The 61298-nt window shown below is 37.9% G+C and overlaps 3 protein-coding genes across 4 annotated transcripts in view; 2 read left to right on the forward strand and 1 right to left on the reverse strand.

The window, feature by feature from the left end:
- The first annotated feature begins 1892 nt into the window (after positions 1–1892).
- On the forward strand, positions 1893–17066 carry mtrf1l (mitochondrial translational release factor 1-like). The gene is made up of 7 exons (XM_007228748.4): positions 1893–2666; positions 4194–4273; positions 5173–5356; positions 7815–7978; positions 8094–8211; positions 15750–15886; positions 16805–17066. The coding sequence occupies exons 1-7, from the start codon at positions 2198–2200 to the stop codon at positions 17009–17011; spliced, it is 1359 nt and encodes a 452-aa protein (XP_007228810.3). The 5' UTR covers positions 1893–2197; the 3' UTR covers positions 17012–17066.
- A 7169-nt stretch (positions 17067–24235) lies between these two features.
- Positions 24236–28744, forward strand: fbxo5 (F-box protein 5). Of its 2 annotated transcripts, none has more exons than XM_007228749.4 (5): positions 24236–24445; positions 26357–27021; positions 27140–27230; positions 27347–27526; positions 28112–28744. In XM_007228749.4, the coding sequence occupies exons 2-5, from the start codon at positions 26384–26386 to the stop codon at positions 28361–28363; spliced, it is 1161 nt and encodes a 386-aa protein (XP_007228811.3). In that variant the 5' UTR covers positions 24236–24445; positions 26357–26383; the 3' UTR covers positions 28364–28744. The 2 variants fall into 2 exon arrangements, with proteins under 2 accessions (XP_007228811.3, XP_007228812.3); XM_007228750.4 differs by having other exon boundaries at positions 24236–24441.
- A 30607-nt stretch (positions 28745–59351) lies between these two features.
- The window catches only part of vip (vasoactive intestinal peptide), a 3702-nt gene continuing 1755 nt past the window's right edge, over positions 59352–61298 (reverse strand). The window contains exons 4-6 of the mRNA XM_007228747.4: positions 61051–61182; positions 60793–60901; positions 59352–59892 (exon numbers count right to left, since the gene is read on the reverse strand). Of these exons, the coding sequence (XP_007228809.1) occupies positions 59884–59892; positions 60793–60901; positions 61051–61182 (250 nt within the window). The 3' untranslated portion in view covers positions 59352–59883. The remainder of the gene's footprint in view (positions 59893–60792; positions 60902–61050; positions 61183–61298) is intronic.

Here is a 61298-nt window from a genome sequence, read left to right on the forward strand (position 1 = left end):
TGTTTTAAGAGAAAAGGTGAATGAATTCTACTGAATGTTATCTATAGTGAACTGTTTCCATCTATTGGCTGAAAATGGAACTACAGTTTGGTATAGACCCGCTGACGGTAGAAGAATGTAGCGCTTCTGTTGGCTGGTTGCAGTATCCCATAAAGCTCATTTAAGAAAAATAACTACAGATTTAGACTTAAAAGAGTACAAAGCTTATCACTGGGACTGTACCTAATATTAAGGTACAGTAGAGTACCTTTCAGTGAAAGTCTTTTTTTGTTCCCATGTTTTTTGTACCAGTAAAAATTATAAAGATTATAAACATTATCATCTGAATATGTGTCCAGAACTTGATCCAAAATAGTCTGGCTTTCAAATGAAAAATGTGTAACTAAAATATTTATTGTTTATTAGTACAGTGAAACAGAACAATTGTATTTTTTGGCTGGTTAAATGGTACAAATCTGTAATTCCTGCTGTTAGGAAAGAGATTGTACTTCACAGGGAACACATCTGACCCTGTAAAAACCAATATTATACCTTTAAGAGTACAATTATGAAAAGTGTACTTAGAGTAGTAGTGTAGTTTGAGTACAAGAAACTACTTATATCGTACCTCTGTTATTTATTGTGGACTTTTTCCATCTATTGGCTGAAAATGGAACTACAGCTTAGTATGGAGCCGCTGAGTGTAGAAGAATGTTGAGTGCAACCACAGGTCTAGTGCCTCTGCTGGCTGGTTGCAGTACCACATATAGCTCCACCCACAGAGGCTAATTTTTCTCCTCTAAACTGTCTTTCAGCCTCCAGAAAACAAAACATGTGAATCATTTTATAGTAAAATATATTAACGTTTACTGTTGCATTGCCAGCCATACTTGTCCGAGAGTCCAAAACATAAAGTGGAACTGTAACATGATTTTAAGAGGCCCTACAAACTCTGATAATACATCGCGATTTATAATAAGGTGTGTTGGAGATACAGCTGTGCCTTCTGCTGGTCAGAGAGAGCAGCCGGGCACAGTTGGAGGAGTGGAGGTGGAAATGTTTTGTTCACTTCCGCGCTCCCCAGCGGCAAGACCTGCAGAATTAAAAGAGTCCACCTTACATTTAGCTTAAAATACCCTATATTAACTGGAAAATATAAACACATTAAGCTTTTATTTTAATAATAACAACTCTTAACCTAATATTGGTGGCAAATAATTGTGTAATAACGCATATTTTTCAATCTCTGGGCTTATTTATGGGACCGTGTTTTTGCCTGCGCCACCTATTGGAGACATGGCGTTTTTTCACTGTGCCTTTATGGGATCCAGCGGCTCCCAGTGGTAAATAATGATATTGCATTTGATTTGTAAGCGTTACATCGTTGCTAGGTTACCTGTATGTGGCGGAGTAATACATGGAGAGCTTCAGATACAGTGCAGTATCGGCTAATAATGTCACCCATAAAACGCCTCTCGGCCAATCACATTGCAGGGTCGGAACAGATACGACCATGCTTTTATTTTGTTAATTATGGATGTTTAATATTTGCCAATTAGAACATAGCCTTGTGTGTTATTTTATTAAATCTCTTTTTTACTTGTTTATAAGAAGTGATGATATGTATATGTTATAGAGTCATGTAATTGTTTTTATAAAGTTTATAGACATACACAATTCACAAAATAAATAAATATATTTTTTCAAATAAAATATATTATATAAATTAACTTATTTATTTTAAAGTGTGTGCTTGTATGCTCTGTTGGCGTGGTCACAGTAATGTCAAACCAATAAGAACAATATCTAAAAGTTCTTCTGGGTAGGTAGGGGACTGTGGTGTATCCTCCACTGGAAGAAGCTTTACGGGGGATTTAAGTGGCTTCATTCGTCTCCTCCGGTATTCAGACAGGCGGTAGTAAAAGTGTCTGGGTCACAGAGGAGAGGAGCAGGTTCAGGAAGAAAAAACTTTATCTTCTAAGGTTTCTGGAGGCAGCTGCTGTGTTTTGTCAGAGACGGGGGTTTCAGTTGCAGTCTAAAAATCAGTCTAAAATCAGCGAGGCATACTTTTATTTTGAAACGATGCCGGCAAGGAAGTGACTTTTATTTGACTTTAATGGAGCTGAAGCAGAAGCATGGAGATGCTGTGGTGCTGAGAGCGCTGTACTGCAGTGTTACAGGGTTTTAATGGTCTAATATTCTGGACTATAGGTTTATCATGGCCGCGTCTGGCTGTCAGAAGTTGAGTCGAGTCCTGCAGCTGCTCAGATTAGCTGCGGTAAAGCCCGGGGTTTTCTCCAGGAGGCAGACTGCGCAGTCTGCAGACACACCGAGCTCTACTGGACCGCTGTATGTCAGACACTGCTCTACTGCTGCACTGCTGAGACACACCTGCAGACACCTGAGACTCCAGCGAGGCTTTCACACCACGACCTGGGCCCTGGCAGCGAGGATTCTCAGTGTGGAGGAGATCTTCTCCATGCAGTCTTTACACAGATACCTGAGGAAGGTGCAGACTGAGTATAGAGACTGCCTGCACTCTCTGAACACTGGAGATTCTCAGATAGATGAAGAGGAGTTGCGAGGAAAAAGGGAGAGACTGTCTGTTTTGGATCCTCTGGTCCAAAGAATTACAGAATTAGAAGAAAAACAGAAGGAGCTCGAGGAAACAGAGGCTTTACTAAAAGGCAAGAGTGGGTGGGTGGGTAATATGTCAGCAATGTGATGCTCTGTACTGCCACAAGTATTCACTTCCCCATCCAAATCATTCAACTCAGGTGTTTCTATCACTACCAGGCATGCAGACTGCTTCTATAAGCATTAGTGAAAGAATGGGTCACTCTCAGGAGCTCAGTAAATTTCAGCCCTGTGGTACAGTGGTAGGATGAAGCACCTGTGCAACAAGTCCAGTCTTGAATTTTCACTATTCCGCAGTCAACTCAACTGTCAGTGATATTATAACACAGTGGAAGTTATGGGAACCACAGCAACTCACTCTGTCAGTGTAAGATAGCAGAGTGGGGTCAGCGGATGCTGAGAAACATAATGCACAGAGGAACCAACTTCACTACATCACTACACACCGTCTAACTTCATGTAGCTTCAGATTAGATCAAGAACAATAAAGTGTAAAAAAAAAAAAAAAAAGCCTTACATTGGCAGCACAGTGTATATTATCCTAGGGATGCACAATGATGTCAGATTTATATTGGTATTGGCCAAAAGTTGCTTTTTTAGAATCATAGGCAATCAGCCGTTGGCTGACACTGTCCACTTTAAATGCATTGATTTAAACTTATTGTTATTATATATATATATTTTTAGTTATACTGGGGTGTCTGGTTTCTCTGTGAGTTAGACCTTTGTATATATTAGCATTGGCATCAGCAAAAATATACGTGTAATATCAGATATTGGCATCATCGGCTAAGAATTCTTACATTGGTGCATCTCTAATCATCATTACATTTAAAGAAATCTTCATAATGTATGATACATTGCATATTATAATTATTCAGAGGTTTTAAAGGTTTAAATAAGTTGCACACCCCTAAAATACTGTTGATAAATACATTGACCTTGACATTGAAGTTGTCAATCAATAAAAAAAGTTCATCATATTATTTGCAACAATATTCTGTGATTAATCGCACTTAATTGCACTTAAAACCTAAGAGTGTAGTAATGGATATTTAAATGTAACTACATATCAGAACAAATGTAATATTGACACAATATTCTGTGATCAATCATGATTAAAGTTATAAATTGAAATTAAGTTAAAATGCTGGTATTTCCTTGTATTTTTGGGAGGGAGACAAGAATAATAGTTTAGAGAGGTCTAGGCCTGGAAAACTGACTGCAGCCTTTTTATTCTTTTTAAACTCCAGCAGCACTGCAGTGACACTGATTAGAATTATGGTGGTGTATGAGGTGTTCGTGTGTGTTGTGCTGGTATGAGTGGATCAGACACAGCAGTGCTGCTGGAGTTTTTAAACGCTGTACAAGAAGAAGATAAAGTATGCAGAGAAACAGATATAGGACTACAGTCTGTAATTATAGTACAAAACCATGTCCCTTACGCTCAGTGTTACGTTGTAGTATATGTGTATATGCTCTCTTGTTAGCCATAATACTTTTTTAACCAGCATTATGCCTACCTTTACTTAGTAAGAAGTGGCTAACTTTTAAATGAATACTTTCTTTTTCCCCAGAAAATGATGCTGATCTGCATGAACTCGCGCAGACTGAGAAGGAGAACTGTCTAACCACTATTCAAGAAATCAAACAACAGGTACATCCTTCTGATGATACAACATGTAATCATATATAAGCAGCCTAGTAAGCTTCATGCATCATTTGTTTCTTTATGTAAGTGTTCATCTTTTCTTACTTTAATGCTAATAGAAGTTCAGATTATATGAGCCCAGTCTATTTGAAACCATTTTCCACTGAACTTTGCATCATGTCCAAGCAGAAAACAAATATATCTGTGACTGATGCAACAGACATGATAGAACAACTCACTAACCAAACCAAGCCAGGTTTTAGTTTGAAAGACTTTAGAACTGAAATGCAACTGAAAAGTAGACACAAGCTAGCTATAGTTGAAATGTATTTTGTCAATAAGGCACACAGCTAACAGAACGTTATAATAATGTTTAGCAACATTTTGCAAAGGTTTTAAGAAGGTTAGCCTGTAATATTACAGACATAATGTTTTAAGACTTAGTAATGGTAATATCACAATGTTTTAAAATGTTTTTGACATAGCTAGACAAATATAACATCATTAAACTTTAAAGGTAACATTCCCAAAACTAAAATTATAAACATCGACACAAGTGATGTTTAAACAACATTACGAGAACATTTAAAATGTAAAAAAAAAAAAATTCAAAAAAATTGGCAGATTGAACGCTCTGAGAATGTTAACTGTAACATTACAACTACAGTGGCATGCAAAAGTTTGGACACCTCTGGTCAAAGTGATGTTATTGTGAACAGGTCTCCAAAAGGCTTAAAGTTAAAGATGAAATATACTTTTCAGCATTGTAAGCAAGATCAGTGTGTTATTTCAGTTTTGCTTCACAGCTTCGGAGTAACACTCATTTTGACCAGGAGTGCCCAAAATCTTACATGCCACTTTTGTATGTAAATAATTCATCTGACTTATCTCTTTAATTTCTGTAGATTATCTCTGCTCTGATCCCCGAGGAGGAGTCAGATATGAGTGACCTGGTCCTAGAAGTCACTGCTGGAATTGGTGGTCAAGAGGCTATGCTTTTTACTGCTGAGATATTCACCATGTACCAGAACTTTGCTTCTTTCCATGGCTGGGGCTTTGAAATTCTGGAGTTTATGTCAAGTGATATTGGTTGGTCTTATTGCTTGTGTTTAAAGATGAAACATTTTTTATTTTCTCAGACAGGGATTAGGCCTGATCTTGGACTGCACCTTATTTTAAATGAAGATTTTTAATTAAAAGGAAATATAGTTTATGACTAGGCTTATTCAAAGACAGGGAACAGGGTTAGGCCTTGTCGTAGTACAACCCCTGGCAAAAAGTATGGAATCACCAGTCTTGGATGAGCACTCCTTCAGACATTTCATTCTGTAAAACAAACTCTGATCAAAAACATGATACAATAATAAGGTCATTCCAAAGTGCAACTTGTTGGCTTTCAGGAACACTCAAAGAATGAAGAAAAAACATTGTGGAAGTCAGTGAATGTTACTTTTATTGACCAACCACAGGGAAAAAAATATGGAATCACTCAATTCTGAGGAAAAAAGTATGGAATCACTCAAATTGAAGGTAGTAAATAAGGACACACCCAGTCAATTTCCTTTCCCTAAATGGACACCTGCCTCAGATTAGATCTGTTCGTTAGTCTGCAGTTAAAAACACCTGCAGTCATGACACCTTGGAGGGCTGCTGGACGAATTAGAGTGGCAAGAACCATGGCTCCAACAAGAGAAATGTCTCTTGAAACAAAAGAGAGGATTGTGAAACTTCTTGAAGAAGGTAACTCTTCACGCATGGTTGCTAAAGATGTGGGCTGTTCACAGTCAGCTGTATCCAAGATATGGACCAAATACAAACAGCATGGAATGGTTGTTAAAGCCAAGCGTACTGGTAGACAGAGAAAGACATCAAAGCGTCAAGACAAGCAACTTAAGGCCATTTGTCTTGAAAACCGAAAAAGTACAACTAAACAGATGAAGCATAAATGGGAAGAAGCTGGAGCCAATGTATGTGACCGAACCGTAAGAAATCGCCTAAAGGAAATGGGATTTCAATACAGGAAAGCTAAAAGAAAACCATCATTGACACCTAAACATAAAAGAACAAGACTGCAGTGGGCTAAGGAGAGGCAATCATGGACTGTGGATGACTGGATGAAAGTTATCTTCAGTGATGAGTCAAGAATCTGCATTGGACAAGGTGATGATGCTGGAACTTTTGTTTGGTGCCGTTCCAGTGAGATTTATGAAGAGGCCTGCCTGAAGAAAACAACCAAATTTCCACAGTCCTTGATGATATGGGGCTGCATGTCAGGCAAAGGCACTGGGGAGATGACTGTGGTTAATTCTTCTATCAATGCACAAGTTTACATTGACATTTTGGACAGTTTTCTCATCCCTTCAATTGAACAGATGTTTGGAGATAATGAAATAATTTTCCAAGATGACAATGCATCGTGCCATAGGGCAAAAACAGTGAAGGCATTCCTTGGAGAAAGACACATTCAGTCGATGTCATGGCCTGCAAATAGTCCAGATCTCAACCCAATTGAAAACCTGTGGTGGAAATTGAAAAAAATGGTCCACAAGAAGGCTCCGACCTGCAAAGCTGATCTGGCAACTGCTATCAAAGAGAGTTGGCACCAAATTGATGCAGAATACTGTTTGTCACTCATCAAGTCCATGCCTCAGAGACTGAAAGCCGTTATAACAGCCAAAGGTGGTGCAACTAAATACTAGTGATGTATTTTGAATCATCTTTTGTTTATCTGTTTTTCATGATTCCATACTTTTTTCCTCAGAATTGAGTGATTCCATATTTTTTTCCCTGTGGTTGGTCAATAAAAGTAACATTCACTGACTTCCACAATGTTTTTTCTTCATTTCTTTGAGTGTTCCTGAAAGCCAACAAGTTGCACTTTGGAATGACCTTATTATTGTATCATGTTTTTGATCAGAGTTTGTTTTACAGAATGAAATGTCTGAAGGAGTGCTCATCCAAGACTGGTGATTCCATACTTTTTGCCAGGGGTTGTATATAAATTACTTTCAATTGAAAATATCAGTTCAAAATGCTACATAGTTCAGGAGCATTGATATTGGACTAGAGCAGGGGTCGGCAATTAGTTTTGGCCAGATATTTTCCAAGCCATTAAGTGACGGGCCACAAAAAAAAAATCTGTTTTTGGAAAATGAAGCATGTAAACCCAAGAAGAAAGGAAAAAATAAATAAACGAACAGACCGCTCTTCACAAGGGATCGAAGATCGCCAAGATTACGGTCCAATACAGTACAGCTGCCCCGGCTAGTGAATTGGGATACAGTCGGGGCTTATACAAAGGGGGGATACAAAAAGGCCTTATAAGGGGATAGGGAACCCAAGAACAGGCGGAAAGACAAGAAGGGGCAGAAACTAAAGTTGTGCCAAGCACAACAGAGAGACAGGGGAGGCGTCTGCAGTGCTGAGATGCTGCATAATCCTGGGACTAGGCCTAAACGCAGTCCTGGAACACAACCCTAAAACTCTGAATAAACTGTAGCGCCTCTCTTTCTCCTGTCAGTTTTTAACATTTTGCTCTTTTCACTAGGAGGAGTAAGGCATGCCACAGCCAGTATAAGTGGTCCACTCAGCTACAAGAAGATGAAGTTTGAAGCAGGGGTACATCGTGTCCAGAGGGTTCCAAAGACAGAAAAGCAAGGCCGGATGCACACAAGCACTATGACAGTGGCTATACTTCCCCAGCCAGCTGAGGTGTGATGAGTACAATATACATATATGAACTGTTAACCATAACTTTATTAATAAAATCAATTTAGTTATTTTAGTCAAAACTTATGTACATGGTTGTTTTGTGTTCTACACATAGATCTCTTTTACAATTAACCCTAAAGACCTGAGGATTGAAACAAAGAGAGCCAGTGGGGCTGGAGGACAACATGTCAACACAACCAACAGTGCTGTGAGGATTGTACACTTACCAACAGGTAATAAAAAAATCCACAGAAACTTAAGCGCAAACACTTTTTTTTGTACATTAGCATATTAACTCAAAAATGTATTAATTTGAGCCAAACCGACAAATTCTGTAGTCATGTTTATTTAAACCTCACAATCAGATATTTAAACAGTACCAGTCAAAAGTTGACACACCTTCTCATGCAGTGTTTCTCATGATTTATTTCTTTATTTAATTTATTTCCTAAATTTTAGATTAATGTTAAATACGATAAAGGGACACATGGTATTAGGTAGTAAACAGTAAAAAAATGTTTGTTCTCTACCTGACCAATCCCCTGATCTAAATCTGATCAACTGAGATGATGGTTTGGGATGAGCTGGAGCTTCACAGTGTAAAGAGAAAAACACGAAGTATTGTTCAGCACCTCCAGAAACTCCTTCAAGATGCTGAGAAAACTATTCTAGGTAGTGCTGTAACAATACATCGATCTGTATCGATACATCGATATCGATGTATCGATACATCGATACAACTATGAACGATACGATGCTTCGATTTGACGTAAAAACATTGATGTGTTTTTCACGTGCGTTTAACCGGTTACTGCAGAAGCGCCGTCTTGCGGGTCGCCGGCGGGCCCGTTCTGACTATGTAAAGTAGAATGCTTCAAAGCGTCAAATATTCTAAACAGAGCGACCAACTAACCAACTCATATTCATTAGTACTACTTTAACTACCTGCATGCAAATTTACAGCCGTCTACATGAAACCAGTCGCCAGAAATCTCCAACTGAAAACAGCCTGTTTTTTTACATTGTTTACATGAGGAACATGCCTCCCCAACAAAATAGCCTTATAAAATATTATTAGTATGTAAAGTAACATCAGATTATATTATAGAAAATTCACTTACTATCACAGCATCCACAATACAGCACTGAACCGCAGATAAAATATCCATAAAGTCCTTTATTCGCCTGCTCACTTCTCCTCACAAACATGCTTTAGTTTCAGCACAGCCGCAATGTAATACTCTCAAGCTACTAGCGACCACACATGTAATGTTTTTACTTAAAGTTGTACGTGAATCCAAAGCTAAGGGTGTCTTCTTCTTCTTTTTGGCGTTTTGGCGGTTGGCAGACCAACTTAAGGTGCATTCCCGCCACCTACTGAACTGGAGTGTGAAGTACGATTTCAAAAGTGTACTACCAACTGTACTAAATGGAGCAAAAAAGAGGGGGAAAAAATAATAATAAATAAATAAATAAAATACATAAATAAAATAAAATAATAATAATAATAATAATAATAATAAAAAATAAAAAAAACATAATACTATCCACAAAGTTAATAATTACATACAGAAACCTATGTGTTCATACAACCCAGTTGACTTTAAAAATTGAAAAACAGATTTATGAAGTTTGATCATCCCTGACCCATAAGCAAGTAATGACTTCAGTGACAATACATCCTGTCCCTGTAGCTTAAGCGAATCCACTAGCGCATTCCTTTGTGTCGTGTACATGTCACAATGTAGCAAGACATGTTCTACCGTTTCCCTGATTAGACAGTGTCTACAGAGACCTGTATCGTGCTTCTTTATTAAAAACAGCGAGGAATTCAATAAGGTATGCCCTATTCTGAGACGTGCGAGAACAGTAGCACTCCGCTGCTCATATCTCCCAACTACCACTAGACCAACCCGTTGGTGAATCTCATGCAGTTGCCTGCCTCTGGGTTCTTGCTCCCACTCAGCCTGCCATAACCCCCGCACATACCTTTTGATAATGCTTTTGGCCTCTGCCTTGCTTAGCGGAACTATTACATCACATACTGATCGTTTTAATCCTTGTTTTGCAAGTTGATCCACCACTTCATTCCCGTGTACTCCCTCATGAGCAGGTACCCACAGAAAGCTAATACATATACTTTGCCTGTGTAGCTTGTACAAAGCTTGATGTATCTCCAAAAGCAAATCTTGTCTACAGCAGGACTGCCCAGATTGAATGCTGTGTAGGGCCGACAGCGAGTCTGAACAGATAACCACTTGCATTGGGCAGACCTCCTCAATCTACTGTAGAGCCAATATTATAGCAACAATTTCTGTAGTATATACCGCTAGATCTGCAGGGAGTCTCGCCCTGAGCGAAATATCAAATTCTGCTATGTACACTGCAGCTGCTGTTATTCCTGTGGTTGGGTGTTTTGAACCATCTGTATACATGTGTAGCATTCCATAATATTTTGTATTTAAGTGCTGCTGTACCACTAAACGTTCTGGCATCCCACTGCACTCCGAAGCAAGTTTACCCCTAATTAAAGTATCAACTAAGGGCAGAGGAAAAAACCAAGGTGGGTTTATAGTACAAGGTACTGATGGACTGAAGACACACTTCTGCAGACCCATTCTGTCTACCTCAGCTCTGATCACACACCCAAAACTTTTGTTCAGAGCTAAATTACCACAATAAAATTTATTTGTCAAGGGGTGCTTGTTACCATGCCCCCTTTGGTTCACCCAAAGGTTCACTGTAACGCGGGGACGGGCGACGTTTTCACCGCACCACAACATATTCTCAATGTCTGTGCCTGTATGATGTCAAGTTTTTTCAACGTTGATGTAGCAGCTGACCTATAAGCAATGCAACCATAGTCAAATACTGATCTAATTAGTGCAGCATAAATATCAAAGAGTGCACTGCGGTCAGCTCCCCAGTCACATCCTGCCAAACACCTCATAACATTAAGACCTTTTTTACATTTATCCACCATTTTCTCAACATGATGAGACCAAGTCAGCTTTGCGTCCATCCACATACCAAGAAATCTAATAATTCTAACTTGTTCCAAGATTTGTCCATACATCTTTAGTTCCAGCTTATTGGTTGTGGTTCTCCTTGAGAAGCAGATCACTTTGCGTCTTTGCAGTAGACATCCGAAATCCCCAATCTTTTGCCCATTCTTCCACAGCCATTAGTGCAGCCTGCATCTTTTTTGCCACATATGCGACATTACAACCCCGTTTCCAAATGGCCCCATCATTTGCATAAAGGGATTTTGCCACATCTGGACTAATCTGAGAAAAAATATCATTAATCATGATATTAAACAACATAGGGCTACATACACTCCCCTGTGGAGTCCCATTCTCAATGTGGTAAACCTTTGAACAACTAGTCCCCACCCTTACCTATATTGTCCTATCCAGTAAAAACTCCATCACCCAATTATACAGCCGTCCTCCAATACCAAGAGCATCTAGCTTCATGAGTAGCCCCTATTTCCAAAGCATATCATAAGCCTTTTCAATATCGAAAAAGACTAAAACAACCACCTCTTTATTAGCTTGTGCTTGCATAATATCCGACACCAAACTAAGAACTGAATCCATAGTCATCCTCCCCTTTCTAAAACCACTTTGATGATGAGAAAAACAATTCCGTTGCTCCAGAATGTATGACAGTCTCTCAGTCACCATGCGCTCCATCAACTTGCTCAAGTGTGAAGTAAGAGAAATGGGTCTGTATCCCTTAGGGTCACAGAGATCCTTTCCAGGTTTCCCAATAGGAACTACCACTGCTAATTTCCAGGCACTCGGAAGAGACCCTGCCATCCAGATGTGATTATAAAAGGTCAGCAAAATTTCTAGAGACTTGTCACTCAAATGTTTAAGCATATCATAGCAGATATCGTCTTTCCCCGGAGATGAATGGCCCGATTTGGCTATAGCCTGCTTTAGTTCCATCAACGAAAAGGTATGATCCGACACACTATCAAATATGGACCTCTTTTGTAAGGTGTCACCAAACTGTGCTACTAGTTCAGCCCTGCGAATGCTCATTTCATTAGTAAGATTTGCTGAGCTATGAACCATGACAAAAGCTTGAGCCAGCATTTCTGCCTTATCAGTATCAGATACTGCCTCCAGACCCTCACACTGCAGCACCGGAATGTTATTTCCCTTTCTAACACCCCTCATGTGCTTGATCATCCCCCATACTTCGCTAAGCATAACATCTGTCCCTATAGTATCACAGTACGTTCTCCAGTACTGTCTCTTTGCTGTTTTCACAGTTCTTCTCACTACACCTTGAATTTGTTTGTAAGCAATTAAATCTCCAGGTGCAAGTGTCCTCCTCACGACACACAAAGCTTTATTGCGATTCTCGACAGCCAAAGTGCACTCAGCCGTCCACCAAGGCAAGGGTCTCTTCCTACTAGGAGGTTTCTTCCTAGGTATAGCGTCTCTTGCTGCCTCATATAAATACTACAAAGATCCCCATTGGATTTATTAACATCCCCTGTAATTGTCCATTCTTTCAACCCCTCGTCACATCTATCAGAGAACTTATGCCAGTCTGCTTTATTAAAATTCCATCTGGGCAAAAATTCCCTCCGACCTCAAGAGATTTCAATACCTAGAGTAACAAAAATAGGATAATGATCGCTTCCCAAGGAAGTTTCTTGACTGACCATCCACTCACTCACCCCTGCAAGGCCAGAAGTAACTATAGTCAGATCTATAGCAGACAACGTATTCATAGTGACATTTAGTCTAGTACCAGTACCATCATTAAGACACACAAGATTGTGGCCCACAAGGAATTCTTCCACCACCATTCCATTACAATCTGTAGTCAAACCACCCCATAATGTACTGTGTGCATTAAAATCCCCACACCAAATAACTTTATGATTCCCTGACCCACCAATCACTTCCAACATATCCAGCGTAAGCCTATGACATGGATTATACAGGTTCACCACCCTAATTTTACCAAATTCCCCCAGAACCTCAACCACAACCGCCTCATAGTCATCAATAACATTCAATGAACGATGACTAATTCCTTCTTTAACAAACGTCACCACACCTCCACCATTGCCTCTCTCCCTATCCCTACGTACACTCATGTACCCGTATAAAACAAAATCCAACCTAGGTTTCAACCACGTTTCTTGAATACAAACAACATCTGGGACATACGTCCTGCCGAGAACATATTTTTTAAAATCTTGGCCATTTGCAATAAGACTCCGAGCGTTCCACTGCAATATCCGAAAGACCATCACAGGCTGTCACTGGACTGTGTCTGTCCAGCCCTACCGGTCAGCCCGGTACTAATGGATTCCCAAGTTATACCCCTGATGTCTAAATATTTTTCAGCAGATCTCACAATTATCTTTATCCTCTCTGTTCTACTCCCTGTCTGTGCCGCACAATTCACGACATCCGCCATAAACATTACAAATCTTGTTTTATCCACCACTAGGGAATCTGGAGTTATAGGACACCTCCTGTGAGCGACAGTTTCGGATCTCACCACAGTTGCATCTGCTCTCTGCCCCCACTCAACAGTGCTGGCCTTCGACAGAGCAGGTCCACTAACTTCCTTTAACGCTTCCGCATAGGAAATACCTTTTTGTACCCGAACTTTCTGAGCCTCAGCAGCCTTTTTGCGAACTTCACATCCCCCATATGCCGATCTATGATCCCCCCCATAGTTACAACATTTAGGCTGCACCCCCTCTCCACATTTACCATAGTCGTGCTCTCCCCCACAGACACCACATCTCCTCTTAGCCCTGCAAACAGCAGCCACATGACCATACCTTTGACAATTAAAACATCTTAACGGAGAAGGAATAAACGGCCTGACAGTGAAGCATACGTACCCTAGATGCCTGCCCATCAAATTGGATCATCACAGATAAACTATCCGTTTTCACACCATCTCTAGAGCCCTTCAAACGAACCGCTTCAACCACCGTACCTCCAGCTAGATGTTTTTTAATTTGTTCCATAGACACATCCAAGGGGACACCCGTTATAACTCCCCTCAACCATGACTTCTCCCTAAACAAACTTGGAACAATTTTCTTTCCGCCTAAACGCTTCAGATTCAACGCCGTATCTCTTTGGCGGTCATCTTTACAGGTCACCAACACTTTCCCTCCTCTCAGTACTTTAGCTCCTGCCACATCCCCAATAGCAGATTTCAAATCTGCAGTTAGCTTGAGCGGGCTAACATTACAATCAGCTTCCATTCCAAATTTCAAAACCACCATATACTCCTCCTTCCTTCGTTTAGTCTGCTCCTTCCTTTCTCCACCCTCATTAGACTCCCCATCATCGGATCTACGCCTACCTTTTTTCTTACGAACTGTACTCCACTCTCCTCCTACTCCCCACCTCCCGCCAGTGTTCCCAAACAGATCTGGCTCACTGCCTGACCCTTCGTCACTTCCTTCCATCGCTACTCCAGTCACAGCCCAGTTTCCGCCAACCGCCTTCTGGATTCTGTGGTTTTTATTGGTCCACAAACCACTACTTTTCTTGAGTGATCGTCTTTTGAACCAATGGCGTGAGCGCTGGATCACGTGGGTGTCGCATCTAATCAGGTCACAGCCTTTCTCCAGAAGGCTTCTCCTGGAGAGATTTTGAACACTTTGGAGACGCCTGGTGGACACCTAATATAATGCAGTGTAACTTTGCTTTGTGATATAAATTACAACTACTGAATCAGGAAATGTAGAGAATGATTGACTATTCCTCACCAACATCCATACACACATTGTAAACTCCAAATATAACAGGTGCTTTTTTTTCTTTTTTTTTTACATTTTCTTCTGCATTTGATATTCTCAAATGGACCCTAAATAATGAAAATTAAAGTCTTGAAGTGAATTATTGTTTTGCCCCAACTGTCTACTTCAATTTAAGCCCTGAATGGTCATTGTGCTATATGTAAAACTTAAGATATTCATTGTTATATCGTAGTAGTGCAAACCGCATGAAATTAGCATAAAATTGGATCTGCAGTAAGAGGTTTAAACATTGCATTGTTCCGCTCTGTGTTATTCTCCGCCTATTCTCCGTTACTCTCCGCTGCTGTTTGCCGAGCACATGTTTGAGTTAAGAGTTACACAATGCAGGAGCCCTCAGCAAGTCGAATCGTATCGTATCGTATCATATCGTATCGTATCGTATCGTATCGTGACATAATTTGAGGTATCGTACATTATCGTATCGTTGACTAAAATAATTGTATCGTATCGTATCGTAATGAATCTTGTGATTTACACCCCTAATTCTAGGTGACTCTTCCTCATGAAGACACTTAAAATACCAAGAGTGTGCAGATCTGTCCTCAAAGATACATGTGATACTTAGAAGAATCTAACGTATAAAACATATTCTGGTTTGTTAGGCACTCTTGTTTAAAATATTTTTTCCACGTGTGTTCCTGTATAGCTTTAATATAGTCTTCAATATTAAATTTATAATGTATAAAATCATAAAAAGAGAGAATTCAATTGAGATGCGTCCAAACTTGTGACTGGTACTTTACATAAAAGGGCTTTCTGATGCACATTTTAAATAGTATGGAACTATTTCTAAAGTTGTAAATTGATAGATTTTTTAATTAAATCTTACTCATATCAAATTTGCTTAATTAAATTTGCTAATACTGGCACTGTTATATGAAAAATTCTGTTTCTGTGCACTTTATATATCCAGATTAGTGTAAAACATCCTTGTAAATCTTTATACTGCAGGCATTGTCTCTGAGTCTCAACAAGAGCGTTCGCAAATCATAAACAAGGAGAAGGCCATGAAGGTGCTGTTGGCCAAACTCTACAGTGCAAAGCTGGAGGAGGAGACCAGTAAGCGCCTCCAGGCCCGCAAACTACAGGTACACGGCTGATTTTTGTCTACACAGGGAAAAAAGAAAATGAGCATATATAAAGGATACATATGGTAGCCAGGAGTCGTCATTACTAAAATACACAGTCATGCTAGAATAGTATGGTCTCCTTGTTTCTACAAACATTATCTATTGTAGCAGCTCCCTTCATCATATAGGACAATTTGTAGTTCTTTAATTAGACTGTAATTGTGTATCTGTTTGTCTGTATACTCCATTATTTTCCTCCAATCACCCTATTTTTTAATGTTCAAAAGCGTTCAGGAAAGACCACCACAGAGCAGCTATTATTATTTGCGTGGTGGGTCATTATTCTCAACACTGCAGTGACACTGATTGACATGGTGATGGTGTGTTTTAATGTTGTTGACATGTTTACTGTTGTGCTCGTACGAGTGGATCAGTCACAGCTGTGCTGCTGTTGTTTTTAAACAACTTAAACAGTGCTGGACTGAGAATAGACAAAAAACAGACAAATTAAGAATCGTGTGGGCAGCCTTTGTTCTGTGTCGATTAATGATGGACTATAATGTGACAAACACCGCTAGGTAGGAGTATTTTAGTATGGAGGACAGTGAATGGATAAAGTGTTTAAAAACTCCAGCAGCACTGCTGTTTTGATCCACTCGTACTAGTCCAACACACACTAACACCCTATAAACCACCACCATGCTAATCAGTGCTAATAACTGCAGTGCTGAGAATACCGACCCACCACCCAAATAATAATAGCTGCGCTGAGCATTAAAGAACAGGGTAAAGGAGGACAATAAAGTATGCAGAAAAACAGATACAGGACTTCAGTGCAACATTCCCTGATTAAGGAGTTCACTATGATATTGCACAAATACAGTTCCAGCAATTGAAACGCTTTCCACTGACCATATTTTGTCCCTTTTCTAACAGATTGGCACCAAGGGCCGATCAGAAAAAATCAGGACCTACAACTTCTGCCAGGACAGAATCACTGACCACCGGATTGGGAAAACCCTGCATGACTTGGATGCATTTTTATTAGGGGAGGATCTGCTGGATGAGATGAGTTCATCTCTGCAGCAGTTTTATGACCAAGAGGCTCTCATGGACTTTTTGGAGGACAACAACACAGATTAATCAGTGTGACTGATATTATTTAAAAAATGAGTAATAAACATCTTTTTGATGAGAATACTGTACTGCAGTTCCTTCTGTAGATTCTTCTAGATCAGGGGTCACCAACCTTTTTGAACCTGAGAGCTACTTCTTGGGTACCAATTAATGCGAAGGGCTACCAGTTTGATACACACTCGTGAAATTACAAATTTTCTCAATTTACCTTTAATTATATGTTATTATTAATAATTAATGACATTCATCTATGTGAAGACACAGATATCAATAGGCAACACTATTATTATAAATCTCTGCAAGTGTTTACATTTTATATTATATTTTAATATAATATTACATATTATATTACATTATATTGTATAATAATATATAAACTATAGGCTATCTCTAAGCTAATATTAATGTAATATAATCTAAAATTACATCAATGCAACTGTGATTTAAAAAAAAAAAGAATAGCAACAAAAATGCTATTTTTAGACCAGGCCTGTGGGCTACTCATAAGGTCCTTGCGGGCTACCTGGTGCCCGCGGGCACCATGTTGGTGACCCCTGTTCTAGATCACATTCTCGTGTCCTAAAACACTGTTTTCTACTAAATCGTGATATAATATTAAGGTGAAAATGTGTTAGCTAATGTTAGCTTGAGCTAGAATCCATTTCCTGGTTCCCGGTTTTTATGGATATAATTAATCAGTCAATCAATCAGTCAACCTTTATTTAAACTTGGAGTACGTTGAGGTTGGCCCTCAGTTACAAAGTAGCCGAGCCAGTACATAGAATATACATTGAAAAAGGAAATGCAGAATTTGAATCATAATATAAGATACAAAAGAAAAAGGCAACAATAAACAAAACTGTAACATATATGCACGCAATAACTGAAAACAATAAAAGAAAGAATAAAATAACAGTAAATAAGATAAAATTAAAAAAACTAAAATCAAATTACACCTAAAACAATTAACTTTAAACATGCCAATATTCTAAATAAAAAATAAGTAAAATCCACTGAAGCAGTGGCAGTCTGAATGTAGGTGGTTAGAGACTAATAGTTGACTGAATTACAGTGTTTTGTGTATATACAGTACCAGTCAATAGTTTGTACACACCTCTTAGCGTTCAATGTTTTCTTTCTTTTTATGATTTTGTACTTTGTAAATTTAATATTGAAGACTATATTAAAGCTATACAAGAATAATTCTTTAAACAAAAAGTGTTAAACCAGATTATGTTTTATATGGTAGATTCTTCTAAGTAGCAGATTAATCTTTAAGGACAGATCTGCATAGTCTTGGTATTTTAATCTCAGTGTCGTCATGAGGGAGATTCACCTGGAATAGTTTTCTCAGCGTCTTGAAGGAGTTTCTGGAGGTGCTGAACAATAGTTGCTGCTTTTCCTTCACACTGTGAAGCTCCAGCTCATACCAAATCACCTCAAATCACCATCTCAGTTCATCAGGTTTAAATCAGGGGATTGTGGAGGACTAACACTTTTATTACTGTTTACTACGTAATTCCATATCTGTCCCTTAATTATTTTCATGTCTTCATTATTTTTCTACAATGTAGAAAATAAGCAAATTAAGAAATAGCTCACTGTATTACTGTATTTCTTACTGATACAATCTGTAATTGTGTAAACCTGAATTTTAGAAGGCTAGCAGCTAAAACACATTGTACAGTTCACAGTGCAAACGTTTAAGTCAATACTGACATCTACTGGTCGTCAACAGAATCATTATCTTGTAAACAAACTAATTAACTGTAGTAATTGGTACAAACCTGGTACAAAAAACAGTACATGATAAGCTATTTTAAGTGTTTTCCCAGAAAATCTTACAGCACTTAATTCTTCCCTCTGCTGACAACTTTTATGGAGAGGTGTATTTTATTTTCCAGCAGGACACTGCCAAAAGTGTTATATAGTATTAGAATATAGTCAAATATTCTAATTTTCTAAAACACTAATTTTTGAGTTTTCATTATATAATATGAGTTCCACATTTCTGTCAATGGCTGAGCCATTGTTCTCCAGTGGTGTCTTTTTTGCACAAACAGCCTGAGCCAGCTTTACAGCACATTTTTGTGATTCCAGAGGAGTTCTCGACGATATGGCCAACAGTTATACCACAATGTATTCCTTCATTTCAGTCAATATGTTATACTTTTATTCTAATATCAATATATACAATCAATAAAAATCTGTGTAATATTATATCACAGAATCTAAAGACATTTTCATGATATACATAAACCTTGCCAACCTTTTTGTATTTATATATGAACCTATGTGTGCAGTGTGTAAAAGCCCATACAGTAGGCCACTATGTGAACTGTTTACAGATAAAAAAAATAGGAATGGCCCTCGATATTTTAAACACTCTCAGACTCAAGGCAGGCTAAAAAACCCCAATAGTGGTCCAAAAAGAAACAAATAGTCCTATTGGTTGACCTATATTAGAAAAATGTGTCTAGTGCTTGCTAGAGTGCCATTTCTTGCAATAAATGACAATGATGTTCCTCTAGATCAAAAACATTCGATGTGTCTTTATAAGCATCCATTTATTGATGTTGCTCTGCTGTTTAAAACAGAAAAGGGTGTTATTATGAGGTGCCTTCTTCGCCACCCCTGCAAGAATGTGTTAAAAAAGTGCTTTTTCCAGTAGAGAAACTGTGGTAGAGAAACCTCTGGGTTCCCAGAGGTGCCCAGTTAGATGCCCCTCTATAAAGAAGTGCCCACCAGTAGATACATAATAATGTAATGCAGGGCTGTAAACGAAGAACATGAACCATGCCATACATTCTGTAGAAACTAAAAACATTCTATAAACATTTGCCTATTTTGTAAATAACTTACCAAGAGCCTGCAGATTTAGTGTATAAAAACAGTAACACAAATAAAGTAATGTAACAACCAATATCTTCCAGAAAACTCAAGTGCAGCATGTTTAGTGAATATATATAAACTCCAAACAAACACTTATACACATGCTCTAGCAAAACAAATACAAAATACACTGCTTTCACAAGATCGTCCTGTTTTTTTATATCATGTCAAAAATATTTGTAATGATATTGCATATGATACGATATGGCACAGCCCTACACATATAAAGGCCTTTATTCAATCTGAATGATTTAATATCAAAATTCATGCTTTGACACACAGTACAATCCCTAACACAATTTTCTTTAAATAAAAAAAATGCTATACAGTTCTCTATTCTATACAAAAAGGTAAATTGTTAATTTTTTGTTTTATTATTATACAAAAAATGTGAATTGCTGTAATAAATTGTCTTTGTCATATGGAAATTATGCTTTAATATGCATATCGAGGATTTCATCAGTGCTATAAGCTTTCGTTAAAGAGAGTGTAAAAATTCTGTTTAGCTGGATGATCGGCAACAAAAACATAAATCACTGTACTATTCATTAAACAGCAGTGTTTTTTTAGAATCTGCCCCTGATAATGCGTTTTGCATGACAAAATAAATTGTGTATCATTAAAACGTCTTACATTTTGTGATATACTGTTACATGCACCACAGGTAGTGGCTTTTATTGATTGTTCATATTGATTTTGGAATTACAGTATACCGTATTGACTGAAATGAAGGGAAATATTGTGGTATAGTTGCTGGCCATATCGTCGAGCACTCCTCTGGAACCACAGATACATGCTGTAAAGCTGGCTCAGGCTGTTTGTGCGAGAAAGACACCACTGGAGAACAACGGCTAAGCCATTGACAGAACGATTGGTGCATGCTAACTGCCCTTTATCATGTTAAATGTCAGCCTTGTATGTGTGGGCGTAATGACTCTGTATGCCTGGAGCAATCTGTACTTTAATAGGGGTCTGTGACCTGAAAATGCAGAAAGTCACTATATTTAGAGCAGTCATTGTGTCACATACTTCCCAAATTCCTTCTGGGGGTGTGAAATACGTTACTAACTGGTCTTTGTTTGCATTAGAATTTGACAAATACAACATGTAAAAGGACTTGTGTTGGTCTAATGGCACAAGAAATCCAGGAAAGAAGTAAAACTGTTTGGCCTGCATTATAGTACTGGATTGCAATTGCATTAAATGATATGTTTTGTTGATTTTCTCAGTGAAACCATAAGACAATTTCACTTCAGAAAATAATAGTAAAAGATGAAAAAAAAAATATTTTAGAAAACAGTAAAACAAACAAAAATTTAATAAAATTTACAATTTACAAACAAACAGTTAAATAATATTTGTACACTTCATGTCTTTTTTCTTTAAGATGTATTTAAAAACAAATGTCTAAGCCTTTTTTTCCATAGTAAAAAGTACAACTATACATATACACATACAGTACATATCTTAATGTATTTTGTATGTAGATTAATATTATAGACATGAAAATAATTAAGAGACACATATGGACTTGTGTAATAAACAATAAAAAAAGTGTTAGTCCTCCACAATCCCCTGATATAAACCTGATGAACTGAGATGGTGATGTGGGATGATCTGGAGCTTCACAGTGTGAAGAAAAAGCAGCAGCTATTGTTCAGCACCTCCAGAAACTCCTTCAAAACTATTCCAGGTCACTCATGAAGACACTTGGATTAAAATACCAAGAGTGTAAAGATCTGTCCTCAAAGATAAAAGTGATACTTAGAAGACTTTAAAGTATAAAACATAATGTTTACAACATGATCCCACATGTTCCTGTATAGCTTTAATATTCTTCAATATTGAATTTACAATGTATAGAATCATAAAAAGAAAGAAAACAAACTGAACACATTGAAAGAGATGTCCAGACATTTGAATGGTACTGCACATTCCTCAGCATTTATTCGGAATATTGCTAAATAAACTGATGCTAATTAACTGTTACTGTAACTGTTAATGTAACCTATCATCTAGAAATCCAACTAAACCTGCATTTCTAGGAGTCAGAACCTTTTTGTATTTATATATGAACCTATGTGTTATGTGTGCAGTGTGTAAAAGCCCATACAGTAGGCCACTGTGTGAACTGTTTACAGACCAGAAAAATAGGAAAGGCCCTCGATATTTTAAACACTCTCAGACTCAAGGCAGGATAAAAAACCCTAATAGTGGTCCAAAAAGAAACAAATAGTCCTATTGGAATTTTCTATTAGAAAAATGTCTAGTGCTTGCTAGAGTGCCATTCCTTGGTCAACAGTTGATGTGCCTTTATGAGCACCCATCTATGGATGCTGCTCTGCTGTTCAAAACAGAAAAAGTGTGTTATTATGAGGAGCCTTCTTCACCATCCACAGCAAGAATGTGTTCAAAAAGTGCCTTTTCCAGTAGAGAAACTGTAGTAGGATGCAGAAATGGAGTTCCCAGAGGTGCCCCTCTTTGAAGAAGTGCCCACCAGCAGATAATGTAATGCAGGGCAAGAAAAGTTTCCTAATGGTTGCCCCATTAGTGGATTAAATGTGATATGGTGCTCTATAGGTTTTCTAAACGGTATTTAGTGGTAAAATACACACTAAAATGAAGTTGCAGTGATTGTACTCCCCCTTCAGGATCCAGGGGGCTTCATAAACTCTGAGCCGTTCCCCCTGCAGTGTGTGAGGAGATAAAACACTGGGTTTCTCTTTGTATCAGTAAACACTAAGTTTAGTCTAACAACAGAAGGTTGTTAATAATCTTAATAGAAGGACAAAATTCCCTCCAGACTCAGCCTGAGTGAGTCCACCACCACTGCGCGCCCAAAAGCCCCACAACCACACAGACCCTCAGCAGCTCGCTAAACGCGGTAAATAATGAGATATTAACTTCTACTTTTAAACAGGGTTGAGCAGAGATTAAATCTGGTAATTTGATGTAAAGAGCGCGCGCTCCTGCTGTTGTTTAAACTGTCCTCGCGCGCAGTAACGTGTCGTTTTACGGGGAGTCGACGTCATGGCGCTGTGTTTCTCCCGCGCCACAGAGTCTGTAGAGAGGAGATCACCCACTTTACCCTGTGTTCCGGGATTAAACAGCTTTTTGCGATATAAGTTCATTATTTTAAGATACTAATCGTTATTTTTAGTCGTTATTTTAGGACAGTAACTCGTTATTTTGAGATACTAAGTCATTATTTTGATATAGTAAGTCATTATTTTGCTACACTAAGTCGTTATTTTAAGATACTTAGTCGCTATTTTAGATGCTAAGTCATTAATTTGAGATAGTTTCTAATTATTTTGAGATGCTGAGCCATTTTTTTAATACTATTTCATTATTTTTAGGTCTATTGTCTGAGATTTTAAGTCATTATTTTCAGACACTATATTTTAAAGCTGTTAACCTGAGATACTAAATCGCTATTTTAGATACTAAGTCATTTTTCAAATACTATCTTGTTATTTTGAGAAGTTTAAGATGCTAATTCATTATTTTAGATACTGAGTCATTGTTTTGTGATAGTAACTGATTATTTTGATATACCAAGTCATTATTTTCAGATAGTCACTATTTTTGAGATGCTATCTTATAATTTTAAGATAATAATTCATTATTTTTGACATACTATCTCATTATATTGAAATAATAAGTCATTATTTTGAGATGCTAAGTCACTATTTTTAAAATGCTATCTTATAATTTTAAGATACTAGGTCATTATTTTTAGATACTATCTCATTATTTTGAGATGCTAAGTCCTTATTTTAAGATGCTATCTTATAATTTTGAGATACTAATTTGAACTATTCTAAACTCAGTCAATAAAAAAAGTATTCATATAACAACTAAGTATCTCAAAATAATGACTTCGTAAATAATGCCTTACTATCAAAAAGAGTAAAAAAATTAAAAGAATAAAAATTTGTGCTGGATTTAGTAACAATGACTAATTGTATTATTTTAGGCGGGGTGAATGAGCTTTCATGCTTTTCAGATCACCAACATGTTACACTCAGTAGTAGAAATGCTTGCGCCTCACCTGCATTATAACGTTGTACTGTAATATGGCAATAATATAAATATTTTTTAGCGAAACATATTTGAATCTACTTCAGAAATCAAATGAATATCCTTTAAACGTCGTTTTATTTGTTTAAGTCCATTCCCCCGAGTCATTTCGGGCTCTATCGGTGAGCAGTAATTGTGTACTGTTACAGTGGAGCGGGGGGGAGCGGGCAGGCTCTCAGTAAACCGACTCGGCCCGCCCCTGTGTATTGGCTGCGGGCCGTTTAAAGGTACTGAGCTGGGCTCTGATTGGTCGGCGCGTTTTGGACGCGAAATTCAAACGGGTTGGTAAAGTGGCGCTTCCCCCGCTCAGCTGCAGCAGTGGAGTCTCGGCGCCTGGATTTACCGCCTAGACTGTAATGCGGAGTTAGTCCGGGTAGCGAAGTCTGTTCAGCCCTGCGGATCGGAGTGGAGCCCGCGGGACCGCGCTGTACCGTCTACTGTCCACAGGCTCTGTTTAATTTGTAGGTAAGATCTGCTGCTGTGTGAGCGGGGTATTTTAGCGGGGAACGGGTTATTTTAACAGCGGACTGGAGGCCGGGGAGAGAGGGTCAGAGTCAGCTAGCCCCCAGTAGCTAACCTAGCTCACCCTCTCTCACTAACACTCCACCAATCTCATTTACTACCCCTTTATGCACAGTTTAAACCGGGATTAGCCAAATATAATATACAACAGGCAGCTGTACATTTTATCTTAAGTCCTCGTTTAGTTCTGAGTTAGTTATTAATTCAGTTATTTAGTCCTGAGTCGTGTGTGTGTAACAGCTGAACTCGTCCGGTTACCTAGCTTTAGCCTTCTTAGGCGCGTAAATGTCCACTGGGTAGTTTAGCTTACCAGTTAAGCTAGCTGAAGTTAACTACCTAAAACTCTGAACATCGCTGATAAATAACTGATTCAGTTTACTGTACGGAAACAGTATTAAACACTGTGTATATATAACCTAATAATGGCTTATATTGGTGTTTCTGCTGCCCTGTACACGAGGAAACACGTAGGTTGGGGTAGGCTTGCTAATGGCGCTAAAAAAGAACAGCTAGCCTACCCTCATAGCAAAGAACATTTTAAATAAACGTTGCTTAAAAAACAATTATCTTCATTTACCACTGTCTAACAGGCTTCTTGGGTTAGCGTTGAAGTTCTGGCATTGAATCAACATTTATGTAGCTAAATAAAAGTTTTTAATGTTTGTATTTTGGATTGGGGCTCTCATACACTCATAGTTTGTTGCTGGCTATTTAGTTAACTAACCTCGCTAGGTACACGCTTTCAGGAGGGAACAATAAAAAAAATAACAATAAATTAAAGTTTTTTTAATTGTTTAACTTGGTGTCTTTTCTACAGTGCAGGAATACAGTACTACAAGTTGTAAGATCAGAATACAATCAAGATTAACTTACCTCAGTGTACATTTGTGTTTTATGTTTAATGTAAATAAACTTCAATACATACAAAACAACACCAGTGTTGAGTCAATGTAAAATTTATGTGCACAAATAAATCCAACACTGATGCTGTAGATTAATTTGTTTTTTCAGTGCATTACTCTGACCTAGAGGTGAATGAAAAATTAATGTTGCTTCAACAATAAGTTTTGCTAGGTTATATGGTTAGAGATTATAGGCAATATATCAATGTTTTATCATATTGTGATATATTTTCTTATATCAAAATGCCTATCAAGAAAAAATATTGTCACTACCTAAGAAACCCTGAGCCTACTGTAGCTACATTTCATTATAAAGAGTGTAAAAAAAAAAATCATGTTTACTTGGACCATGTGCAGCAAAAATATGAATAAGAATCACTTATTTGAATAGTGGAGTCTGACAATGCTAATGCTTTTGTTGTGTCAAAATAATGATATGCATGAAAATGTCCTTAAATATTCTAATATAATATTTTTACTATATCACCCAGCATCATCAGTGTATGATTACTTACCGCTGGAGTGGTAACTTTTATACTGATATCAATAAAGGAATTGTCGCGTAGACAAAAAATAAGAAATATTTCATCCTGCCCTATATCAGGATAAAGGCCTGCAGTTTTTTTTTTTTTTTTTTTTTTTTTTTTTTTTTTTGCTCTTTAGAGTGTGGGGTTTGGGAGGTGCAGTGGCACTTACCATCCACAATGGGGGGCCTGTAACTAAAAAACCTTTGCAAACCACTGTCTTAGCCAGCTAAGTAATCATCTTTAGTTTTAAAATATTTAGCTATAAGGTAGTTAGGTTAATATTTGAGTTTGAGTTTACACAGACAATGAGTTTCTTCAGTTTAGTTAGACCAGCATTGTCATTTTCTAATTTTACAATGCGGCCTCTAACTCTCATTTAGAAGGCACCCCCCCTAATTTTTCTCCTATTATTCATTGTTTTCTAGTTTTTCTGGACCAAAGAATCCACAATCATGAAGTGCCTTGCTCGGACAAGAGGTTCAGCTCGCTCTCTCTTCACAGAGAAGGAAAAAGTGACTGTTCCAGTGGAGCTAAAGGGTCAGACGGTACCACAAGAAGACAGTGCTGCTAGCCTAGAGCCAGCTGTGCCCGTTGTCTCCCGCCACACAGACGACAATCTGAGAGGCTCTCACAATAAGGAGAACTGCAGGGAAACACTGTTTTCCTCAGGCCTACAGTCTGATGACGAGGTGGCTCTGAGCAGTTCCAGTTTGGCAGAGGACAGCGGATACCTCTCCCTCCACAACAGCCAGCTAGAACATGTGGATTCAGAAACATCTACAGAAAGGTCCCTAGAGCTAAGAGACTCTACAGTGTCCTCAGACACCCATTCTGACTCTCGTTCCTCCTGCCTTCCTGTACTCAAGTTCCAGGAGGAGGTGTGTAATGCTCTGGCAGAAAGCTTTAGAAAAAGTCAGAGCTATGATTGGACTGTCATTAATAAGGTTGCTGAAAACTACAGCCTCCATAACGTTATTGGAGGAAAGATGGGGCTGGATCACGTGGACATTCTCTGTGGCCTCATGAAGAAAGACATGAAGCATATCCTCACCAGGATTCTCAGCCTGCTTGGGGATTGTGACTTGATTAGGTATGTTCTTTGTCTTAATCATTCTGTTTAATTTTTAAATATCCATATTAAATGCATAATTAAAAGAATTTCAAATTAGAGTGAGGAATATGCCCTGATAATGTGCCTTTTTTAACAGCTGCAGAAAGGTGAGCAGGACATGGCGCAAAATCATCTGCCAAGATGCAAGGGCTCTTCAGAGGTGCAAAAAAGCAGAAAGGATGCTAAGGGTAAGTAGTACAGTATATTCTTTGGTGGAATGCAAACACAGATTCATGCTTATGTCACCTCAGCTTCCTTCGTCAAAGTCTTGTTTTCTGAACTTTTAAATATGTTTAAATTACAGGAATCTGGGAGGTCTGTTGGGTCTTTATCCAGAGACTTTTGCTTAAGCAGGGTGGTGTTTTCCTGCCTGCAAACTGTTGCCTCCTCAACCCCTGTTCAAAAGCACACAAAGAAGGCTCTGACCCACACAGATGGCACTCAAGCAACGCCTACTCCAAGTCGCTTTGAAGAGTTTTATGAGGTGAGCATATTTTCCTGTTCAAATCAAATGTGCTTCAATATATTGCAAAGATCATACATAATAATTTATCCAAAAGTAAATTGGCTGTGATCTGTGTCTCTCAAAGTGCTTTAAACTTTACTTTTACAAATTAACAGTGAGGTTTAGTGATTTCATTGCCCACACCTGGTTTTACTTTTTGCTTATTAGTTTTGTTAAGTGTTAAATGTTGAGTTGTTTTTAAATATTTGAGGAACACCACTGATGCTCAGTCATAAGATATTGTATGTTGCCTACAATAATTTCACAAAGTGATTCCATGATACTCAAGACAGTTGAGTATAGAACTGCAAGACAGTTCTCTACTTAACCACATCTGTGGTACTAAAGAGGATAAATAGTCCTAAATAACCATGTGGAGGAATTAAGTAATTTTAGTAAGTCAAATTTGTCTATATTTAAAAAAAATATATCAATACAATATATTACATATTGTCCCACCCCTACCACTGATGGTCATTTTACTTCTGTTGACCTGTCCTTCATTGAAATGGACTGGACTGTTTTACAGTGAGTGACCCAATACTTCTTTTTGTTTTTCACCAGGCTACGAAATCACTGAAATGCCATGAGGGTCTGAGAAGTTGCCGTCTCTGTGGTTCTCCAGCTCGATATGACTCTGCCATGCAAAGGGCCGTATGCACACGTGGTAGCTGTGCTTTTGACTTTTGCTCACAGTGCCAGTCAGCTTACCACGGGTCCAGCCCTTGCCAGCGGGGAATGATCCGGTCGTCACGCTCCCATACAGGTCTTGTTGCTGGCTCCACTCGCAGTAAGCGCAACATCCGACGACTTTGAGCTCCACCAATTTGCACCTTTTTGTTTGTGTTTTAAAAGAAACTGCCTTTTATCAAAGAGAAGAAAAAAAAAGAGTGTTTGTTTTATAATCAACTTTTATCGTAAACACTTGAAGGACTGACTGTTCCTCTGTGTCTTAAATGTGAAGTGAGAAGTGATGTGGGTCACTTTGTCTGTGGTCCTTGCACACGTTTATTTGTTACAAAATAATCATTCCGAAATGCCACAAAATATCTGTGAGGACTGACCAGCCTCATTAAGAGTGTTATAATGTTTTATAAGATTTTATAATGGATATATTAATGAATTTTATGTTCATCTGCCTTGTCTGTACAAACTGTAAATATTTACATGGCTGAATAAAGAGTCCTTTATTTTTAAGTTTGTATTCATTGTTCTTTTGGATGGATATTCTGTTTTTTAAACAACACAATGCGTTTAAACAACTATCTGCTGTTTGAGATTTCCCAAAGCTATCCATAGGATTTAGGTTTGGTTTTATTGCTTGTGCTACAAAATGTTTTGGTAGTCTTTTATATTTCATATTCCCATACACAAAGTGAAGGCATCCAGTGTTGGCAGCAAAGCTAAGCTTCGTAAATGATACAATAGTGTTCTTTATTATTATATATAACTATTTTAAAAAGGTACCAACAACTTTGTTCACTTTGTTTCTGGATTTTTTCCCTATTCCTGCCTTTTTGTAGTGTACCTTTTAGTACCATAAAAAATAATGCTTCTTTATGAAGGGTTTTTAAATCGTTAATGCTGACTGATGGAGAAAAAAACACAAGATAAGCAACCAGAAAGTTCTGCAGTTTGAAAGTGTATGTGAATGTGGAATTTACACTGCCTGCCCAAAAAAACAACAGAAGTCGCCACCTGGATTTAACTAAGTAAAGGATCTGAATGAGGTCAGCTGACTACTTGAATACACTGAATATAGACCAGGTTATTTTATCTATGGATTTTTTCTTCCCTGATGACAATGCCAAGATTCATGGGGCTGGATTTTAATCCCATTGAGAATCTTTGAGATGTGCTGGAGAAGAGCTGCTTTGTGCAGTGGTCAGAGTCTGCCATTATCAATGCTGCTGCAAGATATTGGTGAAAATCTAATGCAACACTGGATTAAAATACATTTTGCGACATTGCAGAAGCTTTAAAAAAAGACAATGAACGCGTGCGGCAATCAAAGATAAAGGCGGTTCAACCAAATACTAGAGTGTGAGACATTTTTCTTTGCCAGGCAGTGTATTTGACAAAAGATGGGTAACTGCTTATTAATGTTTTTTGAAAGTATTTCCAACCTAATTAATATCCATTAATAAACTTCTTTATAAAGGTGCCTTATTTTGAAGTGGTACAGAAATACCAAAGAATACTAAATATTTTTGCCTGTGGCTGTAGGTTTTGATCTACACTACTTCATGTGGAAAGAAGCAATTAAACAACTTTTATTTAATTTAAATACTTTCCATGTAGCACATGACACTTATTATTATTTCTTTTATTTATTTTTCTTTACCGTGTTGAGTTAAGGCTACATTGTGAAAGCAATCAGTCTAGAGCTGCACAATATATAGTTTGAGCACTGCCATCTCAGTGTGCACATGTGCAGTAGTCACATAGCAGGACATGCTGTGTTGGACACTTTGATCTTTCCAATGTGGAGAGCATGCCTCCAAACTGGATTCCAAATAAAACACATTAGACATTATTGAAGTTTAGACTTTCAGGTTTAACCCTCCTGTTATGTTCATTTGTCAGGAACAGCAATGGTGTTCCCAGGTCAATTCTAACAAGCAGTGTAAATATATTTTATTACTAACTCCATTACTAATAATTTTTACCAATATTTAGTGCAATGTTGTACTGTACCTCTAACAGGTAATGATTCAATTATAATAATAATAAATCACAAATTCTTCAATAAAAATACGTTTAAACTCAGTTACAAAGGAAAAAAATACTCATTTTTTACGTCATTTCTGACGCCCTTTACCTCCAGTTTGACTGCTGGGCCAGACTGAGCCAAAAAGTATATATATATATGATATAAACATGCAGGAGGTGATTGCAAATATGTGAAATAAACTATTTTGATATTATATGTTGATTACACTAATTAGGTTTTATACTGAAAAAATACTTTTAACTATTTTTCCTAGATCTTCAAACTTTAGACCAGGTCAATTTGACCCGTAACATAACAGATCAAATCTACTGCATATTTATTTAAAATGAACCCTTCCTTATGTTTACATGTGTTTTGCTGGATTGGTTATTGGTGTGTTTGTCCTCTAGATGGCGCTACAGCTCTTTATTTAAGGCTGAGTACTGCACGGTCCCATATATATTTTCTACGTTGTAGATTAATATTAAAGACATAAATATGACAAATGGAATTATGTAGTAAACAGTGAAAAAAGTGTTAGTCTTCCACAATCTCCTGATTTGATGAAGATCACCGAAGACCCTAGGAATAAAATAGCAAGAGTGCGCAGATCTGTCTTCAAACATAAATGTGCTACTCAGAAGAATCTAAAGTATAAACAATATTTTTACTATATTATTTACAAGTTTCCTAAATAATTCCACATTTTTATCTTTTAACTGGTATCTGTATCTGAGAGAGTTTATTTGCAGTCAGTCTCAGAAATAATTATTTTTAAATATCCATATAAAATGGTTGTTTCCTGTATTGCTGTGCTTGAATGTTTGTGTTGAATCTGGCACGATGTGAAAGATATGATTTTCCTCATATTAATCGCATGAGTCATCCTTTATTGAAACAGATGTCTTTTAGGTCTTAGTATCAACAACAATTAACTGTGATTTTTTTGTGTGAAATTGATTATTGACCTTTGTGTCAGTGTGGGGATGCAGTCTCTAAATGAGATTTGGAAACATTTGCTTCTCTGGCTAGTAATGGAACTATATTTGTTTAAAAAAAAAATTGTTTACATTTATAGACTCATTTGCTTGTTTTACACAAATTAGAATAGGTCTAAGGGTTATATGAAGTATGTTCATGAAGTTCTTTGCACAAAATCACTTACACAGAAAGATTACCAGCTCTATTTGTGGAAGTTTCAATCTCTTAAAGAATAATCTGTTTATGGGCTCCGTCTCTTTTATGCAAATAAGCTGCTGCTAGCCACACCCCATGAACATTTACCACACATTAGTGTTAGCTTAAATGACAAAACACAAACAAGCTAATTCACACTTAACCGTGTTAAAAATAAAAAAAATATTTAAAAGTACTTACATCTCCCTCATCTGCTGACTTGCCACAAACAGTAGGTACAGATCCCTCTCTCAGAGAAAGTCTGCTTGCTAATACTGATCTGTACTTTCTGAGGTTCTCAACCAGTAGGCCGAAATGGTGGATCTTCAACTGATCTAGTGGGTGAGGCTCTGGTCGGGTTGACGGGTGAGTGGTAGTGCCAGGTTTTCTTATTGTAATTCTGTGCAGGTTTTCTTATTGTGATGTTGCAATAAGGGTGCATCCAAACAGCTCATAGAAGCATATGATTCCTGACACCAAACTCTTTCACAGAAAATGGATGAATGTTTTTTTTTTTCGCAATAAGAATATACGGGGGTTGGACAATAAAACTGAAACACCTGTCAGTTTAGTGTGGGAGGTTTCATGGCTAAATTGGAGCAGCCTGGTGGCCAATCTTCATTAATTGCACATTGCACATTTTACTCAAACTATTGCAATGCACACAACATTATGGGAGACATACCAGAGTTCAAAAGAGGACAAATTATTGGTTCATGTCTTGCTGGTGCATCTGTGACCAAGACAGCAAGTCTTTGTGATATATCAAGAGCCACGAAGCCAGGATAATGTCAGCATACCACCAAGAAGGAGAAACCACATTCAAAAGGATTAACTGTGGACGCTGTAAGAGGAAGCTGTCTGAAAGGGATGTTCAGGTGCTAACCCGGATTGTATCCAAATCACGGTAGAACTCAACGTGCCCCTAAACTCTCCTGTTTACCAGAACTGTCCGTTGGGACAATAAATTATTGTGGTCTAAAACCAGGTGTTTCAGTTTCATTGTCCAACCCCTGTATATAGGTATTTATAGGACAACTATAATATAACACACTGTATAACATATAAAATATAACAAATCTAGTATAACAAGTGGCTTTTCCAAATTTGCAAAATGCACAAAATGTCACATTGATGTGTACTGCAGTCTCAGAATTAGAGTTCCTGAACAGAATCTCTCATAGGAGCACACGCTTGCAGATCACTGCCTTGCATAAACTAGGGATGAGACAAAATATCAATGCAGAGATATATTGTATAATTTTAGTTTGCTGTTGTGTCAGATGTCCCCAGAGCACCACATGTTTAGTCATTCCCTAGTTCAATATTTACCAAATGCTACATAGTGAAGGAATTATTGAGTGATTAATCCTAAACACATCTAGAGTAAAAAGTGATTAAGTGCCCAGTAATATTCCTCTTCTTGCTATATGTATTATTAAGATATCCACTCTAGATCAGGATATGTTAATAATGTGTCTTAATGGATTGCCTTGTGCACCTCCAGTAGAAATAGATGCTGTTATAAAGTGTCTTCTATGCCAAACCTACTATGCAGGGTCCCAATAAGGGTACCCTTTCTAGTAGAGTAACTGCAAAGAGATGCAGTTTTGTAAGGTGTTCTGCTACAGCTGAGAAAAAATGTTGAGTTAAAAATGTTGCAATGATTAATAATGTCTAAACTAGTGTCAGTTAATAATTACTTTAGACATTCTGTCATAAGTACTGGTAATTAATCTACCCTGACTCTATTGTGTACTGATGTACACAAATAAATACAAAATCTTCAAAAAACAAAAACATACATTTTTACTGATCCAAAAGCCCAAGAAAAGTCACCCTAAATATGCTAGAAAACATAAATAAGCCACAGAATATTGGGGAGTCTGTTCTGTGAAGCAATGAATTAAAATCATACTTTTTGTGCCCTATTAATCAGTATAATAACAGCAGCATGCAATAACAATAAAATCAGTGAATTTGAGGCCATTGCAGGTGAGGCATGGGCTTAGATTAAAAAGAAACACTGCCAGAAACTGGGGTCTGTCCCTGCATCATGTTTGCAGCAGGATATAACAGCAAAATGGTGCGTAACTAAGTACTAAACACACTTGTGATGTAAACATAGTCATTAAAAGTTGCATTTTGTGTTGAATTTGAAGAAAACACTTGGTATCCACTTTTTCAAATGTTTATTGGAAGTTGGATATGGTTATACCTAGTTTACACAACACAAGTTATTCCTGGTTTTCCACCGACTTGTCACTGGCTGTTTTTAGTCATTTCTGACAAAATCCTCTGCTCTGAGGCAAACTGCCTTTCATTGGCTTTTGTTCAATCATGTAGAGTTTTACTGCTAAAAGTTAAACCAGTTACAAACATCCGGCAAACGTCTAGCAGTTTTAATATCGAGACCATTTGGCAACTGTGAGTCAAGAGCAGTGACTACTGTCCTTCCTGTTTTTGTGACAAAATGTGTTCTTGGACAGCAGCCAGATAAGTGGTTGATTTCCCACAGTGAAAATGTGCAAGTACACCTCGCTGCAGAACCACAAGTCCAGGGGGTGGGGCTGGATCTGATCCAACTCTTCCTACGTCGTGTTTTCATTGGTCTGAAGCAGATCGGACTCTTCCCCATCCGGTTTTACTCACTCGCCTTTCGGAGTCAAGTAAACAATCACGAACGGGGAAGAGGAGAAAGAAAAAATATAAATAACAATCTGGCAGTAACAACATCCTCATTCTATACTCTCAGTGTACTGGGCATTTTTCCAAGCTCTTTGGAAAATTATACATCGTTACACTCTTTTTATAGAACTCTGTTTTTTGTTCGCCATTTTGATTGTGTATTAATATCTGTAATAATAAATGAACATGGTAGCTGGTAGATAAGACACTCATTGGCATCCTTTATTTTAATTATTTATTTTTTATTTTGTCTTTAGGCCCTTTTTATTAAAGATAAAAAATGAAATAGTTAATATTTATATAGGAAATGTACAGCATTTTATTATGTTTGTAATCACAGACATGTTCCTTCTTTTAAATCTGTATTGTGTGATTTAAATGTGCTACGTAGCAAATAACATTTTCCAGGATTTATTTGATAAGATAAAAGTCCTGGTCGGGAAACGTAAGCGACACGTGTTAAGTTTAACGACGAATTGAAATGCGATGACTTAAAACCAATGAAAAGAAGATATGGGTGGTCAGGAGGTCAGGCTCCACCCCTTGGATCAGATCCAGCCCCACCCCCTGGACTTGTGGTTCTGCAGCGAGGGGTATCTCAAAATGTGTGTAATTGGTGATACCATGTCGCTGATCTGTCATGTAGAGTAGTGTTAACTTCAGAACAATCAGTTGTGTAGTGTAAACACACCAACGACCTGGCCAGTTAAAAAGCCAGTGTGAACCTGGCATAATTAAACCTAATTTGAAATGTAGGTTGATTTCAACTGTGTATATGTTAATTTTATTAAAGTCCGTGTTACTAGTCACTGAATTGGGTTGTGTATTTGGCAAGAACCTGGCAATAGGATATATATCAGAATCACTACATAGAGGTTTGATTCCATGTATTGTTATATGTTATAACATTGTAAGCAAGGTGTTATACTTTACACTTTTTTGAAAAATAAATCTTTCTAATAAAACATGTGCACTTCCTTAAGTCCTGAGTAAAAGAAACGTTTTATTTTTGAGTAAACAGAGTAAGCAGAGCATTGGGATGTAAAGAAACCGCTACTGGTCCAGGTTTTACCCTTGTTTTGTCTTACAGGTCAAAAGTGACCCACTGCCATGTTTAGCTGTAGAAAAAAAATTCAAATAGGAGAACAACTTGCAATTGGCCACCTTAAATACCTTTTCTCATGATTGGATACACCTGGCTATGAAGTTCAAAGCTCAATGAGGTTACCAAACCAATTTTGTGCTTCAGTAAGTCAGTAAAAAGTAGTTAGGAGTATTCAAATCAATAAAATGATAAGGGTGCCCATACTTTTGCACTGGTCAAATTTTGGTTTAATGCATATTGCACATTTTCTGTTAGTACAATAAACCTCATTTCAATCCTGAAATATTACTGTGTCCATCAGTTATTAGATATATCAAACTGAAATGGCTGTTGCAAACACCCAAATATTTAGAACTAAAAATGATTAAGATTAATAGGGGTGCCCAAACTATTTCCTATGACTGTACACAAAGCATCAAACATCATAAGCATGACTCTAGAGCCAACAGTGTATTCAGCTGCCCATGTCCAGCACATTTCATCCCATCCACCTTTCTCATGTTCATCACACCAGCCATCCAAAAACCATCCTGAATAATATAAATTTGAAGGATTCAAAATTCAAATAGGCTGCTTTATTTTGGGGCTTTGGTAGGGTGGCTCATCACCAGTAGGACAAGGGGAGTAAACAGAATGTTAAGATCGCACAAGGCTTAAACACAACAAAATGTAAAACACAGTCTGCCACCAATCCTTGCATGTAAACAAGTAATAATAACAATAATCAATCATTTGTTTTAAGAATATAAAATCATAATACTTTGATATAAATATTTTCTTGCTTGTGAGATTTTAATTAGGAAATATATGGGTTATACTCATTTATTCTTAGAAAGAAACAACATTAAATGTCTTAAAGAATACTTTAAAGAACACTTTTAAAAGTGCTTTCACACTGCATGGTTCAGTTGATCTGGACCAAGACAACCTATTTTGTTATGCTCGTTCACGGCACCTTTCACACTGGCTTTTTTGGTTCAGACTGAGCTGAAGTGTCAGAATGACCAGACTGAACGGGGTAGCTGTGAAAACACCTTAAGAGTACATTAAACATTTCATGATAAACTGACCAAAAATCTCTTTGCATAAAATTATTGTACATTTAAAGTTCATGTTTTTGCAATGTTACAACTTTGGAAGTAGGATGCCAATTCTTTAGGACTGTTCCTATCATTAGTAATGCGCCCACTGTTAGAGGGTGAAGGCCAGCGGATGCCTCCTTCAATGTGATGCCAGACTGATGCAGCATTACTGAGTAGGCAGCCCTCAGAGGAAAGCGCCGTATCTCCAGCTCTGATACATCAGCTAACAGACCCCTGTGCTGACCAACGTAAAAATTAGGAGTGATGTGAGGGAGGAGCCCCATCTACCCCCCCAGAGAGCTTGTACATGGCCAGTGTGCTCTCTCGGACTCCAGCTGGATGCAGAATATATAAAACATATATCTTCGCAGTATCACTTTGTTTGAGATATGGCATTATTAGGCAATACATTATATTATATATTTTTTACGACCCATTAGAAACTACTGGTACTTAGAGACTGTTTGCCTTGATTACAAACATAAGTGAAACTGTATGATTATAAAATCATAGACACTGTCTGTAATAAGTAAAAGTGTAGTAAGAGTGTTCCTACACTTGCACGGGAAATATTTTACAGTGAGGACCACTGTAATAAGAAGCATGGGGATCCGGTAATTAGTGCTTGTATTCCATCAGCGTTAGCACCAGTCAGAGATGTGTCAGGCCCGGCTGAGTGTGCTGCTGCCGGCTCCTCGGGCTCTCCGCTCTCCAGCTGAAATGTCAATGTGCAGCTGACAGTTCTGTCGCTGTCTCTGCGTCTCCTGCGCTGCCTGCCGCACAGACAGACAACCATTTGCAGTGACTTCCTCCGGCGCTCGTGGCCATGCCATGATGCAAAGGCTAAAAGTAGCTCTTATGCTTAAGTGACGCCTCTTCATCGTCCCTCTAATTTTACTCTTGTGTGTAGATGCTGGATAATCATCGTGAACGTATGCACAGCTGTTCTGTGGGATTAGATTTGCGTCATAAATTTTACACAAAATAATAGCATTTGCAAATAAAATGTTAAGAACAAAGACAATCTATTATAATTATAAAAATAGGAAGAAAATATATAAAAGACATATTTTAAGATACTTGGTTACTTTATTATTCTTCGTGTTTATTTTAAAATGACTTTGCTTTCATTTTTGTGTTTTTTAGATTTGTTGTAGTTTATAGATTTTGCTGTTGAAATATTCTCCCAGGCAGAGGTTTCAGTATTCCCTTCAGTCGCTAATCAGGTAACAAATGGACATTTAAGGTAAATGCCTTCTTCTAAGGCCAACCCACGTGAAAGCTGTACCTAAACTCAAGCCAAAATATGAAGGACAAGCAAACAAGAGATTCCACAAGCGAATTCCTTTAGCAGCAAAATCCTCAAAAATCCACAAAAAATGAAAGCAACTACTGGCAAATTCTAACAAAAATTACTGGCAAATACTTGCAAAGGTTAATAAAGTAACCAAATATCTTTAAATATATATAACAAACAGGAACAAAATACAAAACAAGAGAAAAACTGGCTGGACTAGAACAAACTAAAAAAAACAAGCAGCAAGAAACTGAGACCTGAGAACAAACGGACAAAAACCATGATCTGACATGTAAAACGCACACAGACCAGACAAATGAAGACTGAAACAAAGAGAGTAAATATATATACATAGAGATAGACAAGAAACACCTGAGGAAGATAAATAGAGGGTGGGGTTACAAATAAAACACAGGAGGAAACAATAATGACAAGACGGAGCTGCGGTGGAGACAAGACAGAAACAAAACAGAGCCATGTGAATTAAAGCCCCGTGAACAAAGCAAAACAGACCAGAAATGGGACAAAACAGGACAGAAGCATGACACATATGAATTTTTCCTTTTGATTCTTACATTGTGATCTGCAGATTTGAATATTTTCTGTAAAACCTTTGGCACAAAATAAACTCCATACTTTTCATTCAGACTGAAGCAGCATATGAAGAAGAGGAAGGAGAAAAGAGAGTTCTGACCTAAAAAATAGATTGAGACTCAAATAGTGTGAGGTCAAGAGATGTTTCATCATTTAGCCCTTCCTGCTCCTGCAAGAATTAATCTTAGGACTGACCTTTGCTGGGGAAAAGAGCTCAGGGGGGGCTCAGTGTTATTATATTCCATTTGATTTATTAAACTGCATCACTTCCCATGATACCATGCAATTGAGCAGGACATCAGGACACACGATGGCATGTTTACACTGTGTTTGTTTGAGAAGATGCTGTCATTTATGCTCAGGACAAGAAAGGACAAAGGAGTCATGCCATGCTGCTTTAAGGAAATCTAATTTTCCTGTGAAGAGACATCTTCTTGAATTAACCTTTAAAAATTGGACATATGCATGTGTAATTGTGTGTTTTACTATGCGATATTAACTTATTCTGTTTTTTTTTTGTCTTCTATGTCTTCTCTGGACCAGACATCTGACGACCCAACAGACATCTGCCGCTCCATTATGACATGTAATGGCACTGAAAGACCTCTTTTTCCATTTGCAGCAGTAATGTCTCTCTCACTCTTTAATAAAGAACTGGCACCTATCTTCCTGGCCTCACATCTCATTACTGCTGGCCAGACAAACGGGAAAAGGAGACTGAGGAGAATGTCCAGACAGATAGATCCATAAGCATTATGTCCCTTCTTTGTACATGTAATTCTGCTTATTCATTTATAAACAAGCATTTGATTTTAGCATTACTAAAGGCTAGGCTTAGGCAACTTCAAAATGATCTTCAAAGTATAACATGTGATCTATAAGTACATACAGTGATGTGGAAAAAGATAGTCTTTTTGAACATATCCATTTATATGAACACCTGGACTTCATTTGAACAATACTGAGAGATGGAGCATATATAACTAAACAAATAAAATTGAAGAAATTACTTTAAACATAACCTATAAAATGTAATGAATTAAAATTTTCATTTAATGTGAGAAACAAGTAAGGATACCCTATTCCCTAATAGCTGTCCCCCCATCTACCAGTCTCTGACATTTACTTGGAGAGTTTTTCCCACTCCTCCATGCAGAATTCTTTCAGCTGTGTGATACCTCATCTTCAGGGTTTTTAAGGATATTCCCAAAATTTCCTCAAGCTCCATCTGATACAATAAAGAATTCATAGTGGATCTTTGATGAAGAGCTTCCCAGACATTTCCTGATTTTCCAAACCATGACATTTCCACCCAAGCATAGAGTATGCATAGGCTTCGACGCAAAAGTATAAATTCAATTTAGATTTTTACTGTGAGAAGGGCAGTGAGTCCACCAATGAACTCCACTACTAGCTCCAAGCTATGAAATAGCTGAAATTTGAAAGAAACATGCCTGCAGCCATATGCCCTTCTCCTAATTCATATTTTTACCTTCCCCTCCTTTTCATCCTCTTCACCTCCTTACCATATGAGCTAACCTTCTAATATTTATGCCTGCCCCAGTTTTGTCCTGCATAGCTGTTTCTCCTCTGCTCAGCTATATCACTCTCTACATGATTTAACGCCACCTCTCTGGCCACACATCCGAACTTCATCTCAACCCTTTAGAAAACTTCAATGCTCATCTTGCAGATCTTCCAGGACATAACACTGAGTTTTAGTCTCATGATATATGTTCTTAGCTGCAGGAGCGGCATCCAATGTGATTTTCTGCTGCTGTAGCCCATCTGCCTTAAGATTCGGTTACTGTTGCCGCTCTATCAGCTGGAACCAATCTGGCTGTTCTTCTCTGAGCTCTGGCATCAACAGAGCATTTGCTCCCACAAAACTGCAGCTACCTAAATATTTTCTCTTTTTCGGATCATTCTCTGTAAACCCTAGAGATGGTTGTGGGTGAAAATCCCAGTAGATCAGCAGTTTCTGAAATACTCAGACCAGCCTGTCTGGCACCAATAACCACGCCACGCTCAAAGTCACTAAAATCACCTTTCTTCTCCATTCAGATGCTCGGTTTGAACTGCAGCAGATCTTGGCCATGTCTACAAGCCTAAATTGAGTTGCTGCCATGTGTTTGGCTGATTCGACATTTGCATTATTAAACAGTTGAACAGGTGTACCTAATAAAGTGGCCAGTGAGTGTATGTTACTTTTCATACACTGAGCAACAGCTTAAATTCCATTAGGAACTTGTAGTGTTGTTCTGTGGAGAGGAAAATTCAAGCCTCTGTAAAAGAATGAGAAAAGTGTGTGGGAAGAAAATTCATCAGAGGCATCCAATCTTATCCATGAAGGGTCAGTATTGCTGTAGGTTTCATTCTGTTGTTTTGAGAACACCTGATTCTATTAGTTCAGTAAGTTGACCTCAGACTTCAGACCACTGATTGAGTGAGCTCCTACTCGACTGGAATGAAAACCAATGGCTATATCTTTACAGTCCTCTGTGGTTAAGATTGGACACCCCTGACCTTCTGATAGTAAGCTGTGAGAGGTAACTATAAGACCTAAGGAAGATCTCCAAAATACTGATACACACTTTTAGTTACATTATTCTTCATTACAAATAAAAAGATTTGGATACTTTTATTGTAATTACCAATACATAATCTACAGTTGTGGAACATAAAAATAAAAATATGACACTAAAAAGGGTAAATGCTATAGAGCACACAGATTTAGCAGTTTATGACAATGCTTGCTCTTACAGCCTACAACACCGAGACCGGGGGGGGGGGGGGGGTGGGGGGGGAACCCAGTATGCCAATACCTAGTATGCCAAATGTCAAAAGAAAAGAAGTGGTTAATGACAACAGACTAAACGCAGTTATTAAATGTTGATTCCACTCATTTTGAATGCAAATGTGGCCACAAATGTTCACTTAACTCAACGTTGTGAAGTAATGTTTAGAAATCAACCCAAATACATTCGATAGATATCTATGTAAGATGGCATCATAGTTGTTCATTCAAATGCTATTAATGTTTTTTATGGGTTTTTTTTTAAGTCATGGATTGGATGAAATGGCAGAAATGTTTTAACTAAGGTCTCCTTTTATTCAACATTAAAACTAACTACTTTTTTACTGCATAGCCAAATGGTTACTGAAGCCATATCACTCTGCGCTGGTGTGGACCCTATAACCTGGTTACAGTTTCTTTTTCCATTTGCTAGGTTGCTAAATCAGAACCAGTCTCATGGCTGCCATTGGCTCTATCTGGTCTTACTCCTGCATTATAATTTGTGAAATCCTAAATAGAGAACTGTGTGTTTTTATGGCAGGTACCAGCCTTCTCCCACATTACTGCCAGGCTCATGCAGCTAATAGACCTTTTTCACAGTAACTGCATCTTTACATCTGGCTCTGAGTAGCAGTGTTGCGGTATTTCCTCCTGCACTGTTTACCAGGGACTCACTGGATTTTAGACTCCCTCAATCATCTATACTGAGCTTCAGCACAGCTAACAGGAACACAGCTAAAGTGTGAATATTCCTTCAGCACGGACTTAAGGCTGGTGTGTGTTGGAAATATGGCATAATGCTAATACTTCAGACCTGTGTGTGATCCTGCACGCCTCCTGCAGCACCTTCACTGTTTACTGCAGCACAGAGCTCAGGGTGTGATCCTTCCACAGCACTGATTACTGGAGCTCAGCTACAGCAGCTGCTTTCAGACGGAGGAGCAGTTCTTACACAGCAGAGCGTTTCTTTATGATCAGCACATCTCTAAACTACACAATAAAATAATGACGCTTACTGAGCTTCATTCTGTTTTACTTTTAACTTTTAAAAGTTAAAAGTGAGAGTAAATGCTGGGCTGAATGGTGGGTCACAGGTTTAGTTTCACTCTGGTTTTATTGATTAGCTTGTTAAAATATCATGTAATGAGCAGAGCTTTTCAGCTGAAGTTGAACAGTTTAACCCTGATGCAGTATAAACTCTGGTGAGGGTTTTTAATTTAACTATTGGTGTATTTAGGAACGGGAAGTACATCAGTCATTGATTAGTACTTGAAAGGAAATTGCTTAAACCTTATATCCATGCTTCTGCATTAACCAACACTAAAGTGTAAAAGAGGTTTAGAGGCAGATCCCTCAGTCTTTAAGCCCTTTCACTGAACAGATCTGTGGCTCTAAGTACATTTAGCTAACCATGCTGAGAAAACTGGGCCCAGCCTGTTTGTAAGCATTCCACATCAAACCATATCAGTGTGCAAAAGCCACCAAAACAGGTTTGGTTTCAATACTACTTTAATTGATCAGAGTAAATGTCAGTACTGATTGTTTAGTGGATCTAAAAGTTCCTTTCCAGCAGTGGTGTGTAAGTTTCATTTCAGCTTCGAGGGGACACACTGTTCATACCACCCAACCCTAAACCATGACCTTACAGCTTGGGTGGGCAATGCATTTTGTCAACAAGCAGGAAAAGTGAAAACATTATATATTATGCATAATGTAATCAACATTTTTATTAACACAATGTTCATGATTTTGCAATAAAGACCAGCATTATATTATACAAAATGCTATTGCTGTTTTGTCTGTTTTTCAGTACTTTTTTCTAGACTGTCTAGACTGTTTTGGGCTTAAACAAGTGCAGTGAAGCCTAATTTAATCTTAGGTGAATATATGAAGACAGCTGATAGGTGATCTGCAAGTTTTATAAATAAAAAAAAATCTGAATGTTTTTTTTTTTAGCATGAACTGATATTTTTTAGGGCTAGCAGGTAGGCTAATGGTTATTGTTTTACCTTTTTTGGAGCAGTGAAGCAGCTGAATATACTCACACACTCACAAATAAACTAACAAATTGAAAGAAGTAAAATAATAAATATAACAACAATTTAGTTGTATTACATAACATGCATAATATACACTTATATCAATTTAATTTCTTAATACTATTCACATCATGTGTGCTTGATATGGAGAGCCCAATCAAATGTGTTGATTACTAAAACTAAAGGAAATTAAAGTTTTAGAGAATCAGGGACACAGAATTCTTAATATCATTCATACTCAAAAGTTGCATAGTCTTAGCGTGACTTAAATGACATATGGTTTGCATTAGTTATGTTATATATGAATGTACAATTAAATGCTATATAATTTCTGAAAAAAAAATTATAATAATTGTCACGCCCTCGCCCTGTTTTGTCTGTTCTCATGCCTGTGTGTTGTACCACGTGTCTCATTTGTAGCTCTGCCCCTTCCCCAGGTGTTTCCACTTCTAGTGTGTTTCATGTTACTATAAATAGCCCTCCTCTGTCACTTGTCCTTTGTCGGTCTTTGCACTAACCTCTGTTTTTTTGTCGTTCTCGTGTTCTCTAGCTTAGCCCTCGTCCTTTGTTCTTTGTTTATCTTCTTGTTTATTTCTAGTTCCCTGTTTATTTCCATTGTTTTCTCCCTTGCCCTGCTTAGTTTAGTTTTCCTTGTCTAGTTTAGCTTCTTGTTTATTTCCTTATATATATATATATATATATATATATATATATATATATATATATATCCCTGCCCAGTTTAGTTTTGTATTTATTCAGTCCCTCGTTTGTTTCTTTGTTTATTTACTCCCTGTTTGTTTATCATTAGTACTTCTTGTGTGTTTAGTTTTTGTTCACTAGTTTCTCTCATTTGTTTTTGGTTTACTTTATTATTCCGTGTTCTTTGTTATTTGTTTATCTTTGTTATTTATTTATTAAATTATTCGTTTCGCCCTTACCTGCACATGCGTCCGCTATCCTCATCTCCCTGCCTGGGTCACCCCGTGACAATAATTTATTCGTAAGGAGAGTCTACCTGCCACAGTACATCCACTGCAACGCACTGTAATCCATTGTGGAGCACATTCTGACCAGCTGCATACTGTCTGGTTCAGCAGCGCCAATTTTATACACTTACACACCTTACTTTACACTTGCCTACAATGCATTCTTTCCTACAGTTACTGTTAATTCACATATATTATTGATTTTTGAATGTTGCATATTAGCTTGTTATTGTGTTTTCCACTCTGTGCTGCAAAACCTTTGGACAAAGAAAAGGCTTTCTATAGGGACATTTTACATTAGATAGACATGGAGGAGTGAAGGTGAGGCAATGAACAATGTACCAGCTGTTAAGTGTAGTGGTGAATCATGCTCTCAAGGTATTTTGGAACTGGTATGTTACAGAAGGTGAATGAAATAATGAAAATAGAGGACTGTTAGGGTTGGAGTTAAGCATTAAGCTGTTGATATAATCTTCTAAACAGTAGATGCTTTAGCCACAAACAAACAAACTGAATAGAACCACAAATCCTACATAATTTTTTTCTGCTGTACACTCACACTGCATCTGTGAAAAGAACAGTTTATCACAACCATAACATTCAGGTCTTATTCGTGTCATGAGACAAGAACTAGCATTGTGTTACATATATAATTTCTCATGTCTCATGGGACATGAATAAACTGACCATAAGGAGTACCGCGACAATTCCTAGGGTGCTGCTCTGGGTATGGGCTGCTTGAAAGAGATAAAAAGGGCTTGTTCAAAGTATTATAATATTAAACTGTTTATTGGTCAACAGTATCCAAGTGTATGGCCATCCATCATTAACATCACCTTGAACTTGAAATGAACATGCTGGCTAGTTTTCAGCCTCACTTATAAGATAACACCTCAACACTTATACAGGTGTGGACATTCCCAAAACCACCCTCTGACCACCCTAACACTTTATGATTGATTTGCATATCCTCTTAATTTGGCCAGGTCAGTTAATTTTTCCTTAGTCAAAGAAAATATAACACTGTAAAAAGTTTGGGCACCCCTGATCATTTTAAAGATTTACTTTATAAAACATTAATTTGTTCATATCAGCTATTTCAGATAAATACATCATATAGCAGACAAATCCAGTGATCTATGAGAAGTAAAATGAAGTTTATAGGATTTACAGAAATTGTTCAATAATTCTTTAAACAAATATGGCAGGTGCATAAATGTGGGCACCCTTGTCGTTTATTGATTTAAATACCTTTGACACTAATTATTGGAACACAACACTTGTTTGGTAAGCTCACTGACCCTTGACCTACATACACAGGTGAATCCAATTATGAGAAAGGGAATTGCGGCCAATTGCAAGTTTTTCTCCTCTTTGCATCTTATCTGAAAAGTGGCAACATGGGAGCCTCAAAACACAACTCTCAAATGACCTGAAAACAAAGATTGTTCAACATTATGGTTTAGGGGAAGAATATAAAATTCTATCACAGAGATTTCAGCTCTTAGTTTCAACTGTGAGGAACATAGTGAGGAAAGGGAAGAACCACAGGCACAGTTCTAGTTAAGGTCTGAAGTAGCAGGCCAAGAAAATCTCAGATAATCAGAGGAGAAGGATGGTAAGAACAGTCATAGTCAACCTACAGACCAGCTCCAAAAACCTACATCATTATCGTACTGCAGATGGTGATACTTTTAAATTGTTCTGTTGGGGAGCCTAAATTTATGCACCTGCGTATTTTTATTTCAAGAATTATTGCACACTTTCCAATAAACTTAATTTCACTTTTCAAATATCACTGTGTTCATCTGCTATACAATATATTTATTAGAAATTGCTGATCCAATCAACCAATGATTTATAAAGTAAAATCATGAATTATCAATGGTGCCCAAACTTTACCAGTGTATATTTTGTCTTTGATGAAATCTGATGTGTGAAGATCAGAAGCTTCATTGAAATAAATCAGCTTTGTTTGCTCATTGCAGGGAAAGATCAGAACAAAATGCACTCGTACAAACATGCAAAATGTCCTTGTGCACACGCACACGCACACACACACACACATACACACACACACACACTTACACAAAACAGTGGTTCCTGGCTGTCCATTTCTATGGGGAATCGCTTTAAGTGCTACGGCAGCAATTACCAGAGCAGAGGGGTCTGGTCAGTGTAGTGGACTGAGGCCTGTCTATTTTTACCGTCAACATTCCCCTGGTCCATTTAGCCCGGCAGTAAAGAGCGCTAATGAGCTGCCTGTCTCCATACAGCCCGGCCAAATCACCCAGCACCCTGGCTACACAACACAATTCAATACACTTCTTACTTGACGTACACTGTACGACACGAGCACACACTGATACCCTGGGTCATTTTGGATTCAGCTTTACTAGAGACAACTGTACACATCACACTGAGAGCGGCCCATCCTAACCACTCCATTTAAAATTTGCATGTTTTGGTCCTGCAGTCCTTTACGAAGTACGTCACAAAACTGGTGGCCATGAGGGGGTGTGTAATCTAAAAAAAACCTTCAAAAAGCACCACAGCACACAAAACCTTCACGTAGAGTTTTCAGTATTTAGTTTTTGCTGCAATTAAAATTAAATACATGCTGGAGAACAGTTTCCTATTCTCTTAAAAAACCTTCCAAATCATAAAGTCTTTAACATTAACTCGTATTGAATCGTATTGTGGTGATCGTTGCTTGGGAATATAAGTAACTAGCTTCAGCCTCTCTGTGTATGGAGAGGGCTGGGAGGAGAGTGTGTGAATTGTTTGTCTAATCTACCATTGATTGTGTTAGTAGTCATTTCTGTTACTTTCCTGGGATTCGTCTGTGTTAAGTGTAGTCAGCTTCATCCACTGGGTGCTTCTAAGTGAAGTGTGTGATAAGCATAAATGAGCTGCTTCTTTAATAAAAGCCATGTTCTTCATATGGATTCTTTGTCTTGCATACAACAATGTGTTGTTTGCATAAAGTTTCTGAAGAGTAATCCACCCTTCCATCCATCCATCCGTCCATCCATCCATCCATCCATCCATCCATCCATCCATCTACCTACCATTACATCCATTTCTTTCTGGTCAGGATCATTGTGTGAGTGAAACCTACCCACTGATCAAAATTACAGTTACTGAGATCAATTAAGCAAGTTGAAGATTAAATAAAAGAATTGAAAAGGAGTAACTTGTGGTGGAAAAAATAAAAATGCTGCCCATTCTGTATAGCCTCACCTTTATTAGCTTCATAATAACAATGTTTGTGTAGGCAGGTGGTGAATTGAGAATACACCTTTAAAATGTGTGTCTGTAACTTTAAGGAACACAATCAGAAGTGTTGTCACCCTGAGAGAGGAAAGGGAGGAGCTAAGAGCATGGTAGAGAAGGAGGCTCAAGCTGCAGTGAATGGTGGTGCTCCATTTTAGGATCCATCCAGAGCCATCCTAATGAAATAAGAGGTAAAAATCAGGAAATACTGAACAATATAAGGTTTAGTTGGCCTATAACAGTAGTAGATGCCTATATTGCCTTTCTAAACATGTATTTTGGATGAATCACAACCAGATGCGGGCAGATGGCATTGTTTCAGTGGGGTAGTGTGCTCCTCGTGGTCAAGCCTTGTATTTTTCTGGGTTACAGAAGCTGTTTGTCCAAGTTCTCTTGATGAAATGCTCAAATCTTGTTGAGTAAAGCTGAGTAAATCGAGGTGAGCTTAAAAAACAAATATAAAAAGAGCTCTGTTAATGGTATTAAGGTGGTATTAATGTTATTTATCTATTTTCTGTAATTAGTGCCACTACCAAATACTGTACTTTGTTCTTAGTTAGGGTTTTTACAGTGTATTCATTTTTATTTTTATTGTTTTGAGTACAATTTAATCAGCTCTGATAAAAGTCTATAAATATGTGCACTGCAGTTGCAGTAAGTCAAAGATAGGTGGTGCAGTGTTGTTGTGCATTGAGACTAATATTTCTGCTCAGCAAGTGCTGATTGTGTTTATTTTGCTTTTATTTCATATTTGTTTTATAATTAATATACATTTTATATTTCATAAAAATCCCTGGGGTGGGATCTATCGGAATAAAATACCCCAAAAAAAGTATTTTGTCATTTGGTGTGCGTCCTTTCCCCGGTGACAAAAATTGGTACCAGGAGTGGGGTATTCTGATAGTTTGGTTAGGTTCTTTGAGGATACACATTAGAACACAGTACCGTTGTTTGGTAGTGGTGAAGTGTCGCAGGTTCGAGAGGGAGAGTGGAACCAGGACCTGGTGGTGGTGATAGAGGACCTAGAGACCAGACGTCGGACTGCAGACGGAGTTGCAGAGACGGTGGAGTGGAGGACTCATCGCTGCTGGCTGCTGCTGTTCATCTTCCTGGACTGATCCAGAAACCTTATCCTTTATCTGGCAAAGACTATTTTTCCTAAAATGTCTGACCATTCAGAGGAGGAGAGGGACTCTGACGATGGGGTTGAGCCAGAAGAATCGGACATTCAGAAACAAATTGGTGAACTGAACAGAAAACATGCTGTAGCAATGGCAACCATTGATTCCTTGAATAGGATGCCTGATAGAACATATGTCTATGTGCCACGAGAGCGTCACATTGCTCCGTTTACTGGTGATTTTGAAAAAGATGGAAGACTGGTAGATGATTTCATTGAGGAAACTGAACGCGTATTACGTGCACGCAGTCAGTCTCCTCCTGAGCCGTATGACTTTGTTCTCTCTGTTACGTCTCCAGTCTCTCCTTTCACACTCCCGAACTCCATTTCCCATGAACCCACTGGTGATGACGTCACTGTCAGCCGCTCACCTTCACCCAATCGCGTCACGCTCCCTCGTTCAGACTCACCTGTGTTCTAAGTTGTTCCGGTTCATAGTAATTCTATGTTTTGTATATATAGGGTTCTGTTAGCATATGTTCTTTGCGAGGTATTGCCGACTCATGTTGCGTACTGAGCGTTTTTCCAAACCCTTTTCTGACTGCCCTTTTGTTATGCCCCTTTTTCCTGTATTACGGATTTTGCCTTTTGTCTTTGCCCTTATCGGATTTGTTGTATTATCGGACTGTCTCTCTGGCTTCGATTCTTGGACTGTTTCCTGTACTACATCTTCTGTTTATACTGTGAGTTCTGTTCAATCTGTTATCTGGTTGTGTTATCCTGTTTATCGCTCTGTAAATAAACCAGTCTTTACCTTTTATTCGGCAAGCGTCACCCCTATCTGTCTGGTGTTTCACTCTCTTTGTTGCGAGGGGCTGCATTAGAAGAGGTACGTTTACGAAGTGATAGTGAAGTAGACCAGGTTAGTGACCTGTTCACCTACCTTCGGGAAGCTTTTAGTGATAGGCGTAGTGGGGCTCAGCTATTGCATGACTTTTACAGCCGCAAACAGAGAGAGAGTGAAGGCTTACTGGAATTTTCACATGCCTTATCACAAGCACTTAACAATGTATTGAGACAAACACCTGATGCAGTACCAAATATGAAGGTAGTATTGAGAGATCAGTTTGTCGAGGGAGTTCGGGACCCTGCACTTAAGAGAGAGCTGGGTGGGAGGTGGGTTAGAAACAAACCTGATTCTTCGATGGTAGAAGTACGTGAGGAAGCTTACCTATGGAATATGGAAGAGCCTACTAATTCAAAACCATCTAGAACTAGAAGCAAGGTGTCTGATTCTGAGAGGGGTGCATACTGTGCTGTAGTAAGTGTTGGTGAACACAAATCATTAACTTTGGATGACGTCATGCAGGTTGTTACTGAGCAGGGAAAGCAGCTTAGTGAGCTAACGCAGGCAGTAATGGAGTTGACCACTCAGAAAACTCACACGTTCAAACCTGTCTCTAAGGCAAGGGCTCCACTCAGATTTACAGATGATGGCAAATCTGTCTGAAGTGTCAGAAGGAGGGACACATTGCCAGAAATTGTCAACAAAAACGGCATACTAAAAATCCAGCCTTTACTGATGTACAGGGAAACGAAAGGCCCCGGTTGCTGTGAGTCGGGCAATTCAGAGGCAAACTACAGACTCACCTAAAGCCAAGTTTAGCCAAGGTCAGGTGTTGGAGCGTGCGGTAGGAACTTGCCCTACAATAGATGTTAACATTGGGAATGTTCCTGTTTCATGTTTGCTGGATACAGGCAGCCAAGTAAGCACTATTACAGAAGAGTTCTTCCGCCAGCAGTTAGGGGGAGAAGAGGGGGATATGCTTTCAACCTCTGGCTGGCTTAAATTAACCGCCGCCAATGGATTAGATATTCCCTACCTGGGCTATTTGGAGTTAGAGATGGATACCATGGGTATTAAAATCCCTGATTGTGGATTTTTAGTCGTGAAAAACCCTGAGAATTCTCAGTCATCCCTACCTGCTATCATAGGCATGAATATCATCAGTCGTTGTTGTCAGTTAGTTCAGGCTGAATTTGATAGAACTTTGGATGCAAAGCTAGACTCAGATTGGAGGACTGTTTTCCAACAGATGCATAAATGTGATGTTGATAAGACAAAGATGGCACGAATAGCAGGAAAAGATTTTGTACATGTCCCAGCTGAATCAGTAGTCACTGTCATGGTCAGAGGTTTCTCAGACAAGTCCCCAAACCAAGGTTCATGGTTGTTGGAGCCTGGTAAACTACCATTACCAGGAGGTATTGTAGTAATGCCTTCTTTGGTTAAGGAACACAGACATCAGGTTCCAGTGCAAGTAGTTAATCTCTCTAGAGAGGATGTGTGGCTCAATCCAAGAACTCGCATAGGTGTCTTGTCACCTGTACAGTGCATTACCAATAATCAGCACTGTGAAGTAACGTTTCAGCGCATTTCTGCCAATACAGAGCAGGTGTCAGTGGATTTAAAAGAGTCTCAAGATCATCAAAAGGTGTCTGATATACTGAGTAAGCTGGATATAGGTGGCACTGAAAAACAACAAGCAGAGTTAAGGGCCTTACTTGGTAAATATTCAGATGTGTTCGCTGTTGGAGATGATGAGATAGGCTACACAGAAAAGGTGAAACATGAGATTGTGTTAGTTGATGACACTCCAGTGAACCTTCCATACCGTCGTATCCCACCGACCCAGTACAAGGAGGTCAAAGATCACATTTCTCAGCTTCTAAGTAAAGGAGTGATTCAGGAGAGTACCAGCTCCTATGCTTCACCTGTGGTAGTAGTAAGGAAGTCTGATGGTAGTATACGACTCTGCGTCGACTATCGTAAGCTAAACTTAAAAACTAAGCGAGACGCATTTCCTTTACCTCATATAGACGAAAGTTTTGATGCTCTGAGAGGTGCAAAGTTCTTCTCATCCATAGACCTGGCTAGTGGATACCACCAGGTGGCAGTACATGAACGTGACCGGCACAAGACTGCATTCACAACCCCATATGGGTTATATGAACATTTACGCATGCCGATGGGGGTTGTAAATGGACCAGCTACATTTCAAAGGTTGATGCAGGCAACTATGACTGACTTAATTTTTCAAATAATTTTAGTATACTTGGATGACATTTTAGTCTTCTCTAGGACATTTTCAGAGCACGTTGAGAGATTAGGGACAGTACTGAGACGACTCCAGGAGACAGGTCTCAAAATCAAAATAGAGAAATGTAATTTCCTTCAGGAAAAGGTAAAATTCCTAGGACATCAGGTCTCCGCAGAAGGTATAGCGACTGACCCTGATAAGGTAGAAGCTGTGAAGCAGTGGCCAGTACCTACCACTCTGAAAGCTTTACGCTCATTCTTAGGGTTCTGTAGCTATTACCGAAGATTCGTGCAGGGGTTTTCAAAGATAGCTGGTAAACTGCATGATCTGGTAAATAACTGTCTAATGGTTGGACCTCCCTCTAGAGTAAATGAGCGGTTGTTGAGCTTATGGAGTACTGAGTGTCAGACCTCTTTTGATGTTTTAAAGGAGAAGCTGGTTAGTGCTCCGGTGCTCGGGTTTGCAGACTTCACTCGCCCTTTCACTGTAGAGACAGATGCGAGTAGCCACGGTTTAGGAGCTGTCTTATGTCAGCAACAGGATGGTAAAAGGCGGGTGATAGCATACGCTAGCCGTAGGCTTAGAAAGGCTGAACAAAATGACAAGAACTACAGCAGTATGAAGTTGGAGCTTCTCGCCCTAAAATGGGCCATAACTGAGAAGTTTAGGGGATATCTGCTGGGTGCAAAATTTACCGCAATCACAGACAACAACCCATTATGCCATCTCAACACAGCCAAGCTAGGAGCTGTTGAGCAGAGATGGGTAGTGCAGTTAGCTGCCTTTGACTTTGACGTTCAGTATCGCCCCGGCCGGAGTAATAAGGCTGCGGATGCCCTCTCTAGGCACCCTTTAGCAGGGGAGCCGAACGTTGCCTCTGAAGATTTGGAGTATGATGGTTGTGTGGCTATTTGTAATTTGATCAACAAAGGAAGCACACTAGGGCAGGAACTAGTAGATGTTGGGCTGGAGAGGTGCGAGGTTCGACAAATTCGAGCTAGTGAGGCAGGTCACCCTTTGGCTGGGTTAGATCAGGAAAATACACCTACTTTACCAGGCTATTCTAAATATGAGTTGCGTTCTTTTCAGGAGCAAGATCCTGTCCTCACCAAAAAAGTATTTTGTCACTTGGTGTGTGTCCTTTCCCCGGTGACATTTGGTAACACTTTAAAATACAGCCCGCATTTTAGAGGGTAAGTACCGGTACTTACAGAGTAAGAACGGTAAAACACTGTACACTAGATAATACAGCCCGCTCCCTGTTGTTTCTGAGTACTTACTAAGTAAGTACTGGGTACTTATAGAGTAAGAACAGGACAAATCAGCCGAGGTGTGGTTTTATTAACCATTAATATAAAACCATGTGGTTTCTGTGTATTAATGAATACATTTTCTTTACAATCTAAGCCTTCCTGATTGTGTTTAGAAATAGAAATAGAAATATAAATATTACTGTATTTTAGTTTTGACATTACAACCTTCATGTTTTCTTCCTACTCCACCCTGACTGTTTAGCTGATCCACCCTTGACAGTCTAAAAGCATAAAACAAATTCTCATCTTCTTTTTTAAACTCATACAATTGTTAAAATAATAATTTCCTGGAGTGTGACTGGAATGAAGCCTTCATAAGTTTAGGAAAATTGCAGGTTCTCCCTTCCTTTATTTGTACCAATAGTATACGAGTAGGACCCCATAAGTATTTAGTATTTACTGATTCATAAAGAACAGTTACACAATAAGTGTTGGGAAAGTACAAGGTAAGTTTCAGAGAGTTACCTAGTTGTTACACTTTTGTTCCTGGTTGTACTTTATTTATACGTACAGTTAAGTAGTTGTAGGACCCAGTAAGTATTTTAAAATGTACTGGTTCATCCAGAGAAGTTACACCGTAAGTAAAGGGAACTTACCCTCTAAAATGCAGGCTGTATTATAAAGCGTTACCCAATGTTTTACAGTTTACAGTAGGCTCCAAACTGAAAAAAGTGCTTCGAAAATACTTCAGTAATGTCTTGGAACCTGTCTGATTTCACATCTACAGGCTGCTTAAAAGCAGTGAGGATAAGTAGTTTAGTAGAAGTTACTTCTATTCTATTCTATTCTGTTCTATTATTGGTAGGTCTGGATGATGCCACCGAATATGCGTTAGCATGTTAAGCCCAATTCTTTCTTCTGAGTGTGGGTATTAGCGGCTCTGCAGTTTAAACCGTGAAGGTGGGAATGTGTGGGTGGGCCCAGAGGACTAATCACAGTTGCGGCTGTCCGCGTCGTGCAACGTAGTGCTTTGAGTGCTGATGAATTTTCACAAACATACCCTACATCTGCTGTGCAGCACCAACACACCGTCTTTGTTCGGTTCAAGTGATGCTAATTTCAAAGACTAAGAAACACCCAGACTCCTCTAACCTTGTGGAATCCCCTAAACAGCTGCCTAGCACTCTGATAATTGAAAATTTCCACAAAACAGGAGAAGGCTGTAAGAATATAACAAAGCATTTTCAGGTTGCCAATTCCTCATTCCCAAATGTAAAAGGAACACTGGTCAAGATGATGGGCCCTATTTTAGTGATTTATAGGGGATATGTCGATTGTGCAGTGCACAGCTGGATTTAGGGCGTGTCGTGTGTCTTTGGTATCGTGAGAGCGTAAAAAATACACCTTTTACAGACCGAAACATGAAAAAGGCATCATGGGTGTTTTGGGCGTAACAGTAAATAAAGCAATTAGCTTTTCACTTCTTATTACCTTAGCCAGGTGCTCTCTGACTTTGGCGCATTCGTGCACCCGCGCGTTCCCACTGTAAATATGTGCCAGCAGCTTATTTATGGGAACAGCAATGTTATTTTATTCTTTATTCTGTTTATTGTTGAGATAAAAGTCGTTTTGCTGCTGCTGCACATCTGTGTGTGTGTTTAATGAGTGAGGGTGTCAAGAGTGCAAAATATTAAACTTAACTCCACCTGATCAGAACTCCTCAGCTCTTTGCTCCAAAAACAACCCTACCTCAAAACTAAGGCAACCCTCAGGGGACAAAAATCATTGGCAATTACCCCATTAGTTTTACCCACAACATAATAAAGTATGCTAGAGTAATAATATTAAATAAAATAAAACTACTGTTAAAAAAAAAAGCTGATATTTTGGCCAAGCTCAGCAAACATTTCTTCATATATTGTACGATTTATCATTCATGTAATTATTATTATGACAGGGAGGCCCAAATCTAATATAAATAAAATCAAATAGAATAAATATAGCATTTTGAAACAAAGTGAACATACAGATTCACATTATTAGACTCGATATGTTAAATTATTGAGGGTGTTTCCATTTATTTTATGATAGGTTGATAATGTAATTATTGTGACAGCAGGCCTATTTAAAACAATATATATTGTTGAAATATACTAGTATGTGTAATTTGTTTTGTTTTTCAGTTGTTGATAAAACACTGACAGCACTACTATAGGCTTCTTCAGTAAACAGAATAAAACACTGAATTATAACACAAGTTAACATTGGAGACGGTCCAGACCTTAGCCTGATGAAATTTTCTCTAACTGGACCAAACTAAATTCTAATTAAATACCCCTGACCTAGAACGTTTTCAGAGACAGCTACTCGTAGGATTAATAAAAACACAAATAAGAACCTCTGCTTGACTGAAAAAGACCTAAGGGAATATTAACACACTCTGGAGTTGTGATACATTATTCTATTGTTAAGAAAAAGAGTAGAAAGCTACAAATATGACCTTCATGGAAGAGTCATTATCAGAAGAAAATCTCTGCAGGAAACTTCTCATTAGAAGTTTGCAAAAGAACATCTGAACAAGCCTGATGCATTTTAAAAACAAGTCATGTGGAGCAATGATGTTGTTGAAATAGAAGTCGTTGACCACAATGAAAAAATGTATGTGTGGGGAAAAAAGGATGCAAAATATAATGACAAGAACTCCTCACCAACTGTTAAGCTTTGGGGTGGATCAGTCATCCTTTGTGTTTGTCTTGCGGCCCATGTATTTACCAGGAATGGATTCAATAAAATTTCAGCACATTCTGAAAGCAAACATTACACCACCTGTAAAAAAAAGCTAAAGTTAAGCTTTTACAAATGGATCATGATCTTAAACACACCTCAAAATTCACGAGAGACTACACCAAAAGGCACAAGTTGAATATTTCTTTTGAACACCACTGAAAATCTGTGGATTGACCTCAAAAAGCAGGGCAACACAAGATAACCCAGCAGTCTCTCAGAACTGAAAGACTTTTCTAAAAAATAATGGTTGAAAATCAAACAAAAACGAAAAAACTATTGATCGACTTGAGACTTGCCAAAGTGGGTGCTATGATACCTTTTCGAGATCTCTATTAGAGATTTTTATTTTACTTAATAAATTACATTGTAGGTGGTAATTTAGCATAGCCAGTTCACCTCAATGTCTATTTTTTGGAGATGGGAAGAAGAAATTAAAGAACCAAATGTGCAGATATGTCACCATGTGATATTGAGATTGGGAGTTTATGAATATTATTTATTGATGTTTTTCTGCTGCCATTGCTGATACTGCTAAAACTTTCCATGAATTGCTGTTGAAATAAGTGATTCAGCAACCAAATGTTTGCTGAATTGCGTCATTCACATAGAAGAAGCACCTTAAGTTTCATAAATAGCTTTCAGTAGAAAACTCTTTGTGGGGAGACATTTCTGATTTTTTTTTGTTACATATGTTGAGTGTTTAAAGAACACAATATTTAATATATTAGGTGAAGAATCTTTTTTTTTATGTTTTTTTAAGTAATTGATCTGTAGCATCTTTTAAGAAAGGCAGTACACTTTTTTATATAATGACTGCTGACTGCACTGCACTCCTGTTAGTATTATTATTTACTGTACATTCTCATACGTTTTTTTATGTCATCTGACTGCATGACAATATAAAGCACACAGTATATTGTATGTTTGTATTTACTTGAAACATTTGTGGACAAATTCCCATTACATATATTTCAAGGTACTTGATTGATTAATGTGTAGTAGGGTAAATTAAGCCAAATCTCATAAATTACATCACAATACTGGTGGACTCAAGGGGGCGGTAGGTGTAACAGCTCCTCTAGAGTGGCAAAAAGAGCCAAAGTGCCCTATTGGCTGCACTTCTTGTAGACAAAAGTGATAAAGTGCCCCCTAGAGTGCCCCTTCTTGCAATAAATAATGATGTCCCTTTAGGTCAAGAAATGTTCACAATGTGTCCCATCTAAAAGTACCCTTCTACCCTTTCACACTGTAAAACATTTAGACATTTTGTGTATGTTAGAGAAGAGAAATGGAGACACACCTAAAAGCACAGTGAATGAAGCTGACTATACTTAATCCCAAGAAAGTGACTGAAATGGCTTTTTCTAACTAATAGCTTTAGTTTTTTTATATAAGATTTTAATTTCAAGTTAAGAAACTAAAAAGATGCCACAATTTTTGCAAAGACTACGTAGTAGGCATTCTAATTCAAATTCTAATTCCAATATATCCTTCTTACCTATAATGTCACAATAAATGTACAGTATGCGTGCCTAAAAGATACTTGTAATAAAATTTTAAACACCCATAAAGTGAAACAAGCCATTCCTTGTTATTCCTCTCATTTACCTGCCTCACTTTTATTAGTGGTCAGGTGGCCTGTTTAAGGTAACACATGCATTATATGTAAGTAGCTGGCTATAGCTTTCCTAAATACACCTAATTGAGAGTTTCTATGATATATTTTAGCAACAAATTAATTCAGTCATCCAGAATTTAAAGTGTTTTTTTCAATGAACTTGTTTTTGATCATCATACATCCTTATTTTTTTTTAGCTTTCTTACTTTTAAAAAAAAAAAATTAGAAATAACTTAATCCAGTCATTTAGAATGTGTTTCTCAGTTAACATGTTTTCCTTATTTTATAGATGTATGACATATAGATATATTTTTAAAAAATCAGCCAGGTCAATTTTGACCCATGTTTCGGTTTAAGGTGGAACTGAACATTCAAATATGAATCTAGGTGTAGTTTTATAAGAAGTGTGTGTATTTTTGGCACAACATAAGCAGAAATGTATAAAACTCCTAAAGCAGTTCATATCTACTACATGATCAATGTAATTTGTGACCAATTTTGTCAAAAATTAAAGTGCAACAGAAAATAAGTTGCTCAAATGAATAGTTCTACAGTAAATGTACATGTCCATGCAGTAAAACAATACAATGATGCAAAAAAAATACATTGACATTTAACTTTGAAGTTCTGTTACTGTTTACTTAATTCACTAAAATAGTTTAGAAGCTATTCTAATAAAGAGCAATATGCTAAAAGCATTGTTTAAATGGCTACTGTAGATAAAGAGTCAGTGCTGGCTTTCCATTTATTCAAAATTTATTAACACAGTTTTTTGTGGGAGACAACCTGTAGAATATGAATTTAATTTTCAGGGCAAGTAAAGTGCTAACAGACCTTTGTGTGGATTGTGCCTTTAATAATATACTGTAGGTACAGGCCTATATTGTGTAAAGCAGTAACCAATAGCTTTGTGTGTGTGTGTTTTTGCAGGATTTACCAGCTGCTGATTAAGCTGTATTATATATTGTTTATGACCCCTGACTACAGAGGTTGTTGTGTGGTATGTACTACATTAGCTGGTGTAATGGATGTATCATTTCCATACTGTAGATATTACATTAATCAAACACTGTAAGGGTTAAAGAACTTCAGTTCACTGAAGCACTCAAATGCACTGTACTGGTTTCCTATGGAAAACTTGACTTTTCCAATTACCTTTGTACAATTTCAGTAGAAATTTAGAGTGGTATTCATGAGTTTGTTTATTCTTTATTTAAATATAAAAAGCACAGAGACATTTTTAGCCTCAATACAACAGCCTAACAGTGTAGATTCCAATGTGTCTACCAGCAGATTCATTAAAGGAAATCTAGCTGTTTTTCAGGTCAAAGGGAGATTTTATTGTAATTGAACTTGACAGAAAAGCAGGAGTGTTTTCTAATTTTGTTGTAGCTTGTTATTAATATCTTCTTATGTGAACATTCACTCTGGCATTTTGCAGCCTCTGACATTTATGATTCAGATTTCAAAAGCTTCACTTGACACTAGTAAACAGGCTGACTCATGGGTCATCTGATTTTACCATGCTTCTGTCACTCTGGTTACAAAACAGGGATTAAATCAAGCTTCAAACATTACTGGTTTCCTACAGGTTTGTGCTATTAACCCCTTGCTCTAATTCTCTCTCTTTCTCTCATTCTCTTTCTTTCGTTCTTTCTTTTGCTCTCTTTGCATGTCTGGGTATGACATGAAGGGACATCTCACAGGTTGAAGTTAGCTTGTTGTCTGTGAGAAATGCCATTGCAGTTTATTAACTGATCAGAATTATGGATACAGTCACCATATTGCTTCATCAATATGTATGAATCAATCTCTGTATTGACATTGAGTGCAGTCACAAGTTAAAGAGTCAAAGAGTCAAACGGCTCTTTAAACTTTTATTTTCCTTTGAATGGCAAAAATAAAGATTTCCCAATGCCCCCATCCCACCCAGCTCCTATAATTCCCTTTCACTGAGAATCAACAGAGAAGCAACATCAATTATCTTATTATAAAATTATTCTGGTTTACAAAATGCATGGACATCAGAGCATTTTACATTATAACTTGTTGCGTGAAACTAATGCTAATGCTGTTGGGTTCTGGTTGACGTGCCGCTTGAGGTCTTCAGGTTTACACACTTCAGGTTCTACCACTTATATGCTTAAATAGAACAATTTTACAGGATGTTTCAGGGCAAAACTCTATATACATACATTTTTGGGCAGATTTGGGCACCCCAGGTGCAATAACATGACATGACTTATATATGGCATTTTTTCAACTATTTCTAACACAACAGATTATACTTATTCGCCAAATTTAATATACTGGAAAGAATCAAATGTAACATGGTAAATGTGCCTTCATTTTTGTTACATACCCCATTTCACATTTATTTATTGTACACCAAATATGTTAAATTAAGCTAACAAACAGCACTTTAAAATGTGCAGAAATGTGGAGCGAAGGCATATTTAGAGGAGCCCAAACATTTGCCCAAGACTGTATCTACGTATATACTGTGAGGCCAGCATCTCTCATTAAACAGTACTTGCTATATACAACGTAAACATTTACTTTATAGGTTATCACATCTCATTTATTTTTGTTATGTTGAGACACATTGTTTGAATTAAATGCTGATCCATTTCTATACTCTGTATATGGAATGTCTATGACCGTCACTGGTAATTGTGTTCTCTTATCAGACGGTCGGTCATCCTCAGAGTGGCTAATTGGAAGGAAAGGTGAAAGAGAGAGAGGGAGAGGGAGAGGAGGGAGAGAAAGAATTGAACATACATGAGTAATTAATGCACATTGATTGGTTACAAAGATTTACTAATGCACACGGATTTACAGGTTTAAATTACACACAGCTTGAACACATGCAGGTAGACATAAAGGCTGTCTAAATACTGACAATGCACAGGAACTATATTTTATACTCATACTATAGTTCTCCATTAACAACACACGATATTTGCATTTTTGCAGTTCCCTAAAGGTCCTTTCAGACAAACTTTCTATACCATATACACCCAGAAATGTGTCATTCGGGTTGCATCCCTCTCTGCACTGTCGCTATGCTATCAGCTACAATTTATAACAAGGTATCGTACAAGTACATTTTGTTTAACGAACAAATGTGAATGAACCCTTAAAAGTACAACATGATCTTTTAGGTTGAATTTTATCCCTTACGAATAGTGAACTGCAAAAGAATATAGTACCAATCGTGTTGCTTAACTAAAGGTACTGAAGACAAATTCCCAAGGCTATCACCACAATTACAAGAGGGGTACTATTCCAATGACACTTTTGTACCATTTTTTCTACCATATTGCATTGCAGAAACAGTTTTTTTTACCTGTACATTTGATGCACAGAGTTGGATCTTGAAGACAGTGCTCTATCTTTAAGGATACAGGATTACAGGATACATGGATTTGGATCTTAATTAACAAAAGGTGTACAGTATCTCCATGTATATGTTCTTCTGATAATGAAAAATTGACCTATCATTCAGAACCCTTAAAACTAGAACTTATGCCTTTATGGTTATGTCTAAAACCATTGGAGAACTTGAATTTTTAAAGTGCCTTCTTCTTCTTTTTCAGTTTTAGCGACTCACCAATGGTATATGATTTAGGAGCTCGTTTACAGTGATGTCATCATAGCTCTCCCGATAGGTGGTCTCTCCTCCGGTTGATTCTTCCTGTTCACTTGGAGGGTCTTCTAGACTGTGGAGAAATGTGGAGAAAGCCAGTCACCAGGCAGAATATAATCACTTGATCATAAATATAATACAGCGAAAAACAAATATTACTCATAAGAGTGTAGAAAACAGTATTAAATATTAGGCAACCACCATAGTTATTAACAATCCTACCTTCTCTTTCCTGTTAAGACGGAGTTCAGATACTTCTTCACGGCCATTTGTTTGCGGAAGCGACTGTAATTATCTGTGAATATTGCATCTGAATGGCGCTTCACTGGCATCTGGTCTTCCATCAGATCATTGCTGAAATGGTAAGAAAAAAGCTCTTGGTTTGAACATGTTCTGTATCAGCTCTAAAATCACACGGACAGTACAAGTATTGAAAAATGCATTGATTGATTGTTTACTCTTTAATAGAT

This window comes from Astyanax mexicanus, chromosome 7 (genome assembly GCF_023375975.1).
Source record: "Astyanax mexicanus isolate ESR-SI-001 chromosome 7, AstMex3_surface, whole genome shotgun sequence".
NCBI classification, from domain to species: domain Eukaryota; kingdom Metazoa; phylum Chordata; class Actinopteri; order Characiformes; family Acestrorhamphidae; genus Astyanax; species Astyanax mexicanus.

What these genes read in the sequence shown, in the direction of transcription:
- mtrf1l (XM_007228748.4), top strand. Translation starts at nt 2,198, where the DNA reads ATGGCCGCGTCTGGCTGTCAGAAGTTGAGTCGAGTCCTGCAGCTGCTC. An exon ending in AACAGAGGCTTTACTAAAAG is followed by an intron (nt 2,667 to 4,193) that starts GCAAGAGTGGGT and finishes CTTTTTCCCCAG; the next exon opens with AAAATGATGCTGATCTGCAT. An exon ending in GTTTATGTCAAGTGATATTG is followed by an intron (nt 5,357 to 7,814) that starts GTTGGTCTTATT and finishes TCTTTTCACTAG; the next exon opens with GAGGAGTAAGGCATGCCACA.
- fbxo5 (XM_007228749.4), top strand. Translation starts at nt 26,384, where the DNA reads ATGAAGTGCCTTGCTCGGACAAGAGGTTCAGCTCGCTCTCTCTTCACA. An exon ending in GGGGATTGTGACTTGATTAG is followed by an intron (nt 27,022 to 27,139) that starts GTATGTTCTTTG and finishes CTTTTTTAACAG; the next exon opens with CTGCAGAAAGGTGAGCAGGA. An exon ending in GCTTTGAAGAGTTTTATGAG is followed by an intron (nt 27,527 to 28,111) that starts GTGAGCATATTT and finishes GTTTTTCACCAG; the next exon opens with GCTACGAAATCACTGAAATG.